This window comes from Canis lupus, chromosome 19 (genome assembly GCF_003254725.2).
Source record: "Canis lupus dingo isolate Sandy chromosome 19, ASM325472v2, whole genome shotgun sequence".
NCBI lineage: Eukaryota > Metazoa > Chordata > Mammalia > Carnivora > Canidae > Canis > Canis lupus.
Genome location: NC_064261.1, coordinates 3,852,096 through 3,923,839, shown reverse-complemented (window position 1 = coordinate 3,923,839; position 71,744 = coordinate 3,852,096). Strand labels below are relative to the sequence as shown.

Sequence of the window (71,744 nt, the reverse complement as noted above, 5' to 3'; positions counted from 1 at the left end):
GGACGTGTGGCCACTACAATGCAGAATCTAAGCCAGTGTAAGATCCCAAACCGGTCTTTTGAACAGACAAAAGGACGAGAAGGATGGAGAGGACAGCCAGGTCCCAGCCAGTGGTCTGGACAACAAGCTTTGTGAAGACCTGGAGTGAGTGAAGATGCGGGCCCCCGGAGGCTGAGCCACTCCTGGGGACTTTGTGTGGGAGGCCGGCCCACCACGATCACAGGGCCGCACCATGGGTGTGCCCGAGAGGAAATGAATCTGTAGGCCTCGTCTGTTAATAGTTTATACACCTAAAAATAAGTAAACAAACAAATAAAATGCAGATCAGAGGGGCGCCTGGGTGACTCAGTCCGTTCCCCTGTCTGCCTTCAGCTCAGATCAAGATCTCGGGGTCCTGGGTGGGGCTCCTCGATCAGCAGCGAATCTGCTTCTCCTCTGCTCTTACCCTCACCCATGCTCTCTCTCTATCAAATAAATGAACAAAATCTTTAAAAGTAAATAAATAAATCAATAAAATGCAGGTTAGGGAAGAAATAGCCCGTAGGTCGTGTTGGGCCGCCCCCTGGCAGTCTGAAGCTTACCTGCCCTCCCCACATCTGCTGCAGGATCTTGGCAGCCCTCCCCATGGTGCATGACACCCTCCAGGAAACCTCTCCTTACTGTTCTCTCATCCCCCAGGCCAATCAGATTCCCTGTGTGCACCAGCCAGGCACCTTGTACTCCCCACTCATGGGACTTGGCTCAGTTTGAAGTTACGTATTTGTGTGAATGTTTAATTACCAGGTGTGAGATGTCTCCTCCAGATTAGGTTCAGAGTCGCAAACCATGTCTCTGGGGATCAGAGGCATTCTGAAAGCACAGCCCAACACACCTTGCCTTCAACATTCCAATTTAGGAGTGGGAGTGGGGCCAATGGGATGGCATCAAAACTATCTCTTCGAATCTACCTCACTTGCTAGTATGGATCCTTCAAGCTCGGTTCAAGGTCCACCCCAGCCCCTTGCCCCTGACCCACTTTAGGGCTCCAGGGGTCCTGGGTGGGTCTCCCTGAAGGCTCCTCTGGTCCCCTTAGATATCTCGCGCTCTCCCTGGTGGGTGCTGGCTCCCTGCAGCAGGGTGCCTCCACGTTCCTCAGACCCAGCTTTGTGCTATTACGCATGAGCTGTGGGTTCCAATCACAGAGATTTTAGTCAAGCCGCTCTTTCTGTTTCTACTCCCAGACCTTCCTCCCCACGGCTCGAGACTGGAGTGTTTCAGAGTTGGCAAAAAAGACACACATCTCTCCCCTCTGGTCTGGCAGCAAAGGCTCAGATCACACTGATGTGCCTTGACCCTAACCTTGGGACAAATTCTTTGCTGGAATCCTCCTTGGTGACTCATATAAATAGTCCCCTGTACGGCCTACCGCATGGGCCCCCATTTACCCCAGGCCCGTGTGCATTTAAGAGGAACAGAAGTAAGTCTCAAGTTTGGACACCTGCTAAATTCAGAGAAAGCAGTAGGATGTCCGTGCCAGTGGTAGGAAAAGAGCAAGCCGAGACTGTCCTGGCTCAGAGGGGAGGAGGACCTCCTCCTGCACCCGTTCATTCAACAGCCATACTTAGGAACAAGGCTTTCCAGGAATAACCAAGCACAGGCACTGGAAATCCCAGCCAATGACACTTCCTGACTTGGAAGTCTTGGCAGACTCTGAGAAATATGGCCATGTGACTCCTGGACCAGAGGCAGGGATGGAGTGGAGGCCGTCAGCTGAAGACTCAGACATGACTGGTTTGACTCTTGGCTCCACCCCTTGCTGGAAATGCGAGTTTAGGCTGAGCCAAAGGCAGACGCTCAACCACTGAGCCATCCAGGTGTCCCAACAAGCTAATCTGTAGTGAAAGGATGGGAAACTAATATTTATTATCTATTATGTGCCAAGGTGACAGTAAAGCTTGGTAGCTAATTGTTGAGATTTTGGAACCACAATGCCTGGGTTTAAATTCAGACTCTGCTGCTTAACTAGCTGTGTTGTCTTGGGCAGGAGACATAAATTCTTAGTGCCTGGGTTTTTAATCCACAATATGGTGGTGATTGCACCCCCCCTCCAGGATGTTTGTGACAATTAAATGCAATAATTAGAACAATGGATGGCACAGAATAAATGCTCGATATTAGCTATTATTGCTTCTCTGTGTTTTGTATAGAGCTCCAGCCTCACAGCAACCCTTCAAGGGCTACGTTTCTCTCTCTAATCCCCCCTGAATGGGAAACTCTGACTGGGAAACCCGCCCTAGGTCCTCAGCTAGCACGCAGCCCCAGCTCTCCCACCCAACATTTTGTGAGCCCAAAGCCTTGACCCTCCTCTACAGCCTGCTATTTTGCAGGTGGTTGCCACTGGTTCTCTCGAAGCATTAAAACAGTAACTAAACATGACTTATGAGATGGATAGCGCATAGGTCCTGAAGCATGGCTGACATACAACACGTTCCCCTGTGTAGGGGGAGTTTTGGAGTTACTTTTGTTCCAGATTAAATTATGATCACATTCATGGTGAATGAACCCTGAAGCCACCTGACGGCCAGCAGACAACATTTCAAACCAAAAGCTACATAACTGCAATGTCCACAATAGCCAAACTGTGGAAAGAGCCATGATGCCCTTTGACAGATGAATGGATAAAGAAGACCTGGTCTATATATGCAATGGAATATTCCTCAGCCAAGAGAAAGGACAGATACCCACTATTTGCTTCGACATGGGTGGAAGTGGAGGGTATTATGCTGAGTGGAGTAAGTCAGTCGGAGAAAGACAAGCATCATATGGTTTCATTATATGGGGAATATAAGAAATAGTGAAAGGGATTATAAGGGAAAAGAGGGGAACTGAGTGGGAAAAATTAGAGAGAGAGACAAACTGTGAGAGACTCCTAAATCTGGGGAACGAACAAAGGGTTGTGGAAGGGGAGGTGGATGGGGGGTTGGGGTAACTGGGTGACAAGCACTGAGGAGGGCAATTGATGGGATGAACACTGGGTGTTATACTATACATTGGCAAATCGAACTTCAATAAAAAAATTAAATTAAAAAAAAGCTACATAACTGTTTGAAAAAGCAAAAGGGGGAAGGAACTCCTCGTTATTGAGTGCCAGAATGTTCTGCTATGCATTTCACGTGTTTTTTAATTCTCTTGGCGAGGTAAGTACTATTTCCCCCATTTCCTAGATGGGGAAAATAAAGCTCAGATGGATCATGTGACTTCTCCAAAGATCAGAGAGCCAGTAAACGTCAAAGGCAGCTTAACGACACAGGTCTACTCTGAGTTCCAGTGCCTTAGATATCAATAATCTCCATAAGCACTGGTCATCCCTTCATGATGACCTCGCAAACCCCCTGCTTAAATGCAAAACTATCTAAAGCTTATCAAGTGTTTGCTGCAGGCCAAGCTCTGTTCTAAGCACTGACATGCAATGTCCCATCTCATTTTCATCCCAGTACTATCATCATCCCAGTTCACAGAAGAGGAAACAGTTGATAGCTTGTTTCATGTCACAGATCCTGGAGGTGGAGCCAGGTAATTTCAGAGTCTGTGACCTTAAGCAGCAGGCTAGGCTTTTCCCATAGAAAGAGGTTATGAGGGGATCCCTGGGTGGCTCAGTGGTTTGGTGCCTGCCTTTGGCCCAGGGCGTGATCCTGGGGTTCCGGGATCGAGTCCCACGTCGGGCTCCCGGCATGGAGCCTGCTTCTCCCTCTGCCTGTGTCTCTGCCTCTCTCTCTCTCTCTGTCTATCATGAATAAATAAATAAAAAATCTTAAAAAAAAAAAGACAGAGTTTATGAGCATGGAAAATAAACCGGATATTCTTTCCATAGCAACATGCTAAACTGGAAAGAGCACTGGCCTACAGACAGTTGATCTGGGCTCTAACTGACTCTCTGGGCAGGTAAGCGCTCAATTTCCTTCTCAGTAAACTAGAAAGGTTGCACCTCTGTTTGCTTTGCTGCTAGAATCTATGATTTACAGCGCATCCGCATAAATGTCATAAGCAAATCGGTAGCAAAAATTTCACTTGGCCATAGGCACTCTTCCTCATGAAAGAGACCACCCAGGACTTTGTGGCTGTTTGTTAACCTTCACCTGAGCTAGACACTTGCTTTCAAACTCTTATTTGGCCACCCTAGAGAATGCACTAAATATATTAATTTAGAGTTGATGTGTCCCCCATGTGAAAGTGATAGTTCAGCATATACAACATGGATTTTTACTCTCTGGGATAGGTAGATAAATAGATGATTAGATAGATACACAGACTGGTGTGACACCGGGGCCACATAGACATGTGTCATTAAGCTGCCTCTGATACTGCCTGCCTGTCTGATCTCTGGAGAAGTCACATAACCTGAGCTTGAATTTCCTCATCTAGGAACTGGGGGAAATAGTGACTACTCGGCCAAAAGAATCAAATAACGAATGTAAAATGCTTAGCACAACGTGTTGTCACTCAATAAACATGAGTTCCTTTCCCTTTTGCTTATCAAAACAAGCAAAAATATTTAATTTTAAAAATTCATATACTGATAAAGAAAAAAATTTTAATTTAATTAATTTAAATTAAATTTATATTTAATTTAAAATTTAAATTAAAAATTTAATAAATTAATTTTAAAAATTCATATACCGATAGAAAAAGAAAAAAAACGACAAGGACTACAAAGATGGATATCTTAGGGATAGCCAACTAAATTCAAATGTATTTAAAAAAATAAATAAATAAAAAATAAATTCAAATGTATTCTCCAGGGATGCCTGGGTGGCTTAGTTGGTTAAGCCTCTGCCATTGGCTCAGGTTGGGATCTCAAGGGCCTGGGATCCAGTTCCACATGGACGGGCTCCCTGTTCAGTGGGGTGCCTGCTTCTCCCTCCCTTTCTGCCCCTCCTCCCCGGCTGGTTCCCTCTCTCTCTCAAATAAATAAATTTTTTTTTTTTTTTAATTCATGAGAGACACAGAGAGAGAGGCAGAGACACAGGCAGAGGGAGAAGCAGGCTCCATGCAGGGAGCCCCATGTGGGACTTGATCCCTGGTCTCCAGGATCACACCCTGAGCCAAAGGCAGACACTCAACCCCTGAGCCACCCAGGCATCCCAATAAATAAAATCGTCAAAAAAAAAATTTTTTTTTAATGTATCCTCTAGGAGGCAGGGGCAAGGGAGAGGACAAGAAGCCAGTAAGGTTGCAAAATGCTGCAAATCCATTTAGAGTTGTTTACTGACTTCTTCCCCACTGGCTTCCTCTCAATCTTTAGGGAACATAACCGAGAGCTCTAAACTCTCATTGTTTCCCCTCCTAGAGTTTCCCAGTGGGAATTAGCAATCCACTAATATCCCTGTTGCCAATTTTAGCCAGAGGAGCCCCAGAAATCTGCTAAGGAAACGTTCTTGCAACTTCCCCTACAGGCTGACGAACCGCAGTCCTCTCTGACATATTTGGAAGAGTCCTCAGAAACACTTTCTGGAGAACTGACCCAGTGCCCCGGGCAGGAAGACGGTAAGAACAAGGCTTCCAGAGCAAGGCCTCCCTAAGAGGTCAAGGCAAATGCCGACAAAGGGGAGCCAGAGAACAGAACAAGCAGATTTTGTCTTTTTTTAGTCATTAAATTTTTTGAGGTAATTACAAATTTAGATGCAGTTGTAGGAAATGATAGGGAGAGGCCTTGCGTAGCCGTTACGCAGTCTCCCTCGTGGTAACATCTTGCCACACCATATCCAGTATCACAACCAGCATACTGGCAGTGACGCGGCCAGGACACAGCTCCACCACCACGAGCGTCCCTCATGATGGCCTTTCCTAGTCACATCTCCCTGCCTCCTACCCTAACCCGGAGGCACCATTGATCTGTTCTTTTCTAGAAGTCTCACAGTACAGAATGTGACTTAAATGGAATCATACAGTATATAATCTCTGGGCTGTTTTTTTTTTTTTAAGATTTTATTTATTTATTTGAGGGAGGGTGGAGGCAGGCTCCCTGTCAAGGGGGGAGACCAACACAGGGTTCCATCCCAGGACACTGAGATCGTGACCTGAGCCAAAAGCAGATGCTTTACCGACTGAGCCACCCAGGCACCCCAATCTTTCAGGATTTAATGCTCTAGAGATTCATCTAGGTTGTTGTGTGAATCCTTAGTTCTCTCTTTGCGCTGCTAAGTATTATTCCGTGGTGTGGATGTAGCACTGTGTGTTTAACTATTTACCTGTTGGAGAACATCTGTGTTGTCTCCAGGTTTGGGCTATTCCTAACAAAGCTGCTATGAACATTCATGCATAGATTCTTGTCCAATAAGTCTTCATTTCTCTAGAATAACTGCTCAGGAGGACTATGGCTGGTTTGTATGGCAGCTGCATGTTTAGTTTTATAAGAAACTGCCAAACTACTTTCCAGATTGGCTGTATTTTATATTCCCACCAGCAATGTATGGGAAATCCAGTCTCTCCCCATCCTTGCCAACATTTGGTGTTCCCACTATTTTTTTATTTTAGCCATTCTGATGGGTATGTGATAACATTTCATTGTGATTTTAACTTGCATGTCCCTAGTAGCCAATGCCATTGCGCATATTTTCATGTGCTCCTTTGCCATCTATGTATCTTCTTTGGTGAGATGTTTCTTCATAGCTTTTGCCCATATTCTAACTGGATTGTTTACTTTTTTGCATTTGAATTTTGAGAGTTCTCTGTGTATACTATATACTATCCTTTGTAGGATATATAGTTTGCAAGTATTTTCTCCTACTCTAAGTGTGTCTTCCCATCCTCTTTTTTTTTTTTTAGATTTTTTTTATTTGTTTGTTCATGAGAAACACACAGAGAGAGGCAGAGACACAGGCAGAAGGAGAAGCAGGCTCCCTATAGGGAGCCCGACATGGGACTCGATCCTGGGACTCCAGGACCACATCCTGGGCTAAACCACTGAGCCACCCGGGCTGCCCATGTCTTTCCATCCTCTTAACAGAGACTTTCATAGAACGAAAGTTTCCATTTTGATGAAGTCCAATTTATCAATTTTACATCCCTGGGATTGTGTTTTTAGTGTCCAGTCTAAGAACTCTTTGCCTAGCCATAGATCTTGAAGATTTTCTCCTTTTTTTTTTCCCAAAAATGTTATACTTGTTTATTTTATGCATAAGTCTGTGATCTATTCTCAGCTGATTTTTATATAAGGTATAAGACTTAGGTGGAGGTTTATTTTTTTGCCTATGGGTATCCAGTTCCTCTAGTACCATTTGTTGAAAAGACTACCTCTCCTCTATTGACTTGTTTTTGCATCTTTGTCAAAAATTAGTTGGCATATTTCTGTGGGGTTTATTCTGGGTCCCTCATTTTGTTCCACTATTCAATTGTCTATCTTTCTACCAGTACTGCACACTCTTAACTACTACAGCTACAAGTAGCTTGAAATTGGATCAACTGATTCCTTCTTCCCACTTTATTCTTTTTCAAAATTGTTTTAGTTAGGGGCACCTGGGTGCCCAGTCAGTTAAGTGTCACCTTTGGCTTGGGTTATGATCCTGGGATTTTGGGATTGAGTCCCATATTGGGCTTCCTGCTCAACGGAGAACCTGCTTCTCCCTCTCCCTCTACTTTTCCCTCTGCTTGTGCACTCTCTCTCTCTCTCTGTCAAATAAATATCTTCTAAAAAAATGTTTTAGTTATTCTAATTTCTTTGCCTTTACTCATAAATTGTAATCTCATCTATAGCTAAAAAAAGAAAGTCTCACTGAGATTTTGATAAGAATTGCATTAAACTTTTCTGTGGGTTTAGGGAGAATTGTCATCTTTGCTATGCTGAATTCTCCAATCCATGAACATATGCCTCTCCATTTATTTTGGTTTGCTTTGATTTCTTTCACCAACTTTGTGTAGTTTTTAGCATACAAATTCTGTACATGTTTTGTGAGATTTACACTTGAGTATTACTTTTTTTAACCAACTGTAAATGGTATTGTATTTTTAACTTCAATATCTGCATGTTCATTGCTGGAATACAGAAGTACAATTGATTTTTGCATGTTTATACTGTATCATGTGAATGTGCAGAACTCATTTATTAGTTGTAGGAGGGTTTTTTTGTAGATTTCTTAGGGTTTTCTACCAAGAAAATCATGTTATCTGCAAATAGGGACAATTTTATTTCCACATGCCTTTAATTATTTTTCCTGTCATATTGTCCTGGCTGAAACTTCTAATACCATAATAAGAATGGTGAAAGTGAGTATCTTTGCCTTGTCCCTCGACCTGGGGAGTATGATGGGCTGAAATTGTGGTCCCCCTCCCATCTATATGCTAAAGTCTTGCCCTCAGAACCTCAGAATGTGACTTTATTTGAAGGTAGGGTCTTTAAAGTTGTAAATAAATTAAATGATGTCTTTAGGGTGGGCCCTAATCCAGTATGATTGACATCCTTATGAGAAGAGATTAGGACACAAACTCACAGAGGAAAGACTCTGTGAAGACATCATAGAAGATGAACATCTACAAGCCAAGGAGGGAGGCCTCATAAGAAATCACCCCTATTCACACTTTGCTATACTTTCTAGAATTGTGAGAAAGTAAGTTTCGGTTGTTTAAGCCACTGAGTCTAGTACTTTGCTATGGCAGTACTAACAAACTAATACAAGGCTAAAGTATGCATGCACCTTTTCTCCATTAAGTATAATGCTAGCAAAAAAAAAAAAAAAGTATAAAAAGGTGTAGAGGGGTTTTATAGATGTTCTTTATCAACCTGAGGAAGTTCCCATGTATTCCTATTTTTCTGAGAATTTTTATCACGAATGGGTATTAAAGTTTGTGAAATGCTCTCTCTATGTCAATTAATATAATCATGTGATTTTCTTCTTTAGCCTGTTAACATGGTAGATTATATTTGATTCCTTTTCAAATATTGAAATATCTCTAGATATTCTAGATATCTCTAGATAAGTCCAATCTGCTTACAGTATAGAAGTCTTTGTATATGTTGCTGAAATCTACTTGCTAATATTTTCTTAAGAAGTTTTGCATTTGTATTCATGAAAGATATGGGTCTGTACTTTACTTTTTTATACTCTCTTTATCTGGTTTTGGTATAAGGTAATATTAGCTTCATAAAATGAATTTGAAATGCTTCTTCCTTTTCTACTTTCAAAAGAAATTGCATACAATAAAAAAAATTGCTGAAACTTGGTGTTCATTTTTTTTTAATGTTTGGTAGAAATCTCCAGTGAAATTATCTAAGTTTAGGGGCACCTGGGTAGCTCAGAGGTTGAGTGGTTGACCTTTGGCTCAGGTTGTGATCCCGAGGGTCCTGGGATCAAGTTCCGTATCAGGCTCCACACAGGGATAAAACCTAGTTGGGGAGCAGCCCAGGTGGCTCAGTGGTTTAGTGCCGCCTTCAGCCCAGGGCCTGACCCTGGAGACCTGGGATCAAGTCCCACAGTGGGCTCCCTGCATAGAGCCTGCTTCTACCTCTGCCTGTGTCTCTGCCTCTCTCCCTCTCTGTGTCTCTCATAAATAAATAAATAAATAAATAAATAAATAAATAAATAAATAAAATCTTTAAAAAAAAAAAAAAACCTAGTTGGGGATTGATGGTGGTAATGGTTGCACAATAATACAAATATATTTAATGTCACTGAAATGTACACTTAAAAATGGCTAAAGTAAACTTTATGTTATGTATATTTTAACACAACTGAAACATAACCCAGTTGGGGATGATACAGATACAGACACACAGAGATAGAGACAGAGATGTTATATATACACATACATAACTGTATAAGAATTTTTACTGGGTAGCCTGGGTGGCCCAGCAGTTTAAGCGCCTGCCTTCCGCCCAGGGCGTGATCCTGGAGTCCCAGGATTGAGTCCCATGTCAGACTCCCTGCATGGAGCCTGCTCCTCCCTCTGCCTGTGTCTCTGCCTCTCTCTCTCTCTCTCTCTCTCTCTCTATCATGAATAAATAAAATCTTAAAAAAAAAAAAAAGAATTTTTACTTTGTTAGTTTATAATGAAAGGGTTGGCTCTATATGTACTCTCCTCAAAAGAAAAAAAATGAGTAAAGAAAATGTGTCTAATATCTCACTTTTGTTTTCAATACTCTAAGAAACATGAGCTTCTTAAAAGGTTAAATCTATCTTTATCTTGAGATTTATATAATAGAAAGTCATGTCATGAATAATCTAGACAGGACGTCAAGGCCGCATCAGAGCAACATAAATAAATTATATCTTCATCCTAAAGACTGCTTATATTGCTGTAAATTTACTTCTGAGAAGGAAGTTATTTTATATTTAGCTTCATTTACATATCAAACTTCTGGGATGACAAGACTTTTTAAGTTCCCTTTATGTTTCTTTTCTGGGTCAAAAGACTTAGAGGTCCTCTTCCTGCTATTTGCTGATTTTTTTTTTTTTTTTGTAATTTCTTCTGGTATTTTGTTCATATTTCATTATTCACTGTCATTTTCGTTATCACGGACTGGTATTGCCCCAGTTCCTGTGACACAGGTCCTGTGGCCGGATCATTGAGTCACCACCCATCCAACTGGAACTTTCCATTAGTCCAGAGAACCATGGACAAAGTCCAAAAAAGTCTGGAAAAGGAGTTGAGAAAAGACCTCTCCCAGCCCGTAGGCCCTGACGTCCAAGTCTTGTTGTCAATGGTGTGCTCTCCTCACACATACACAGGTCTTTTCCATACTGCTAGGATCCAGGGGAAAAGACTCCTGTGGTTATGAAGAGGGGAGTTGAAAGTGGAGTTTCCTGCTCTTGCTGTTTGCATAGCACTTGCTGTCTTCAGCTAGGAAGTCACCAGGGAGATAGCAGAATCGGATTCCATTATTACTCTGCCCCCTAACAACGCCTTCTCCACCCCACAGCCAAATGTTTTATATGCTATGTTTTTAAATATGTTTTATATTTAAGAACATAAATCATGGGGCACCTGGGTGGCTCAGTCATTAAGTGTCTGCTTTCAGCTCAGGTCATGATCCCAGGGTCCTTGGATGGAGCCCCACATCCTCGTCCTCATCCTGTCCCCACAGTTGGGCTCTCTGCCCAGTGGGGAGACCACTTTTCCCTTTTCCTCTGCCTGCCACTCCCCCTGATTGTGCTTTCTCTCTCTCTCTCTCTAATAAACAAATAAATAAAATCTTAAAAAAAAAAAAGAACATAATCAGATAGTTTCTTTGTTGCTTAGCCTCTAATGGTTTTCCAGTGCTCTTAGAGTAATATCCAAACTCTATATGTCAGTGTGATCTGGCTTCAATCACATTGGCCCCTGTCCCTCAAAGTCATTAAATGATTTTCCCACCCCAAAGCCATTACCCTGGCAGCTCCCTGCCTCAGCTCTTCCCATACAGGGGTTCATTCTCATCCTTCAAGTCTCAATTCAAATATTACTTTCTATCACATCATCTGATTTAGTTCCTTCATAGCACTGACCACACTGTATAACTGTCCTATATATTTTGCTGGCTTATTATCTGTGTCTTTTCCCTGAACTCAAACGTAAACTCTCTACAGCACTGTTGTCTGTCTTGTTTACTGTTGTGTGTGCAGTACCTGGCACTGCCTGAGTAAAGTGGGTGCTCTGTGTAAGTGTGGATAAACAAATGAAGGAGTGCGTAAAGATCCGTACCTTCTGCCTCAAATCTTAGTGGCCATAAAACAGCTCCCCAATGTATACCACATCGTGGGACAAGTATCCCGCAATCCAAGAATTTATAGTCTGAAGTTTGTTCTTAAAGAAAAAGGCAAATACTTAATGTGCTAAGAATTACTGTTAAGAAGGTGTCTCTATCCCACCCCCAAAAGAGATAAAATTTTGATAAATTTACCATTTGCAAAGAGAACACCCAATGGCTAGTACCCACATCTTCCAGACGTTGAAAAGATCATGTGCTTGCTAAGTCGCCACCTAGGGTGTATCCTCAGGAAGACAGGACTGGAATACAGAGATGTTAAGAAACTTAAACTTTTGGGTGCCTGGGTGGCTCGGCTGGTTGTCTGCCTTTGGCTCAGGTCATGATCCCAGGCTCCTGGGACTGAGTCCCCCATTGCGCTCCGTGCTCAGTGGTAAGTCTACCTCTCCCTCTACCCCTCCGCCCTGCTCATCTGTGCTCTCGCTCTCTATCACTCTCTCCCAAATAAATAAGATCTGAAAGAAAGAAAGAAAGAAAGAAAGAAAGAAAGAAAGAAAGAAAGAAACAAACAAACAAACAAACAAACAAACAAACTTAAACTTCTTTCGAGTTACACACAGGGGGGTGTGGTTCATATGGAGTCTAAAAAAAATGAGCACCAGAAGGAAGAATCTGCTTGTGTTTCTCAAACACTGTGTATTCTAGGAAAGAGCATATTTGCTTCTAAATAGCCAGTCCTTCTCTAAACATAATCATGCTGCAAAAGTGAAAAGCAATCCTTTCGAAGCTAGCAAGCCAAAGGAGCAACTGAGAAAGAGACTCGGTTGCTCCAGTGCTATTCCGCTCAGGTACCCCGTCTCCTTTCCACCCTGGTGGCCCAGGAACTGCTTCTCCCAGTTGCCTTGGGTAGGCTCCTCCCCAGAAAACTGATGAGAGTTACCTAGGAGGGAAGGAGGAGTCACAAGTGAGGGTTGTCCTTCTGTTGTTTGAACGATTTAATGTCTTAAAGTGAGCCTGTATTCATGCATCATTTATAATAAAAACAGAAGGGACATCTGGGTGGCTCAGTGGTTGAGCATCTGCCTTTGGCTCAGGGAGTGATCCCAGAGACCTGACATCAAGTCCTTCATCAAGCTCCCCGCAGGGAGCCTGCTTCTCCCTCGGCCTGTGTCTCTGCCTCTCTCTGTGTGTCTCTCAGGAATAAATAAATAAAATCTTTAAAATGTATATATATAATAAAAAGAGAAAATAAACTTACTTTTAAAATAAACCTCTAACTTATCTTCTTAGAATGAGACTGTCTTCCTGGGAAACAGCCACTTGAAAAGTAATTTGTCTTTTTTCATGAATGTACATTTACCACACAATTCAGCAACTCCACTCGGGCATTTACCCAAAGGAAGTGAAGACATATGTCCACACAAAGACTAGCACATGAGCATCCATAGCACTTTATTCTTAAAAGCCAAAGCTGGACACAATGCAAATGTCCAAAAACCAGTGAGTGAATAAACAAATTGTAGTGCACACAGAATACTCTCCAGTAATAACATGAAGGGACCTGAAGAGACACACAACATGCATGAATCACAAAAGCATTATGTTGAAGAGTGTATACTGCATATTTCACTTAACTCTAGAAAAAAATTGAGTCTATAATAATAAATAGGAAGGAGATCATTGTTTGCCCGAGGTCAGGATTTGGGGGGTGAGTTTTTACTAAGAAAGAGCACAAGGGAACTTTCCAGGGGGTTGGAAATGTTGTCATCTTCATTGTGTCAGTGATGACAGAAGTGTATACATTCGACAAAACTCACTTAGAAATGGAGGCAAATTTTTAAGACACTGGATTGCAAGAAGCTTAAGGAATTTGAACTAAACCTGAAGCCATCAAGGAAGTATAAGAGATTTTTAAGGTAAATTGAAAGGCAAGGAAATCATTTAAGAGGTAACAAAATATGCCAAGTATAAGCTGATAAGCACCTGAGTGAAATACAGTGAAGGGCAGTGGTGTGCTGGTAAATGTTTAACAAACAGCTCTGGTGGGTATGGGAGCCCTGATTTGGGGGTATCTGTCCATTTCCCTGGTGTAAATATTCCCAGCACGGCATTTTTCAAGCAACCAATGTGATGTTATTGAACAGGGTCTGAAAAGAGACACTCCCCATTACAAGCCACCCCAGCACACAACAGGGTAGAGGGCATTTAGATTTGAGAAAAACAGTTAAAATGTGTGTGTTAGCTAGAGTAAGGCAAACTGTACTGACAAGTTTGAACCACTAAAACTTAGCGATTCAAAAACAGACTTCTTTCCTTTTCAAATAACATTCAGGGCCAGAGATCCCAAGTTGTTGAGGGCTCTGGTTCACACAGTCATTCAGGGACCCAGGCTGACTGAGTCTCCACATCTTGAATAAATCACTCCCCAAGTCACTCTGGCCACTTCTATCATCGGAAATTCAGCCCCTGAGAGGAGGAAAGAAAGAATATAAAGGAAAGCACATACACACACACACACACACACACACACCACACACACACACACAAAGGAAAGCATAGGGGGTATTTTATGGAGCAGGCTTAGAAGTAGCACATACCATGGCCTGCTTATATTTCTTTGGAAAACTTAATAACCTGGCTCTATCTAACTTCAAGGGAGACTGAGAAATATGAAGCTGGAAAGCCAAATGGGAGACAGAGCATTCTGGAGCTCAGATAGCAGTCTGTGCTATTTTGAGAGATTCTGAGAAGGTAGGGCTGTCCGATAAAATAGAGGATGTCCAGTTAAATTTGAATTTCAGACCCAAACAAATGAATCATTTTGTGGTATCCATATTCCCAAATATTACACAGGACATACTTATATTAAAAAAATTATTTTTGGGGCGCCTGAGTGGCTCAGTGGTTGAGCATCTGTCTTCAGCTCAGGGTGTGACCCCAGGGTCCTGGGATGGAGTCCCACATCGTGCTCCCCACAGGGAGCTTGCTTCTCCCTCTGCCTGTGTCTCTGTCTCTCTCTGTGTGTCTCTCATGAATAAATAAATAAAATCTTAAAAAAAGAAAAAGAAAATGATACCACTTCCCACTGAAAAAAACCAAGCCTCTTTAAAAAAAAAAAAAAAACAGGCCTCTTTAAAGAAATGGATACTTCTGGGGTTGGGACAAGGTATTGTGCCAGAAAATGAAGGTAAACCCCCAAAATGGTAGGAACATGTGAAAAGGACACAAGAGCTAGCCTACTGGCATAATACACTACAATAAAATTATGAAAATAAATAAATAATAAACATAATGGCATTTAACCTGTAAGAGTAAAATAAATACCCATGAGTTCATACATAGAAACACACATATTCACTTACATACATACATTCATTAGTGAGGGAAAAGGGAAAGCTCTTCTTTAAAATGGAATGTCAGGGGATCCCTGGGTGGCGCAGCGGTTTGGCGCCTGCCTTTGGCCCAGGGCGCGATCCTGGAGACCCGGGATCGAATCCCACATCAGGCTCCCGGTGCATGGAGCCTGCTTCTCCCTCTGCCTGGGTCTCTGCCTCTCTCTCTTTCTCTCTGTATGACTATCATAAATAAATTTTAAAAAAATAAATAAATAAAATGGAATGCCAGTTAATAAATATAGACAGAATGATGGGTCAAATTTATTATTTTACAACAATCACAGTAATAATTGATTTAGGACAAAATCATCAATAGAATCTACTTTACAGAAGTTATTCATTGGGCTCCAGATCTTGCCTGGTCTAGATAATTTATCTCCTTTGATTAATACTATACATGTAATATACTAATACGTTACATATAATAATTTCGTATGGGTGTGTGTGTGTGTATATATATATATATATATATATAGAGAGAGAGAGAGAGAGAGAGAGTTATCTGTTAGGATTAGGTTCAACTGATATAAAAGAACCCTTTCTCCCTCCTGTTGTATTTCATAAATCTCATTTTCTCTCATGTAAGAGATGACCTGAGGTAGGCGGTTCTGGAGTAGTATGCCAGTGTGTAAAGTGGTCCTGGGATCCCTGGGTGGCTCAGCGGTTTAGCCCCTGCCTTCAGCCCAGGGTGTGATCCTGAAGTCCCAGGTTCAAGTTCCATATCAGGCTCCTTGGATGGAGCCTGCTTCTCCCTCTGCCTGTGTCTCTGCTTCTCTCTCTCTCTCTCTCTCTGTGTCTGTCATGAGTAAATAAATAAAATCTTTAAAAATAAAAAAATAAAGTGGTCCTTTCAGTTCCATTCCACCATCTGTAGAGTGTTACCCTTCTTCTCATGATTCAAAAGGACTTCCAGAGACACCTGGATGAGCATCTGCCCTTGGTTCAGGGCGTGATCCCCGGGGTCCCAGGATCGAGGCCCACATTGGGCTCCCGGCATGGAGCCTGCTTCTCCCTCTGCCTGTGTCTCTGCCTCTCTCTGTCTCTCATGATTAAATAAGAACAATTAAAAAAAAAAAAAAAAAAAAAAGACTTCCAGAGTTCCAGTGGTCATACCCACCTTCCAGGAGACAACTGCACCCTATTGCAGTCCCTTCCACACCTGCTAACTTCAACTTAGTTATATGGCCCCATCATCACGCAAAGGCGGCTGGGAAATGTAGTCTTTGAACCCTGTGCCCTGCTAAAACCCAGGGTGCTGTTACTTAAGAGGAAGGGGAAAAATGAATAGCCATTCCATGATAGGCAGTACTGAGACCATCTTAGAGCTGAGGAAACTGAAGCGTAGAGCTCAGACTGCATAAATAACTTGCCCACATTCATGCAGCTTGTAGGAGTTACAGCTGGGACTGTTGCACCTCAGCTCTCTTGCTCTCTCTCCCCAAAGCCGGCAGACTTCCCAACACCCACCCCCAGCCCAGCTCAGTGCACAACAGTTTAGAGCTCAGCACCATGCCAGCTTCTCTGAAGCTAATGCAGGAGAGCCAGAGGAGAGGCAGGCAGGGACAGGAGGCCCCACCCTAAGAGGGAAGGAGCACTCCCCCCCCCCCAACCTTTCCCATGTGGTAGGTAGATGACAAAAACCTGATTGGGTGGCCAGCCCAGAGAGGGTTAATCGGATTAAAACAGCCCGCCAACAAACCCATAAAACCCCTAGAGGTAGAAACTCTCTCTGGGGCCCCCTCCCTCTTTGGGAGCTGTGTGCTGGGGCTCAATAAACCTTGCTCTGCTGCCCACCTCTCTGTCTAGTCCACCTCTCCATTCTTCGAAGCAGCTTGGCCAAGAACCTCGGGAACAGAAGGAAAAGAAATCCTGTAACAAAGCCACACCATACACACAGCATATTTATGTGATACACATTTTGCTCCAGGATTTAGGAATAAAACGAGTTTACTTAACACAAACATAACCATGTTATGGTGTACAATAAGACCAGACTCGCACTTATTTTTATGATTAAACAAGAGACCTGAAGAAATTTGATCATGGGTTAGTCCCTGTGGACTGGCCAAGCTTGAGAAGCACCCCCTTTCCCCACTGCCCAGCACTGTTTCCACTACACACCTGTTTGTTGTTACTTGTTGGCTCTAGTTACAGCTGTCTGTTTTCTGACCTTATCACCAATTACAGAGTTTACTCTGCTTGGAGCCTGTAGCCTCTACATCCCAATAGTACTCCTGTCTTACATAGTATTGATTTGTACCAGCTGCTGTTTAAAGAAAACTAGGCCCCAAATGGTGTCACTTAGGCCAGGCCAAGTCACCAAGCCAGGACTTAATACCTAACCTAATTGCAGTTTCAACCTCCCCCAGAAACGAGAAACCTTAATGGGTGAGTCAGGCATTTTCCCATAAATACCCGTAAGATAATCCATCCCGGGGGCCTTCTCCATCCCCCCAAGGGAGATGAGGTCATCTGCATAATAAGACCCTCGCGCTCCCCTGTGAGGGAAGGTGGGTGATCTGGCCTGAAACAAGCCTTTCTTTTCTCTCGCTAATAGCTTGCCGGCCCCACCCTCCTTCCTATTAAAACCTTCGATTTTGTACAACTCAGGAGCTGTCCTCTCCTTACTGATGGGATGCTGCCCAATACACTTAATTTCATTAACCATTTAATAATGCCAATTAGAACTTCAAAATTACTTGATTCCATTTTGTGTTTTTAACATTGCCAATTGATTTTTTTAATTATGATTTTTAATAGAAATGTTCTGATGTTTTTAAAAGTTGGAAAATGACTGGTGATCCCATTTAAATAGAGTCCCTATGTAATAATAATATTGCTGCTACAAAATATAATTTCCCAGCCATTTCACACAGCTTTAGGAATATCAGCTGATTTGCAAGGAAGGGTCTTGATTCTGATAAATAATTCTATGTGGCCCTGAAAGCATACAGTCTTAACTTGTGATTATACTTCCAGCCTAGCAGTTCCTTTGATGCTAAAGGTACCAGAGTTTTCTGCAGATAAATCTTTCATGGATGGAAGTTTTAATTGCAGAGCTTCATGCAGCTGATGAGATCCTATTATAGTGTCTGCTTAAAGGTCCTGGTTCAATTTTAAATAAAGCTCCCTAGAATACTACCAATTTTGGTGTTTGCTCCCTACAATTATTATACAAGCTAATGAAAAGTTTAGGAATACAATTTGGAGGACTATCAAATTAGTTCCAGACATCTGACAGGGAGATCTGCAAATGATATATATAAAAAACATTTCTTTTTTTAGGGCACAGATAGCAAAGAGCTTAGCAACATGTACCAAAGTTTGATTATGAGATAAATGGATTATAGTTTATATGGACAAGTAGCTCAGAGACTTTCTAATGTTAATAAAAATCAGCTCAATCAGTTTGCCTTAGTACTAACACAGTTTTTCAGGGCGTTTGGGTGGGGGAAACAGAGGAGGGAACATCTGAAATATTATATATGGGAAACTACACTTCCTAATGCCTTGGGCTTTTACAAATAGATGACATTTAAGCCAAATAAAAAAGTAAGGTTGGGACCCTTGCATCTGCTGCACTGGAAGACACAATATTTAGACATTGGGAAAAAATGTCTAAGACATCCTGAAAATTATAGAAGTTCTGTCCTTTGGGATCCAAGACTCTGGGTTCTATGATGACCCTGTCATAGGGTTTCCCAACCAGGATTTAGCAAAAGGCAGGAAAACCATAAATTTCCTGGTCAGCATTAGGTGAACAAAACCAGATCTCAAAAAAGATCTGGGAAAAGATTGGTTATAATTATACCTCTGATGAATGTACATATCAAATTTCACTGGACTTAAGAAACCATCTCAAATTCCAAGGTATTAAAATGTGAGGAAAAAAATCAAATCTGTGTCTTAGAATTGATGATACACGGCGTGGGAGATGAGGACTGGGCTGAGGCACACATTTCCTTAACTGGGAAAGAGGCCAAAGAGAAATATATGTAAAACATAATGACCATGAGGCAGAAATGTTGTTGGGGCAAGACTCAGAACTGGATATGTGCTCAGAACAAACTGCAGGCCAGATTAATTAGGAGCTCTGAGTGGGAGGACTATTTTTATACAAGAGTCCATTAGGAAGAGGATCTGTGTCAGTATGTAGGCCCTGTGAAGTCATTAGTTTGGACTGAAATAATCACATCTACCTTTCCAAGCCCACTGCGGTATCTTAGAGAGATAATCAGGGAGAAACTTTTCAATTGGTCTCTTATTCCCAAAACAACACCTCCAAGGAAGTGTGGAACCCACACTTCCAATCGTTAAACCAACTGGAATGTTATAGGGTTGTTTATCTGTTGTTTTTGTTTTTATTGTTATAGGTTTCACTGATGGACACTGGGGATTTAAATAAATTTTGGTTGCCATGGTAGGCTTGGGATTCGGTCAGCTGGAGACTGATAACTAGTCAAAAGGATCTATCCTATCATGTTTATATTAATAAATGCAATGTAATATTTTCTCTGCTTATTTATTTACATTTTGTTTTATTTACATTTTGAATGGCTGGTTTGGACTATCGGTTTTAACCTTCTAAATTTCCAATCTTATCAATCGTCTGTATAACTGAGACAGTCTCTATTTTACTACTTCACGATCAATAAAGAGGAGTTCTGCTTAATTATAGAGCCATGCAACCTGAAGCCTACAAGACAGAATGCTCTTAATTGTCTAGCTGCCTACAATTGTCCAAACCTGGTTTGTTGCCCACATATTGTGGAGATGGAGGGACAGATGTCTGTGGCAGAAAGCCCAAGATGGCATCCCAACTCTCTTTGCTTTCCTACATGACATAGAATCTCTGGTCTAATTTCTAGAGAGAGAAAACTAACCTGAATAGAATGCTGACAGGGTAGTATGAGACCTGGAAAGTTGGAGATGTTTAGACTCTATAGAGAAAGTACCAGGGCAAAACTGCAAGCTATTCAACAGAGTATAATATAATTGGAAACGGTATTGTAGGAAATTGGTCTGACTACCATGGTGCAGAAAATAGACAAGAGTAGACAGGCCACTTACACTTTAAAAACAGGTCCACACAAAAATAAAACAATGACATCGATCAATCAGAAAGTAGATCATGAGGGGTGCCTAGGTGGTTCAGTTGGTAGAGCATGGGACTCTTAATCCCAGGGTCATGAGTTCAAGCCCAACATTGGACAAGGAGCCAAGGAAAGAAAGAAATAAGGAGGAAGGAAGGAAGGAAGGAAGGAAGGAAGGAAGGAAGGAAGGAAGGAAGGAAGGAAGGAAGGAAGGAAAGAAGGGTAACACCATGACCTGATGTAATGCTATGAGGAATTTCCCAAAGGAATTAATAATTTTTTAAGTGATTTTTTATTTTTTTATTTCTTAGGACCTGCTTCCAAGCCACACAAAAGAATAAATTAAAATTTTAAATCCATCCTTTGGTTTTTGTTTTTTTTAATCAATCAATCAATTAATTAATTTTTATTAGAGCTCAATTTGCCAACATATAGCATAACACCCAGTGCTCATCCCATCAAGTGCCCCCCTCAGTGCCCGTCACCCAGTCACCCCCACCCTCCACCCACCTCCCTTTCCACCACCCCTAGTTCGTTTCCCAGAGTTAGGAGTCTCTCATGTTCTGTCTCCCTCTCTGATATTTCCCACTCATTTTCTCTCCTTTCCCCTTTATTCCCTTTCACTATTTTTTATATTCCCCTTCACTATTTTTTATATTCCCCAAATGAATGAGACCATATAATGTTCGTCCTTCTCTGATTGACTTATTTCACTCAGCATAATACCCTCCAGTTCCATCCATGTCGAAGCAAATGGTGGGTATTTGTTGTTTCTAATGGCTGAGTAATATTCCAAAGGAATTAATATTATTGAATACCTACTATGTGCTGGACTCAATTGCTAAGGGTATTTTCCTTATCTAACCCTAACTTTAATGTAAAATAGGTTTGGCCATTCTCATTAGTCAGATGAAGAATGTACATCCATGAAATTATGTAACTTTCCAATGTCACTGTTTCTGGGTGGTAAAATTGGGATTAAAATCCAGACCTGGGGCACCTGGGTGGCTCAGAGATTGAGCGGCTGCCTCTGGTTCAGGGCATGATCCTGGAGTCCTGGGATTGAATCCTGCATCGGGCTCCCTGCAGGGAGCCTGCTTCTCCCTCTGCCTGTGTCTCTACCTCTCTTTGTGCCTCTCATGAATAAATAAATAAAGTCTTTTAAAAAAAAAATCCAGACCTGACTAATCCCAAACCTATTGCTCTTTCCACGAAATCAGGTGGTCCTTATACTCTAAAAACTGCAAAATTATTGTTGAAAAAAATTAAAGAACATTTAAATAAAGGAAAGACACCCATGTCTATGGATCAGAATATTTATTATTGTTAAAATGGCGATATTACCCAAATTGATCTACAGATTTCCACATTTCTTTTTTTTTTTATTTTTTTTTATTTTTTTATTTTTTTATTTTATGATAGTCACAGAGAGAGAGAGAGAGAGGCAGAGACACAGGCAGAGGGAGAAGCAGGCTCCATGCACCGGGAGCCCGATGTGGGATTCGATCCTGGGTCTCCAGGATCGCGCCCTAGGCCAAAGGCAGGCGCCAAACCGCTGCGCCACCCAGGGATCCCTAGATTTACACATTTCTTATCGAAATCCCAACTGGCCTTTTTTGCAGAAATTAAGTTGATCCTAAAATTCACATAGAAATTCACGGAACCAACAATAGCCAATACAATCTTGAAAAAGAACAAAGTTAAAAAAAAAAAAAAGGAACAAAGCTGAAGGACTCACAACTTTCTAATTTCAAAACTTACCACAAAGTTACAGTAGTCAAGGCAGTCTGAGGGGTCTGGGTGGTTCAGTTGGTTGAGTGTCCAACTCTTGATTTTGGCTGAGGTCATGAACTTGAAGTTATAATATTGAGCCCAGTGTTGGGCTCAAAACTGGGAGTAGGAGCCTACTTAAGAATCTCTCTCTTTCCTCCTCTCTCTGACCCTCCCAGCTCCCTCTCTCAAAAAAAAAAAAGAAAGAGAGAGAGAGAGAAAGAAGAAAGAAGAAAGAAAAAGAAAGAAAGAAAGAAAGAAAGAAAGAAAAGAAAGAAAGAAAGAAAGAAAGAGGAAAGAAAAGAAAGAAGGAAGGAAGGAAGGAAGGAAGAAAGAAAAAGAAAGGAAGGAAGGAAGGAAGGAAGGAAGGAAGGAAGGAAGGAAGAAAGAAAGAAAGAAAGAAAGAAAGAAAGAAAGAAAGAAGAAAGAAAGAAAGAAAGAAAGAGAAAGGAAGGAAGGAAGGAAGGAAGGAAGGAAGAAAGAAAGAAAGAAAGAAAGAAAGAAAGAAAGAAAGAAAGAAAGAAAGAAAAAAAGAAAGAAAGAAGAAAAGAGAAAAAAGAAAGTTTGGTACTAGCAAAAGGATAGATATAATTTAATAGAATAGAATAGAAAGTCTAGAAATAAACTCCTATGTTCATGGTCAAATGATTTTCTTTTTTTTTTTTTTTTTTTAAGATTTGTTTATTTATTCATAAGAGACAGAGAGGCAGAGGGAGAAGCAGGCTCCATGCAGGGAGCCTGATGTGGACCCGATGCAGATCCAGATCCCAGGATCATGCCCTGAGCCAAAGGCAAACGCTCAACCGCTGAGCCACCTGGGTGTCCCATGGTCAAATGATTTTCAAGAAAAGTGCCAAGACAATTCAAAGTTGGACCCTTACCTAACACCATATACAAAAATGAACTCAAAATGGGTCATAGAGGAGTACTTGGCTGGCTTGGTTGCAAGAGCATGTGACTCTTGATCTCAGGGTTGTGAGTGGTCAAACCCATATTGAGTGTAGAGATTATTAAAAAAAAAAATCATAGATCCAAATGTAAAAGCTAAAACTACAGAGCTCTTAGAAAAAAGTATAGGGGTAAATCTTTGTGACTTTGGGTTAGGCAATGGTTTCTTAGATACAAAACCACTTAGTACAAGTGATAAAAACAAATACTTTTTCACTTCATCAAAACTCAAAACTTTTATGCTTTAAATAATAGCATCAAGAAACTGAAAAGACAGGAACACACGTGGCTCAGCGGTTGAGCCTCTGCCTTTGGCTCAGGGCATGACCCTGGGGTCCTGGGATCGAGTCCCTCATCGGGCTCCCTACATGGAGCCTGCTTCTCCCTCTGCCTGTGTCTCTGCCTCTCTGTGTCTCTCATAAATAAATGAATAAAATCTTAAAAAAAAAAAAAACAGTAAAACTTAAAAAAAAAGAAAAAAGAAACTGAAAAGACAACCCTAAAATATAGGGAAAAAGTTGTGGAAATTATATCTGATAAAGGCCTTCTATCTAGAATATAAGAATAAATCTTACAACTCAATAATAGGGGTGCTGGGTGGCTCAGTGGTTGAGTATCTGCCTTTGGCTCAGGGTGTCACCCTTGGGTCCTGGGATCAAGTCCCGCATCAGGTTTCCTGTGGGGAACCTGCTTCTCCCTCTGCCTGTGTCTCTGCCTCTCTCTCTCTGTGTCTCTCATGAACAAATACATAAAATCTTTAAAAAAAAAAAACCCTCAATAATAAAAAGACAAATCATCCAAATGTTTTAAATGGGCACAAAAATATGAATAAACATTTCCCTGAACGTCATCAATAATTAGGGAAAAGCAAATCAAAAACAATAAAACATCAATTCATACCCGCTAGCTAAAATGGCTATAAACAAACAAAGTAACACTTGCTGCTAAGGGGGGGTGGGCGGATAGGCACTCTCCTAACATGGCTGGTAGGATGTAAAATGGTACAGCTGCTTTGGAAAATAGTCTGACAATCCCTCAGGAGGCTAAATATAGAGTCACCATATGGCTCAGCCATTCCATTCTAATGTATAAATCCAAGAGAAAGGAAAACATATGTCCACACAAAACTGGCACACACATGTTCACAACAGCATTATTCGTAATAGCCAAAAAGTGGAAACTCAAATATACCAACCGAAATGGTACACAACATGCAGTATATCCTTATAATAGAACTTTTTTGGCCATGACAATGAATGAGTACCTGAATCTTGAAAAGATTATGCTAAGTGAAAGAAGCAGCCCCAAAAGACCACATATTGCATGGCTCCACTTATATGAACTGTCCATGATAGGGTAATCTATAGAGACAGACAGGAGATTCATGATTGCCCGGGGATAGGCTTGTGGAGAAATGAAGAAGTAACTGCTAGTGTCTATGGGATTTCTTTTTAGGATCATCAAAATGTTTTAAAATTGATTGCCATGATGGTTGCACAATTTTGCAAATGTATTAAAAACCATTGCATTGTATACTTCAAACAGGTGAACTGTTATGGTATTTATCTCAAAAAAGCTGTTAAAACGAAAACCTTAAATCATCTGTTTCCATATTCAAGCAGATGTCCAAATGTCGAGTTGACAGCTAGTTATTCTGCTTCCCCTTACCATCAGCATTCTCAGATAGCTTGTTTTTTTTCTTTTTTTTTTTAATTATAGCCAGTACTGGGGAATTGAATCATGAAGCTCTGGTTGGACTTTAGAGATTGGCTTGATTTTTCAGGAAGTCAGTAACCCTAACTCCCGTTTCCTGTTTAGCTATTATCAGCCTAACCTTATGGGCCTCTGTTTTTTTCTCATTTGTGAATAAAAAAGATTGCACAGATAATCTCTGAAAGTTCTTCCTGTGACACTGAAGGAGCTTGGACTACTCCATCAGTGGAAGTGCTGGTTTTCTTCTTCTCCTTAGACCTAGTCAAAATCTGATATGATTTCAATTTATTTAGATGATTAGCAGGGCCGATTATGAAAAACTTATAGCAGATCTTTGTATAGACAGAAAGACAACAGATAAAAAAAAATAAAATAAAATAAATAAAAAATAAAAAAAATAAAAAAAGAAAGACAACAGATGCATAACAATGTGAGGTCAATACTTGTGGAGGTCAATTACTTAGTACTCACCTTAGAACAATAAATCAGTCTCCAGTAATTGTGTTCATTTCTTATTTTTACCTGTTTATAAATGACCAATCAAGAAAATAAGAAAAAAATGTATCCAAGTAGGGGGATAAGGACCCCAACCTTCAAAGATAATCACTATTAATATTTCAGTGTATTTTCTTCCAATAATTTTGCACTGTAGGTGTTTTGGGTTTTTGTCACTAAACACTAGAAGCATTTCTCCATGCCATTTTTTTTTCTCCATGCCATTAAGTAGTTTTCATAAACATCATTTAATGTCAATGGAGGTATTGGTTTATTTAACCATTATGTTATCACTGGACGGATAGATTGCTTCCAGTTTTTCTCTATCTGAAACAATGGGAAAAAAGATTAATATCTTTATGCAGAAAGCCTTTGGTGTTTAGGATTATTTCCTGCGGTAGATTCTGATTCCTAAGAATTAAAATTAATGAATCAAAGGATATGACCATTTCATAGCATTTGTCAAGAAGTTGTACCAATTTACACTTATATGGAGTAGTGATATCATTAATCTACTTTATATAACTGGACCCACAAAATGAAGGTTACCCAGTGGCCCAGTCCAAGTCACAAATCTAAACTCAAGTCAGTCTGCATGGACCAGAAACACCAGTCAAGGAATCCCACTGTACACCAATCATAACCATCCAACTCAGCTTTAGCTAGCTTACCTTACCCTAGAAGACCAAACCTGCTAGCCTTATAAGGAAATCCCTGATCTCCTAGCCAATCATGCTGTTTCTCAGTTGCTCCTTCTAAAGCTCTGTGAGACTTGCACCAAATCCCTCGGGAAGAGCACTCCATCGCTCTTGAGGCACTGTACTTCCCTAGACGTACACAGATTGGTTTCCCTTGAATAATGGACATCAAATTGGTTACTAAATTGTAGTCTTGTCATTTGATAGAGATGGTTAAGATAGATTTAGTGTCCTAAAGTATAATTTAAGACCTGAAATTTCTAAGTTAGGTCTTCATTATTGAAATATTTAGTGGGGCATATGCCGGTGGCTCAGTCAGTTAAGTGTCTGACTCTTGATTTAGGCTCAAGTCATGATCTCAGGGTTGTGAGATGAGGTCCCACATAGGGCTTATGCTCAGCGTGGAGCCTGCCCTCACTACCTTGCTCTCAAACAAAATTTTTTTTAAAGAAATAGTTACTTATTGTTCATTATCTATATACCCTTTTTAGAATCTAAGCTCTACAAGGGCAGGAATCTTGGTTTATTGGTAGATCTCAAGCATCTCGAACAGTGCCTGACACTTAAATATTTGTTTTAAAAACAAATGAAAAAAAAAAAAAAGAACAAATGAAATACAGCAGCCCGGGTGGCTCAGCGGTTTAGTGCTGCCTTCATCCCAGGGCCTGATCCTGGAGACCTGGGATCAAGTCCCATGTAGGGCTCCTTGCATGGAGCCTGCTTCTCCCTCTGCCTATGTCTGCCTCTCTCTCTCTCTCTGTCTCTCATGAATAAAAAATTTTTTTAAAAGCCTTTAAAAAAAAAAAGAAATGAAATAGGGCAAGTTTGGGAACCCTGGGTGGTGCAGCAGTTTAGCACCTGCCTTTGGCCCAGGGTGCGATCCTGGAGACCCGGGATCGAATCCCACGTCAGGCTCCCAGTGGATGGAGCCTGCTTCTCCCTCTGCCTATGTATCTGCCTCTCTCTTTCTCTGTGTGTGACTATCATAAATAAATAAAAATTAAAAAAGAAATAGGGGAAGTTTATTTTTTTGGTCATTATTATTATCAGTTCTGATACTCAAGCAGCTATATTCCATAGCAGATTGTAACAGCACGGGCAAAAGAGGATGTTCCTATATTCATCCCATCCTCTGGTATTATTTACCGTGACACAATTTAAGCTTTGATGACGTATCACATGCTTACTCCAAATATAAAAGTCACACTTCCTCGGTTCTCATGTGTAGCAGAAACTACTAGTTGCCAATCTAATGTCAGGTTCTCTAGCTTGTTTGAAGACCATGTGCTCCACTAGAAGCCCTCATTTCTACTCTTCTCTACAGGCCGACAGGTGTGGCCAAATGACTAATGAGATCTACATGGAACTTGTTGGAAGTCCTTTAAAGAAAGCTCTTTGAAAATGGGAACAAATAGCTGGTGTGGTCCTTTGTTTTCCTTCTGCTTCCTGCCTACGGTGTGAACGTGATGGCTCCAACAGCCCTATCTTGAACAATGAGGTAAACTGAATGCTGGAAACTCTATTCAGTGGGTGATAGAGCAGAAAGATACAAGGAATCATTGTAGGATTAAAAAAATATATATTTTATTTATTCATGAGAGACACAGAGAACGAGCATCCCATTGCCGCCAGGCATCCCATTGCAGGATTTCGTTTCCTTCGATGCCCGTGCTTCTTGGTCACGCTGCTTCAAAGAATGAAGAGATGGACCAGACGGAGTGTGGGCCGCAGAACAAAGTTTATTGAGTGATAGTACAAAGCTCCCAAAGAGGGATGGGACCCAAGAACGTTGCCATGGGGAGTTTCTACGTCTAGGGGTTTTTATGAGCTTGTGGGTGGGGTGTTTTAATCTGATCAAACATGTGCCTGTCATCTGATCAGGTCTTTGTCATCTATCATGTGGGAAAGGGTGGAGGGCTCCTTCCAGGGTGGTGTAAAATCTTTTAAAGGATGAGTTCCTCCAAAGGCAGGGATCCTTATCTTCCAACTATCCATCATCAGAATCACAATCTCAGGTGATGTGGAGATGTAAAAGATTTCAAAATGGAGCAAGCAAGCCTAGCTAAGAGTTTCTTTTAAATAGGACCAGGAGGGGGACACCTCCGTGGCTCAGTGGTTGAGCATCTGCTCAGGTCGTGACCCTGGGGTCCTGGGATTTAGTCCCTCATCGGGCTCCCTGCAGGGAGCCTGCTTCTCCCTCTACCTGTGTCTCCACCTCTCTTTCTCTCTCATGAATAAATAAATCTTAAAAAGAAAAAAAAAAAAACCTAAACTGTTTTCAGTTTCTTTAAATAGATTAGATAGATCGATGGATCAGGAGGCCATAAGGGAGGAATTTATGCAAATCATCACCTGAGAAACTATGAACCCTTTGCCAGGGGCAGGCTCTCAGCCTGGACTTAACTCTCTTCTCACCAGGACACCTGAATGACTTTTCACATTTCTCACTTCAAAAGGAGCCAACTCAATCTGAGGACAAGTTTCAATTCCTCTTTTGCATATTAACCCAACCAATCCCAGTTGACCGACTTTCACATCCCTGTTTGGCTCACTGATCCTAAATAAGGATTGCATTCGTGACCTTTCATCTTCATAACTCTGCTCCTCCTTCCTCTTCCTCGGAACACAAGTCAGGTTTCTACCTGAATCTGTCTCTGAATCACAATTCTAATTGCCCAAAAAAAATCCCCGTTTGCTTAAATGGTCAGTGAATTCTTTCTTGGTCAACCACACCAACCCCTGGACTGCCTGCTTCTATGCTATTTTAAATAAGAAAAAAAAAGGAAGCACTATCTTTATGTTTTAAGCCAGTTATTTCAGGTTTCTTATCAGCTAAACACAATCTCAAACCGATGAACTAAATGGGCTGTCCTCTTTGTAAAGCTTTGAAGATTTCAGTCATACTATGAATGTTCTTTAAAAACACAGAGGAAAAAAAAGAGAAAAAAAAGAAAAAAGAGGAAAAAAATTAAAACACAAAAAAAATTAAAAAATAAAAATACAGAGAAATGGGGACACCTGGTTGAGCAGACGTCTACCTTCAGCTCAGGGCGTGACCCCGGGGTCCTGGGATCAAGTCCCACTTCGGGCTCCCTGCAGAGAGCCTGCTTCTCCCTCTGCCTGTGTCTCTGCCTCTCTCTCATGAATAAATAGATGAAATCAGGGATCCCTGGGTGGCGCAGCGGTTTGGCGTGGGCCTTTGGCCCAGGGCGTGATCCTGGAGACCCGGGATCGAATCCCACGTCGGGCTCCCAGTGCATGGAGCCTGCTTCTCCTTCTGCCTGTGTCTCTGCCTCTCTCTCTCTCTGTGACTATCATAAATTAAAAAAAAAAAAAAAAATAGATGAAATCATTTAAAAAAAAAAAAGGGAGAAATGGACCACGCCTCCAGCCACACCAGTGTCTCTCAGCATTACCTGCTCTGGGCCTTGTTCCTCACTTTGGCTCAAAAGGGACTCCAACTGCTCCCACTCCCCCCGTGGCTCCCGCATCTGTGCCCACTCGTGCATATGCTGTAAGCAGAGCTGCTGCCCCTGCTGCCCCATGGGCTGTGCCAAGCATGCCCAGGGCTGCATCTGCCAAGGAGGCATCAGGCAAGTGCAGCTGCTGTGCCTGATGTGAGGGAGAACCTGTTCCAGATGTAAACAGAGCAGCATGTACAAACCTGCAGTTTTAAAACATTTCTTCATGTTACCCTGTTTGCTACATTCCTTTTTCTATGATATACATGAATTGTAACAAAAGTTGGTGACTTTAAAAAAGAGATATTTTGCTTTATGTACTTATTTTTTAAAGAATAAGAAGAGCTTCTTATTGAGCTAATCGCCATGTTTTAATTTTAATCATGAAAAAGAATATTTGGCCCATAAATTGGAAGCAGGGAATAGTCATTTCATATGGCATCATTGGACCTTACCTTGCAAGAGTAAGACCATGAAATAGCTTTGGATGTTACAATTCAGGAATAAAGAGGAAATCTGATGGTTCCTTGAGGCCATGAAGAATAAAAGATTAAAATCTAATTTCTGGTCATGGACTGCTACGAGAGTTTGTCCATTACTGAGACAAAGAAAACAAGGAAAGGTTTTTGAAATTTGCTTTTATATTTGTAGCTGTGTAAGTCTGTCCTCCAAGAAGTAGAGGCCAAGTAATTAACCTAAAATGAATGAATGTGAAACCTAAACCAGCCACCCCCACCCCCCACCCCAGTCTACAGTAACCTGACTTACTGTTCCATTGTCTTCATTGGCATAACTGTACTATTCCAGAAGCCTCTTATCCGGGCAAATGACTTTATTGTTCATTCAGGAACTTGTTTGAAAAATCATCAACTGGGGGTGTCTGGGTGGCTTAGTGGATTAAGCATCTGCCTTGGGCTCAGGTCATGATCCTGGGGTCCTGGGATGGAGCTCTGCATTGGGCTCCCCACTCAGCTGGGAGTCTGCTTCTCCCTCTGTGTGTCCATACGTGCTCACTCGATTTCTCTCTCAAATAAACCTAAAGAAAAGAAGAAAAATCAACTCTTTAATAGAAACCGTTGACATTTTTCCTACCACCACTCTTCTCCCAACCTCGCTAATCCTTCCCCGTTTCCACCAATCCTAAATCACTATCATATCACAAATTGAACCTGACTGATCTCCTCCTTGGTGGACCTGCCTTAAATCAAACTTCAAAATCTCCATAGAAACAGGCCTCACCCTTTCCCCTTTGGGACACAACAAAGCTCTCTGGAGGTGGTAACTCTCCTGTGCAACAGTGAGCAACAAACTCAGTTCCATCTTGTTGAGATTTGGGAGCTGGCATTTAACACATGCAAAAGATTTGTTAGGGCAAGGTCTGTGAAGGGAACAGGAAAGACTTGGAGGAGGCTGAGAGAGCGGTCATCCTACAGCAGGTCTGAGGCAAGATGCAGAGAAAGCAGGCAGGGAGGAAAGGAGGAAGGGATGGCAGGCAGCAATGCCGTTCTCAGAGAATTTATAAGGCCTGTGTGGAGTTACTGAGCCAAATTCAATTACTCCTCAAAGTAGTCCTACATTTTGCAGGAACCTAATTCCTTTGACCTTGGCGCGCTCAGGGCACATCAGCTGCGAGCTAGACGCATGTTATGGGAAGCAAGACCCCAGCCCCACAGCAGTTATGGGGTCCAGAGCAATCAAACCTGCTTGCAGTTACAGGAGATGTGAGACACATTCTCCTGACTCAGGATGCCTGATGATCCAGCCTCTGAAAAGACAACTTACAAAAAGTGTGACCTTCTGAGAAAAAAGCATATAATGAATAAAAAAACTCCAAAGGAGTCTAACATAGATATTCAAATGAATTTATTAACTATAAAAAAATCTAGTTAAAACAATTGAGATTTTTCTGCATTTTTAAATATGCTCAAGATAATATCTGTTATTAAATTCAGTTTATTGGGGCACCTGGGTGTCTCAGTCAGTTGAGTGTCTTTCTCTTGATCTCAGCTCAGGTCTTGATCTCAGGGTTGTAAGTTCGAGCTCTGCATTGGGCTCCACATTGGGTGTGGAGGCTAGTTAAAAATAAATTAATGAACTCAGTTTATTAACTGTTAATAAAAATGAAAGAATAACTTAAAGTGACAACTTGAGCATTGTTTACTTTGTTTCATTTTGTTTGATTACTAACCAACTGATGTATTTCCGATCTTTGACAGTGCTACAGACTGGTGTCCCCCAAAATGCATATGCTGAAACCCTAACCCCCAACATGACTGTATTTGGAGATAAAACCTTTAGGAAGGTAATTAGGGTTAAATAAGGTCATAAGGATAGCACCCTAATCCAAAAGGACTGATGGTCTGATTAGAAAAAGGAGAGAGGATGCCTGGCTGGCTCAGTAGATAGAGCATGTGACTCTTGATCTTGGGGTGGTTTGAGCCCCATGTTGAGCATAGAGATTATCTGGAAAAGAAAAAAAAAAGAGGGAGAGAGATTTCCCTTGCCCTCCAGCCTTCACACGTGCTCTTTTTGTGTAGCTTTGCTTCAGACAGCTGATGTTAGTAAACAGAGATTAGCTAGTAGACAGAGTCACAGAATTCCCAGGCCAACAATGGCACTAAGCAGAAAGTCTTAACAGCAGAAAAACTACGTCTCCTATGTTTAGTGGGCACCCTCTCCTCAGCTTCTATTTTGAGGTTGCTCCAATATCAAGAAACAAAGAAAACTCACTTGGGGCTTTATCCCATTGTTTTTCATGGACCTCCAGCCTTCCAGCCCCACTAATCCGTGCAATCTGATTTCCTCCACCACTCCCATGCCTGTCTACAACTATTCACAGTAGCTAAAGACCCGCCTTCTGTCAAAGGATTCAGTCCCCACCTTGATTTCTTGGGAGCGTTCATCATTACTATATCCTTCTAGAAACTTTTTTTTAAGATTTCGTTTGAAAGAGAGAGACCAAGAGCCTATAAGCTGGAGGGAGGGGCCGAGGGAGGAGAAACAGGCTCCCCACTGAGCAGGAAGGGACTCGATCCCAGGAGCCTGAGATCATGACAGGAGCTGAAGGCAGACACTTAACAGAGCCACCCAGGTGCCCCAAAGCTTTTTGCCCCCTTACTTTTAGACACCAACCTCTCCTTGTTCTCCTCTGACCAGGTGTCGAGTCTCCCTTCTACCAATCCTTAAAGGTACGTGTTTCCAGGGATCTCCTCCTTCACGCTTTTCCTGTCTCACTCAAAAGACTTTTTGTGGATGACCTCACTATCCAAGGCTTCAGCTCCGGAGCTCTTGAAAGTGCTTGCCCCTGACCCTATGAACTCCAAGTCCATCGTTTTTATTTGTCTACAAAGTGACTCCACCTGGGAGTTCCATGAGCACATCACAATTATATGTGCTGACCTTCAGTGCTCCCTGGAGAGCAGCATTTCCACCTCTTTTCCTTATTTGGTACTGCTATCCACCCTCACCCAAGTCAGACCTAGACTCTGTCCTTTCCTCCCTCGACCATTAGATTTAACCAGCCACTCAGCCCTGTGGTTTGTTTCCATCATAGTTCTTAAAACCCTTCTCTTTTCCACCATCACTGCCCCCAATTTATTTGCTGAGAGAGGAAGAGAGATATGCGTCAGAATCACCTGTGTGTTGTGTTTTGTTTTTTAAAAATAGGCATCCTTGCCCTGCCTCTCCTCCTGGGATTCCGACCCAGCACATGCTCTTCCTTACCTGCGTTTTCTTACTCTTCCCTGGTCTCCAGTCCATCTTCCCACTGCTGACGGCATGGGGGAAAAAAAAATGCAACCAGGATAGTGCAAACGATCTGCTTATTTTTTCAGAGGTTCTTCAGAGCCTTCAGGATAAAGTCCAAACTCTTCTGAGAGCCCTTCACACTTTGGTTCTTGCTTCCACCTCATCTCTGCCACTCCCGTATGGGCACCCTGCACTCAAGCCTTATCAAAGCGTGGTACTTGCTGTTCCTGGAACATCCCTCCTTTCTTTGCCTCGCTCTTCTCAGGGGATATCATCCCTCATCCCTTTCTGCTTAGAAGTCACCTTGTTCCAAATGCCTCCCTGACTTCTCCAGGCAACTAGGTATTTCCTGTGTCTCCATGGTATCTTGCTCCTATCATGATTCTGTATTTACTATCGGGTAGTTATCTTCGTGTTTATACAATGTTTCACCCACTCAACAGTGAACAGACTGTTCAGTCCATTATTGCATGCCCTAACATAGAGCCTGGGGCATACCGTGCACTCAATAAATGTTTACTGGATGAATTTTTTAAGTAGGTCTTATGTTTTTCTGATTGTTTAAAATAGGCAGGTTTAGTATATCATAAAAATAATAGTACTGATGCACTCCCAGCATAGAATTGTCCTTTGAAATCCTTTTAATGAGTTTATATTTGAACAGCACTTTTAACTTTTTAGTTTTTTTTTAAATTTTGTTTATTTGTGATAGTCACACACAGACACACGCCTGGGCCAAAGGCAGGCGCCAAACCGCTGCGCCACCCAGGGATCCCCACTTTTAACTTTTCAGAGCACTTTTCCGCACTGAGTAATTCCAAAAAAAAAAAAAAAAAAAATTATGAGTATTTCCAAACATAGGGAAAAGAAAAAGAATTGTAAATGAACACCCACATACCCATTACCTAGATTCTAGTTCAACATATTGTTATATTGTTATATTAGCCCACTTTTTATAGGCTAATTTTCTTATCACCTTTTATTTCATGTAATGACTGAAGTATGATTCTATGTTTTATAGATAAGGAAATGGAGACCAAGAGAACTTAAGGATTTGCTAAAGAGATTATCTCCTAGAGTTATGATCAACTTGTGCCAGGTGACTCATCCATACCCTGTGGGTATTAGACATATAACCTGGGTCTGAAAAATGTTTTGAATATCCTTGCTAATGAAAGGCTTCCAATTCCACAAGATAGGAGAAATCAGGGAAATCATGGGAAAACCAAGAAAACATTTCTGGCTCATAACTCATTGAAAGAGGAATCCAGTCTCGGGTCACCGTCCCCCTCACTCCGCTTCCACTCCTGGTCAGCCATTTCCCGCCCAATGGGAGATGCTTCTTCCATCCATTCTTTTGCAATACCAGATGCTGATCTAGAAAGATCTTTCATCTCAGCTGGTCTATTTTCTCCTGCCTTTTCATGTGGCAGAGACACAAGACCTCCATTTAAAACATGACCCTTGGGCAGCCCAGGTGGCTCAGCGGTTGAGCGTCTGCCTTCGGCCCAGGGCGTGACCCCGGGGTCCCGGGATCGAGTCCCACGTCGGGCTCCCTGCATGGAGCCTGCTTCTCCCTCTGCGTCTCTCATGATTAAATAAAATCTTTAAAAAAGTAAAAATAAATAAATAAAAATGACCCTCATATCTCTGCATAGCTCACAAAACATTAACAAGCCACGTTTCCTACCCAACGCCTGGTATCACCTGTGCCATCCACACTAGGGTTCATCTATGCATCTGGCTCCTTAGCTTCCATCCCACAGAACTAAGAGTCCGGGTTTCCCCGAATACGCCCCGGGCCCTCTGCTCCTCTCCTTTCCGCAGGTACCCGCACCCCCGCTCCCCGCCCCCCTTCCCCGTGCTGAAACCTACACCCAGTCAAGGCCCAACTCGAACGCCGGTTCCAGGAAACCTCCCGGAATCCTCGAGCCTGGTTTTTCCCCCCCCTCTCTTGAACATTTTTTTACTTTCAAATTCTCCTTTCTTTTTCCCCTCTCAAGCCTGTTGTAACCTCTACTGCGAAGCTTGGGGATCTTCTAGCGCTGGTTTCCATCAGAGCCTTGCAGCCTGATTTTTCTTGCCACCTTGTGCCCTTTAGCGTGAGTAAAACGCGGCCCAGGAGAGAAGCACCGGCCTACGCGGCACGGCCGCACCCACGGGGCCTCACCGGCGGCTTTCGGGGACCCGGGACCCCGCCGCTGCTCCGCCCCTCCGCCCGCACCCCCTCCCCTGCCCCCACCTCCGCTCCCTCCACCCGCACCGCACCCGCACGCCATCCCCGGGGCCCCCTCCGCCCGCACCGGCACGCCCTCCCCGGGGCCCCCTCCTCCGCCCCCTCCGCCCGCACCCGCACCCCCTCCCCGGCCCGCACCTCCGCCCGCACCCGCACGCCCTTCCCGGCCCACACCTCCGCCCCTCCGCCCGCACCCGCAGCCCTCCCCCGCCCCCTCCATCCGCACCCGCACGCCCTCCCCGGCCCACACCTCCGCCCCTCCGCCCGCACCCGCACGCCCTCCCCGGGGCCCCCTCCGCCCGCACCCGCACCCGCACCCGCACGCCCTCCCCGCACCCCTCCCCCGCCCCTGCCGCTCGCGCGGACGCGGCCCCCACCTGGACGCACACGTGTCCCCGGGGCCACAGCCGCGCGGCTCCCGACGCCCAGCCTGTGGGCGGTTCCATTGCCGCCAGCGGAAGGGGAGGCGCGTCTCCTTAAAACCCTCTCGCCGCCCCTCGTCCGCCTGCGCCGCGCACAGCCTCCACCGCACGCGGAGCCCGGCGCCCGCCCGCTTCCCGAGGACCGCCCCCGGCGTCCCGCAGCCGCAGCCGGGTCTTGCCGCCGCCCGGCCCCTCGGCGCCCCCCTCCCGGCCTCGCGTGGTCGCGCCCGCTTTGTCAGCGCGCGGAGCTCGCCGGTTGCGCTCAGCCCTCGCCGGCCCGCGGGACGCCGCTCCGCCGCCGCCGTCGGGCTCGCCTGCCCCGCGCTGCGCCGAGGCCTGGGCCGCGCGGCCGGGAGCCTGAGCGCCGCGGCCCCGAGCGCCCCGAGAGCCCGCTGGGCGCGCCCGCCCCGGCCCCGGCCCCGGCCCGACCCGCTCCTCCCCTCCCCTCCCCTCCCCTCCCCTCCCGCGCGGGGCCTCGGCGCCGGCGCCCGGCATGTATCAGAGCCCGCGGCGGCTCTGCTCCGCCCTGCTGCACCGAGACGCGCCCGGCCTGCGCCGCCTGCCCGCCCCCGGCCTGCGCCGCCGCTCGCCTCCGCCCGCGGCCTCCCGGCTCCCGGCGGCCTCGGCGCCCCCCGCCAGGTCGTGTCCCCGGACCGGTGAGTGCGCGGCGCGGGGCGGGGCGGGGCGGGGGGGTCAGGCCCGGGAAGCGGAGCCCCCTCCCCGCGTTCCCCTCCCCCCCGCCCCCTCCCCGCGTTCCCCTTGCGGTCCCCGCGCCAGGTCCCTGCGCCCTCCCCCCGCGTTCCCTCCCCGCGCACCCCCCCCCCCCCCCGCGTTCCCCTTGCCCTCTCTGCGCCCGGTCCCCGCGCCCCCTCCCCGCATTTCCCTTGCCCTCCCCGCGCCGGGTCCCGGCGCCCCCCTTGCCCTCCCTGCGCCCCCTCCCCGCGTTCCCTCTCCTGCGCCCCGTCCCTGCGCCCCGTCCCCGCGTTCCCCTGCTTGCGCGTCATCCGGGTCCCCCTTGGGGCCCCAGACGCGGTGCCCGGGGCGCATCGCTTTCCCGACTTGGCCGCGGATTAGCGTCTGACGGTTTTCCTGCTTATTGTGCTAATCATGGGAATTTTGCGTACAAAAGTCATCTAAGGTGATACTCGTTTGGTCACGGAATTGCATGATTTAGATGGTACGGATTTTTTTTTTTAATCGTGTTCACCATATGGTAACACACATTGACTCCTATTACATTTATTTGGATTTTTTTTCGGAGCCTTGCACTCTCCCACCTAGTCCATCTGTGTCCCGTGTGCCTGGGTTGAGATCTTGTAAAGGTGATGCCTTCCGTTTGTCGGGAGCCAATTTCCTACATCACATTCCCTGGACTTGCCCTTTTTTGCTGCCTCCTCTTCCGCCCGAGGATACAGTACTGTGGCCAAAGATTACATACAAATTAATGATACTTTTTTTTTTTAATTGATTCATTGATTCATTCATGGCTCAGACACAGGCCGAGGGAGAAGCCGGCCCCCTGCGGGGAGCCCAATGCGGGGGGGGGGGGGGGGGGGGATTTGACATCAAGACCCCAGGATCACACCCTGAGCCCAAGCTCAACCACTGAGCCACCCAGGTGTCCCTAATGATACTTTTTTTTTTTTTTTAAGATTTTTGTTTATTCATGAAAGACACACTGGCAGAGACAGAGGAAGAAGCAGGCTCCTTGCAGGGAGTCCGATGTGGGACTCCATCGGGGGTGTCCGGGGTCACGCCCTGGCCCCAAGGCAGATGCTCAACCACTGAGCCACCCAGAGATAGCCCTCTAATGATACTTTTTAATATGAGAAATGAAGATTCTCTTTCAAAACTGGCAATTCACTGCACTAAACGTATTTTAGCTGTGCTCAAGTTAGGTTATTACCGTCCAGGACATTGGTCCAACCATCCTACATTATAAGTACATTTCACTCAAAAGTCTTGGATTAATTAGGACAAACAGAGAGGTAGAATATGTCTAACGTGGCTTTCATGTTTTTAACGAAAGTGATCATCTGAAATCTAAAAGCGATTGAAGCTAAGACTTTAAGCTCTTAGATTATTGGTGGCTGGTTAGGCTGAGACATACTTTTAAAATTAGAGTGGCTAACCTGGTTACTGTAGACTCTACACTCCGTATTACTCAGGTTTTATGCTTTTGGTTGTTGTTTTTAATAGTGCAGTAAACACATTCATTACATGAAATCACCCTGATCCTATTCCCAGGATTTTGGGTCCCCCCCCCCACCCCCCCGCCCCAAATAGGAATTCGTTGTGAAATAGCTATTAGAATGGGTGCCACCTAATGACTCTTAGCATTCGTTCTTGCTGGAAATTTTAAAAAGGAACGTTGTTAGGTTTGAGGTGGGAGAAATGAAAGAGAAAACAAGTTGGTGTCTCCTGCACCAGCTCGTATCTGAGTCCCTCAGGCCAGGTTCCTAGATACATCTGCAATTACCGGTATCTTGTGTAACGCAGATACGGATAACCGTGCTGTTAGCTGAGGGGAAAAAGAGCATTTGGAATGTTTGGCTTCTGACACAGAGAGGGTTTTTTGTTTTTGTTTTTGTTTAAGTTTTTATTTATCCATGAGAGACACAGAGAGGCAGGCAGAGACACAGGCAGAGGGAGAAGCAGGTTCCATACAGGGAGCCTGACGCGGGATTCGATCCCAGGACCCCGGGGTCACGCCCTGGACTGAAGGCAGGTGCCAAACGCTGAGCCACCCAGGGATCCCCACAGAGAGGTGTTTAATGAACTTTTAAAAAGTCTCTGAAACCCTAGTTTGACAAATTGAGAGACTTTTATGGTTCTTAGTTACTACAGAGTCTAGGCAGTTTTCCTTTTTCATGCATTTTTAGTTTCAGCCACTTGTTAGAAGAAACAACATTCATTCGCTCATTGGTTGATCACTCACTCATTCCAGAAGTCTGCAGGATGCCTCATACACTGTATGTGCTTATTATCATAGGTGGTAAAACAGTGTGAACCTTAGTCTGCCTTTACAGAGTTTACTCCCTAGAGACAGAAGTGCTTGCACATGAAGTGTCTACCTTAAGGGAACACCTTTTATTCTTTTACAGTTGGCACAAGGGTCCTGGAGGTTGGGAAGTCCCTTACAGCAAAGGTGATTTTTTTTTTTTTTTTTTTTTTTTTAAGGCTTCAAGAACTGATAGATAACTTGAGCTGGGCCTTGAAATATGGTTAGGTTTGAAAAAAAATTAAAACATTTTACTTAGGAAAAGGGAGGAGCAAAAAGGGAAACGCATGCAGCATCGATGCAGCAGGGTGAGAGAAGAGCCTCCCTATAATGTTTTCCAAAGAGGCTTAGAACCAGCATTAGGTGCTTTTAAAAATATAGACTAATGGATCCTACTCTAGACCTATTAATAGAGTTGTTATTGCTGGGCCCCAGAGTCCACATTACTTAAAAAACTAACAATAATAATGAAGCTCCAGATCATTCTTCTATGCCCAAAGTTTAGGCGTTTGGCAATCTGGCAAGAGAAGTCTACAGGTACCTGATAGGTACTCTCCCTTGAGAGAGTACATGGTTGAGGGCCTGGGGGGACGTATTGAGTCCCAACTCTGGACTCCACTTGATAATCATTTCCTTCCTAACTTCTGCCCCTTGGCAATCAGAGATCACTAGGAAGATAAGTACAGCCATTCAATCCTCCCATACTAGAATTTGAAGGGGAACTGGGAGACAGTCTCAGTGTTTTGCTGTCTTTTCTCACGCAAGGACAGCACCCCCACAAAGAAGCAGCGATTGCCACAGTTACTGTACTAGGTGAAAAGCAGTCCGGAGTCCTCTGTGGGTTTATAAATGCTGTCTTCCAGAGTCCTTCTCAGATAGTTAAGAGTTGGCTGAATTACTGTTCATCACACGTTGCATTTTTCTTGGTACAAGTTTAAAAGCAAATACCACCTCATTTCAGGAGGCCGCTGTATTTAGTGTGTCCCTTAACTCTGAGTAAGCTGCTGATGAGGGAGGAGAAATGGGAAAGCTTGTAATTATCAAGTTTCTACAGAAAAAATTGCTTTCCTTGTGGGAGAACTAAGGTATCATTTTCTTGTAGCATATCAATGCTAAGAGTTTAGGAAACCACTGGGGGCGTTTGAGTTAATAAACATGGCTTCAGAAGCACATTCAACACACTTTATGAACATTTGCAAATCATTTAATGTTGCTTGCTATTTCAACACTGGACTTTAACTAGAAAAAATAAACAAGATAGATACCCTTCAATCCACAAGTTATACTGAATATAGTACACTTAAAGGTCAAATACTGTATCACAGGACTTATATGTGTCAGGAATTGAGAAGAATGAGAAATCCGTGTGGCTGGATTTGTTGGAGGAAAAAACTACTATGAATAGGTAACAGGAAGGTATATCCGTGGAAGGGAGCACGGTGGATGACAGGGAGGGAAAACCGCATGAGAAGCTGGCAGGCACAGGAGTAGTGATACCATCAGAAAAAGATGTACTTCCAGAATCTGGGACACTTGTTAAAATACAAATTTCTTGTCTTTCACCTATGCACTTGAATCCGTTACTTCCGGGAGAAGCCTGGTTAAGTTGTATATTTAACAAGTGCCCCGGGTGATTCTGGAACACTTGGGGAGTATTTTATAAGCTCCACTCCTTTCTAAAGATATTTATTTCTGGAAAGTTTGAGAAACCTGGGAGAGGATTCTGATAGTGTTAAAATCTTTGAGCTTGGGCCCCAAGGCAGTTTAGAAGGCCTCTGAGCAAGAACAAATAGTTGAACAAAGCAGGCTTTACGAAAGGGAAGGAATTGGTGTATTTGTGAAAGCTCAGTAAGGAAAAACTTGAGACTGACTTGTACAACCTCGGGCGTGGGTAGGTGGGTAAATATACCGTGTAGGTTTCGATGATGTCTGCTAATGGAGACGTGAAGCAATTTTCTGATTTCGTGGAACTAGGCGGCGGAAGGGAGGAAGCATCTTTATTTGCTTAAATTCTCAGGATTTATCTGCTTGAATAAATACTGGGAAATTCAAAGATGTGCACCGATATTTGGCTTCATACTTCTTTGTACTTTCGTGAAAAACAGGTAAAATGTTTTGGGTTTATTGTTAGAATAGGCCAAGTGGATAGCCACCTGGGTGGCTCATTCTGTTAAGCATCTGAGTCTTGACTTCAGCTGGAGTCATAATTTTAGGGTTGTGAGATCAACCCCAGACTCAGACGCCTTGTCTCCACCCCTCCCTACCTCTTATTTGCGTGTTTGCTCTCTCTCTAATAAGTAAATCTTTAAAAGAAAAAAAAAATAGGCAAAAGCCAGCCTTCCCACAGGGAGTAGGACCTCAAGTGGATAATTTTAGCTGTTCTCTTGTCTCTGTGTGGTGTCAAAGGAACACTTAACATACCAGGTACCATGAATTCTGTGTCAGGGATCTGGGCAGGCATGCTTTGGAAAAAGAGGGATAAAGAAAATTATTATTGTCATATTTGAATGCTCCCTCCCCCCAAAAAATACTTTTTTCTCCTTCCAGCATCAAAAAATGTGTGGGCCTATTCTGATCTTCTCACGTGGGGCCTGAGCATCTGGTGATTCTGGTGTATAGCCTGGAGGACAGCCAGTTACAACACAGGTGGACACCCAGCCAGTGAGGACATTTGTTTTACTAAATGCACAAAAGCCTGCCAGAAGTTTCTTACTGATACATTGATTCTCATGCCTCCAAAAGTTAGATTCTGCTATTGGATTATGAGGGATTATGGAGGAAGGAGGATTATATATATGTGTATCCTATACAAATATATGTGTCATACAAACACACATATATGTGTTATACATCCATGTATGTGTATATACTTTGAGAGAGAGAGGGAGCACAAGTGAGCTCGGGAAGAGGAGGTGCAGAGAGAGAATCTCAAGTAGGCTCCACACCCAGCTCAGAGCCCAGGGCTCAATCTCAGAACCCTCATCAGGGACGCCTGAGTGACTCAGTAGTTGAGCTCTGCCCTTGGCTCAGGGCGTGATCCCAGAATCGCAGGGTCCAGTCCCTGTGTCCCTGCATCAGGCTCTTTCTGCAGGGGGCCTACTTCTCCCTCTACCTGGGTCTCTGCCTATGTCTCTCAAGAATAAATAAGAATTTTTTTTTTTTTTTTTAAAGGAACCCTGAGATCATGACCTGAGCCAAAAACAGGAGTCAGGTGCTTAACCGACTGAGCCACTCAAGTACCCCAAAAGGAAAATTTTAAAGCCGGTTTTATTCCATCTTCAGAAAAGAGGTAGTATGAAAAGTCTAGGAAAGTAAAGTTACAATGCAGACAAAATTACAGCAGAGAACAGTTGCAGTAGGAAGTTCAGGGAGTCCCTATTGTGCCTCCTCCCACTGTCTTCCTTTCCCCCAGCTCTTTGAGCTTCCAGTCCTTGAGTAGGTGCATTGCCAACCTGCAGATACACTTGTGACAGGGTACAAAGTAAATTAGTGTGCAGATTCTTTTTTCTTTTTAAAGATTGTATTTATTTATTTGAAAGAGGAACAGTTAGCCAAAGTGCATGAGCAGGGAGAGGGAGAAGCACACTGAGCCAGGAGCCCGATGTGGGGCGATCCAGGCATCATGACCCGAGCCGAAGGCAGACGCTTAACTGACTGAGCCATCCAGGCACCCCTAGTTTGCAGATTCTAAAGATACCTTTAATATAATAGTTTTATATTTCTTTTTTATGTTTTGTTATTGTGGATTACGGAGGGACTGCTGAAAGAACTTTGTCTTTGAAATTGTATATACGTCAGATAGGTTTGCTGAGGTATTCTGGAATTAGTTTCTCTTTTAGGTGGTTCATTGTTCTGAATTTTATTTGGAAAAAAGTCATTATGATTTTTAAAATTCAGTTTTTAGAAAATTACGAGTAACAGATGCCCATTAATAATCTTGCCTTCAAAACTTTAAATGTCTATTGAGTATTTCTAGAAGCTTACAGGATTTTTCTTAATCCTTTTTTTTTTTTTTAAGATTTTATTTATTTATTCATGAGAACACACAGAGAGGATTGAGAGAGAGAGGCAGAGACACAGGCAGAGGGAGTAGGAGGCTCCATGCAGGGAGCCGACGTGGGACTCTATCCTGGATCTCCAGGATCACGACCTGGGCCGAAGGCGGCGCTAAACCGCTGCGCCACCCAGGCTGCCCTCTTAATCCTTTATGTTCCAAAATTCCATCAGGAAAAATGTCACAGCATTGAGGGAGCCCATTTAATCTGAAAGCATACCTTTCTTTAGCAAAGGAAAAACTCTGTTAGTTTTTGGATCATTTTATCAACCCTGTCATCTTTTCATGTTCTTAAACTCCTGTTAGACAGATTGGTGGCCATGTGGATCTGTCCTGTGTCTTCTCTCATTTTTTAATGTCTTTATCTCTTCTCCATTTTGTGAGGTTTCCTGAATATTTCTATTGCAGTCATTTAAAATTTCTAGATATTCTCTAGTTCTAGAATCCCATTCTTGTTTTGTGTCCACAGGACTCTCCTGTAGCTTTAAATATCCATAGCTCTATATGCCTGTTCCTCCCACGGGTGTCTCCTAAAGGGGAGAGCAGTTTCCGTGTCCTGTGAATGGGAAAGTCACACGGTGGGTGGACAGGTAGGCACCCCGAAGAGGGAGCGGGCTGGAGGCCTCCACCTTTGCCAAAGCTAGGAAGGCTTCTTTCTGTGTGTGCTAATCTGCGTAAACTCCTTACTGTACTTCTAAAATTTTCTTGTGATCAGACTTAGACCTTGATCTTTTATGTATTTTTTTTTTTTTTTTTAGTGATCTCTGCACCCAGCAGAGGGCTCAAACTCGTGACCCCGAGATCAAGAGTCTCCTGCTCCTGTGCCTGAGCCTCTAGTCCGCCTTGCCTTTAGGTCTCTCACCCTTGATAGCCCTTCCAAGACATAGCTCCGACTTTTTTGGGACGTGTTCTCTGATTCTGCCCCAGGTAGAAACCACCTTTGCCAGCTTCTATCTAGGAGAGGGGAAAGTAGGGTAACCAGCACAGCTGCTTCAAAAGCCCCTGTTAAATGGACTTACCCTAACACTTGACCCCCTGCCCCCCCTGCCCTTTGTCTCTGTTGACTCAGCTTGGAGTTTCTTCAGAGGTCCCTTGGGAAGAACCATGTTTCATGTACTTTGGTAACTTGTGCTGGTTTTCCTCCACTCTGGTTTCTCTGCTAACGCCAACCTGCCCGTTTCTGCTTTCCTGGAACCTTGGGCACATTGATGGCATCCTTTCTTGTCTATTGTTTCATTCTTTTTAAAAATTTTGACACACATAGTTTATTCCTGAAAGCTCTTAGGAAGGAAAAGTGAATGTATGTTCTACTTCATGCCGAGTGACCTATTGAGTGTAACCTATCAATTCCCATTTTATTTTTTTAATTGTTTCAATTCCCATTTTAAAAATGAGTGGTAGGAATAGAGATTTTTAAAGCTGTTTACAGTTTTACTTCAGATTGTGGAAGATCATTCTTTTCTGTACATGTGCTTTAATTATTCAAGGGAGGCCATGGAATTTTTTTTTTCTTTAACTTAAAGATTTTTATTATTTTTGTAAGAGAGCGAGCATGAGCAGGGGTAGGGGGAGAGGGAGCTGTAGGCTCCCTGCCGAGGAGGGAGCGGGATGCAGGACTGATCCCAGGACCCCTGGATCCTGATCTGTGCTGAAGGCCGACGCTTCACCAGCCAGGCCCTACCCAGGCCCTCAGGCGGTGGAAATTCATACGTGAAGATTGTCTTCCCCTATTTCAAGTGACTGAAAATTTTTCATTGGTTTTATGAAATATATACAAACTGGCGATTGATTTCAGTGCAATATAATCTAGAACAGGGATCTGCAAACTTGTGCTGTAAGGTGGGAAATATTTTAGGCTTTGGGGCCCATGCATCTGCGTCCCGGCGACTCCGCTACCGCGAGTGTGGAAGGGGCCATGGACAACACGTCAGCTTACAGACACCGAAATTCCAATTTCCTATAGTTTCCCTTGCCATGAAATAGTATCATGGTGAATTTTTTTTCCCCAAACATTAAAAAATGTGCACGATCCGCAGCAGCGCAGGCGGGGCTGTGGTCGGTGGGCTCCGATCGCGCACGCGCACCCGCACCCGCAGCAGAGCGTTCCTTTGCATTCCCAGCTGTACAAATGGGCCGCTCTCTGGGGCGCCCTGTGGTAACGCAGGCTTCGTTTCTGAGCCGGGAACGGTTGTCCCGCCAGATTCAGTCAGTTTCTGCCTTTTCACCTCTCACCTCAGAGGACGCCGCGGGAAGAGCCGGGCTTGTGGAGGCGGTGGGTCCCCTCCTGCGGGGCGGGGGGCTGCCTCGGGGGGTCCCCTCCGGCGGGGCGGGGGGCTGCCTCGGGGGGTCCCCTCCTGCGGGGCGGGGGGCTGCCTCGGGGGGTCCCCTCCGGCGGGGCGGGGGGCTGCCTCAGCCCGGCCTGCGGAGGGCCCCGCGGCTTGCCACGCTGGCTCGCGGGCCTCGTGTTCGTAGACCCGGTGGGTTGAGGGTCCCGGCCGGCCCTCCCTCGGCATCCCCGGCAAGGCCACGGGGTGGCGCCGCCGCAGCCGCCCCCTCAGGCCCCCTCCAGGGCCGGGCCCCAGCTCTTGTGCCATCCGGAAACGCTGCGTGCCCACCCCTCGCCCCCTCTCCGACCCCTCGCGTCCGTACGTTTCTGTACGTTTCTGTCAGACGGCGCTGGACGGTGGGGGGCGGGGGGGGGGCCGACCCCGGAAGTGCGCTCGCCGAGTGGGACGGGAGCGACCCTTCACTGACCTGAGGGTTCCCGGGGCGTCCAGGGGAACTGCGACCTCACGGTCACCCAGTGAAGAGAGCGTGACCCCCACATGAAGAAACGAGGACAAAAGAGGCGAATAACTGGTCCGGGATCCTGTTCGGAGGAGGAGGAGCTGGGAGTTGAAGCGAGGCGGCCCAACCTGCGTGCCCGTGTCTAGGGCTGTGTTCGCGTCTGCTGAACTGTAGCCTGATGTGGGTTTTTTTTTTTTTTTTAAGATAATTTATTAATGATAGACACGGGGGGTGGGGGGACAGAGAGACAGGCCGAGGGAGAAGCGGGCTCCCTGCAGGGATCCCGACGCGGGACTCGATCCTGGGACCCCAGGGTCACGGCCTGGGCCGAAGGCAGGCGCTCACCCGCTGAGGCACCCGGGGATCCCTGCAGCCTCATCTTACCTGAGAAAAGTTGGAGCTTTGGTCACAGGACTTTCTGTACTAACGGACTTGCCTGCTAAGTGTTCTGTGCGGCCCGTCACGGTCAGTCAGCGGTGCTCAGCAATAGATTTGAAGACTGGACACCGACTACAGTATTTAACCCCCACCGGAAAATAGTATCTTCCTAAATTGGCCCTTAGTCCACAGGATCCAGGAATTAATGTGCTTCACGTCCACAGTCCTACACAAAGTTTGAAGGTGATCATGTGCATGGACCAGGTGGGCCTCCGTACTAACACGGAGAGAGGGCCCCAACTACGATCTCACAAAATTCTAGAAAGAGTTATCTTTCACAGGGTCTTGAGACAAGTGACTTAAACTTGTGAGCCTTAGTGACCTCATCCCTGAAAGAGCCCAAGGAGTTCTTAAGACCCTAACAGGTACCACGGTCCTCCATCAGCGTGAGGCAGCTCCTCTGGCAGTGTTGACAGGATTCCGTGGCACTTTGCTGTCTCTTGGCATCTTTAATTTTTTCTTTATTTTTAAAATTTTAAGTCCAGGATAGTTAGCACTTAGTGGTGTTATTAGTTTCAGCATCTTTCCTTTTATGGGCTAGGTATTTGAGGAAGTAAAGGAGGTAGACACAGTCCCTTCCCTCTTGGAACTTAGAGTCTAATAGGTAAAGGACCAGGATTGTGGTACAAATACCAAGGACAATTTAATAAGCAAAGCTAACCAGGTGTAAGAAAGAGGGCTTGGGGGATCCCTGGGTGGCTCAGCGGTTTAGCGCCTGCCTCTGACCCAGGGCGTGATCCTGGAGTCCCGGGATTGAGTCCCGTGTCGGGCTCCTGGCATGGAGCCTGCTTCTCCCTCCTCCTGTGTCTCTGCCTCTCTCTCTCTCTAGGTCTATAATTAATAAATAAATAAATAAATAAATAAATAAATAAATAAATCTATCTTAAAAAAAAAGAGGGCTTGATTGATAAAGCTGCGCAGGCCGGGAGGCCATAAATCTTTATTGATTTCTTCAATAAGTATTAGATAAGCATCCAGGCTGGTCATGTTGCTCGTCTTACCGGTGTTAGCACTCACTGGTCCTGAAGGCCACGTTTATCCGGGAAGCCTAGTGGGAGTCTGCTGCTGAGCCAGCTGGATTTTCTGGAATGGTTCAACAGTGGCCAGTAGATGGCAGCAGAAGTTTGCCGTTCCCCCAGCCTTCGTGTGACGTCTGTCCTTTACAGTTCCGTGTGCTCTGTCGTGTGAGGTTTTCTTGGGCCGAGGTTGGTCAGCTCCAGCAGCTTCCCAGGTGTGTATGCAGATTACCTTGGGGTTTGTTTGGTTTGGGTGTTTGATCTGTTTTTTTTGGACCAAGTCACAGATTCAGGAGACGAAACTCAAATTAATTGTGAGAGAAATTATTCACAGACTGAATTGTTCGGGCAAAGGCCAGGATATGCAACTGCTGGGTAACTCGAGACACACTGCGTGGAGAGAGATCTTTCTGGTGTGATTTCTCGGTGCTGTTAGGATGCTTGGAACGGAAAGCCTGGTCAGTTGGGGTCTCAACTGTTAGCGTTCTCATCCAGCGTCTTGATTATTGATGTGAAAGTGTTTCATTAAACCCCGTTCATTTCCCTCTGATGGTTGACACCTGGGAGCTTGTGTTGCGGTCTCTGCCTATTGCTTCAGAAGCACATATAGTTAGTTGGTGACATAAAGAGTAAACGTGTGTTCTGTATTTTACTGATTAGCCCACTTTTGCTTTGTTTTCTAGGAAAGAGATGAGTAAACGGGTGTTGTTTACATACTGCCACTGTACTTCAGGAATCTAAATCTCAATTCTCTGGCAAATCTTTAAAGGCTATTATGAAAGAGGGAAGATTTATCTGTTCTATAAAATAAGATAGCAGCGAGGCAGTATAGGGTCAAATAAAAAATACCCATCTCCACAAATACATGTAAAACCCACCTAGAAGGCAGTATGAGTGCCAAATAAAGTTTAACAGAGGTTTTGGCAAGATTTTGTACTTTTCAACATCTTAATTATCATAGGGATGAATTATTTGTGCTATCTCACCTGGGGAAATTGGCTTTGGATGTTGAGCTGTTCTGAACCTTGGACAGTTTTCACAGAGCTCCATATAGCAACCCCTATTATGGCATAAAGCTAAGTTCAATGGCTTGAAATCTGTTTACGAATGGAAATAATTTTTTTAAATTGGTTCATACTCTAAAAGAAAAATAAACATTATCTTTTTAAAAACAGGTAAGAAACAATGAGAACTGTTACTAAGTTACTTCCTCATTGTGAAAAGGGCATAATAAGAGCAGCTACCTCTTAGGATTTGTAATGAGATTTAATTGAAAATGCAATCAAAGCAGGCAGAAGAATTTGTAAATGGTGCATGTTAAGGATTCAGTAATCCTTATTAGCTGCTGCTGGCATTTTTAGGATGGGGGGAAGAGAGAAGTGCCCCATATATTTAGCTTGCTTTTGTTTTCAAGATGACATAGCCTTATTACTACACTGCAGTCCTTATGTGGGTGGAAAGAGCACACGCACGGGCTTGCTTGCTCATGAGCAGTGGGGCTCAATCCCAGGACTCTGGGATCCTGGCCTGAGTGGAGGCAGATACTTAGTGGACTGAGCCACCAGGCATCCCTAAAACAAATTTAGATATGTGCTTTGTGTTCACATGATTTAAGTGACATGTCTGCTTTCAATCTATTGCTTTTTTTTTTTTTTTTTTAGATAAAAAAAAAAGTTTTCATTTTCTTTCCAGGAGATTGCCTTGTCTCCCAAAACAGGATGTCTGCACTTTTAAGGTGGTTGATCTAGAATAGAAATTCTCACTTTTTACTTACTGGATCCTTTTTTTAGTCTTAAATTTTGAGGGCCTAAAGAACTTTTGTTTATGTGGGTTATATTTGGTATACGTATCGATAAATATGTTAGAAAGTAGCACATGAGAAATGTAAAAATATCAAGTCACTTAATAAAATCAGTATTAAAATAAATAACTTTTTTTTGAAAGATTTTAGAGAGAGGCAGAGACACAGGCAGAGGAAGAAGCAGGCTCCATGCAGGGAGCCCGACATGGGACTCCATCCCGAGTCTCCAGGATCACGCCCTGGGCTGCAGGCAGGCGCTAAACCGCTGAGCCACTCGGGCTGCCCCCATAAATAACATTTTTATGGAAAAGTAGCTATATTTTTCAAAGCAAAAAAATTAGAAGAGTGGCATTGTTTTACATTTTTGAAAATCTCTTGAAGAAGTCTGGCTTAATAGGAGACAGCTAGAACTCTCATATCTGCTTCTACATTCAATAAGTTGTTTTGGTTAAAGTCAATGAAGAAGGGCAGCCCCGGTGGCACAGCAGTTTAGCGCCGCCTTCAGCCCAGGGAGTGATCCTGGGGTCCAGGGATCGAGTCTCATGTCGGGCTCCCTGCATGGAGCCTACTTCTCCCTCTGCCTGTCTCTCTCTCTCTCTCTCTGAATGAATGAATAAATAAATAAATCTTTAAAAAAAAGTCAATGAGGAAAATCCAGTCTCACAGGTATGTAGTTGGAAAAAAATTACTTTAAAAAAAATTACTTTTAACAGCATTTTTAGGTAATTTTGGTTATTTGTGGTAGTTTCTATGTTAGTAGTCATTTGCTACATGGTGCCGTTATCAATGAACTTTTTGTATTGTTACATTAAAATCAATGATATGTTGTTTTGAATTTTTTAATCCATGAGTGATTTTGTTATCTGTCATTTGGAAAATGTTGGTTACCTGGGTTATGCAGATCTTTCAAATATTATACAGTATCAGAAAATAGCATTAGTTAATATACTACCCATCTTCTCAGAAGTCTTTAAGTATTTTGAACCTGTCATGCCCCTGATGTCAGGTAAAAGTTTTCCAAAGTTTTCACTTGAAAAAAAAAATTTTTTTAAAGATTCTATTTATTTATTTGACAGCGCACATAGCAGAGGGAGCCACAGGGAGAGGGAGAAACAGGCTTCCCGGTATGGGGCTTGATCCCAGGACCCTGGGATCACAATCTGAGCCAAAGGCAGCCTCTTAATCGACTGAGCCACCCAGGCACCCCTCACGTGAAAATTTTTATCATTGATGCAAATAACTATCTTTTATTTTCCTTAAAGTGACAGGCTCACTTACACATTTTTTTAAAAGATTTTATTTATTTATTCATGACAGACACACAGAGGCAGAGACACAGACAGAGGGAGAAGCAGGCTCCCCACAAGGAGCCCTATGTGGGACTCGATCCTGGATCCTGGGATCACGCCCTGGGCCAAAGGCAGACGCTCAACTGCCGAGCCACCCAGGCGTCCCTCACACATTTTAGTGAAAATGCCTGATGTCCTTATCTGATTAACTATACTTGGTCAGGTTTACCTTCAGGTGAAAATGGTGCTCTGTGAAAAAGGGGGCTATTCATTTTGCAACTCAAGTACTTTTCTGTAAGACATTGAATTTTGGTATGCAGCAAAAGTGCTTTATACGTATTTTCCATTGTCACATATAAAAAGACACATGTTATCTGGATGCCTGGATGGCTCAGTGTTTGAGCGCCTGCCCTCTGCTCAGGGTGTGATCCTGGAGTCCTGGCGTGGGGTCCCACCGAGCTCCCTGCAGGGAGCCTGCTATCCCTCTGTCTCTCATGAATGAATGAATAAATAAATAACCTTAAAAAGACATGTTATCAAGGTTCCAGATTTAACAAAAATACCACTGCCTCATTAAGGATGTTTTTAAGTAAAACTGACTTTTTTAAAAAACTGAGTGTGTGTGGTGGTGAAGAATACTATGGCTACTGATGGTCTGATGCCAATGCTTGATTCATGTTAAGGCAAAAGCAGTTTTAACATGTTCGTGGATAAACAAAAATGGTGTATTAGTATTATTATGAAAGTAAGAGTCACGCATACCTTTAAAAGGGTCTCAAAAAAAATAAAAGGGTCTCAAACATCCCCAAGGGTCTATAGGGCACCCTTGGAGAACCGCTGCTAGAACAGCTTCATTAGTGGGCTGTTAACTCAATTTCATTGGGTCAAGACCAGCATTCCTGCATAAGAAATAATCATTTTGTGAAGCTCATTAGATATTTATATATGCCACGGTGTGTACTGAGTTGGGAACATAGGCTTCATTTGTTGCTTAAGTTTTTACGTTGGCTTAAAATATGTATCCTACCAAGTTATACATATAAGTATATAAATATTCATATGCATTTATTATATATGCTCACAGAGTGACATGTGAAATGACTTTTTTTAATGACATTTTTAACCTAATGTGTTCATCACCACAGAAATGCAGTATCTGCTGAGGAGTGATTAGACAAGGCATCGGGACCATCTCAGGCCACAAATAAATGCAGGGGATCCCTGGCTGGCTCAGCAGTTTAGTGCCTGCCTTTGGCCCAGGGTGCGATCCTTGAGTCCCTGGATTGAGTCCTGTGTCGGGCTCCCAGCATGGAGCCTGCTTCTCCCTCCTCCTGTGTCTCTGCCTCTCTCTCTCTCTCTCTCTCTCTCTCTCTCTCTCTATCACAAATAAGTAAATAAATAAATGCAAGCAGAATTCCTTAGATGTAATGTTATATTTTATTTAAAAATGCTTTAGATTCCTGTCTTTATTTTATCCTCACAATAATTCTGGACATATGAAGATATAAAATATATGTTTGTAGCATGGGGGAAAAGCAGCTAGATGGCAGAGATAGCTAAATGGTTAGCTAATGGCAGACAGCATGTGGAAAATCAGAGTCCTACAATATACGTGTCTGTAATTTATCTCTATCTGTACACCTGTGTGTATAGTCAGTGAAACATGGATTCATCCTGAGACTTCTGACTCTAGCTCAGTACGGCATAATTCATCCTGGCTTATTTCCTTATTTCCTTTGTCTGTAACTTGCCTCTTTCAGTGAGAAATATGGTTCCCACCCTCCACTGTCCGCCCCTTCTTCAGCCCCAATGTGTATGCGAAGCAGTTCTGGAGCTGTTAACACCTGCCACCCCCGTGAGAAACTTTCCTCACTGGAGTACAGTTCCTTTAGGCTTGAGCTGGGTAGTTTCCCATTAAAACGCTGTTTCCCGAAATTACTCAGATCACAGCTCTTTTTTCACTTGAATCCCTTTTGTAAGATTGCCATACATTTGTACTACAGTTAGGTTCGTATGTCGAAGTCTACATTCTGTCCTGATTGTTCCGTCTTCTGATTGGTATTTTCAATTTGTGCATGTTAAAGTTTCTTCTTTTTGATGGATGGTTGTATGGATTTTGACGAATGCATGGGGTTGTGTATATCCCAGCCTAGGGCCGTACAGAGCAGTTCCCTCACCCTCAAAATTCCCCTAGTCAGCCACCACTGTCCCCCTACCCCTGCCCCCCCATCCTCTGGCAGCTACCAATCCAGATAGTTTTGCCTTTTCCAGAATGTCGTATGAACAAAACCATATAATATGTAAGTTTTAGGGTCTGGCTTCTTTGATTTACAAAATACATTTGAGATTCATCCATGTTACATGTATGAATCTTGCAAATCAACAATTTGTTCCTTTTCATTCCTGGATACTGTTTTATTATTAGGATGTGATGTGCTGCAGTAGTTTACCATTCCATGGTGAAGGGCATCTTGGTTGCTTCCAGTTTGGGGCAGTTATTAATAAAACTGCTTCCTAACGTTTTTGTACATATGTTTTTTGCATGAACATAAGTTTTCAGGTTACTGTAGGTAAAATACCTAGGGGCAGGAGTTCTGGGCCATATGGTTAGTCTTGTGTTTAATTTATAAAAACCTTGGGGATCCTTGGGTGGCTCAGTGGTTTAGCGCCTGCCTTTGGCCCAGGGCATGATCCTGGAGTCCCGGGATCGAGTCCCACATAGGGCTCCCGGCATGGAGCCTGCTTCTCCCTCTGCCTGTGTCTCTGCCTCTCTCTATGTCTATCATAAATAAATAAATCTTAAAAATTATAAAAACCTGCCAAACTGTCTTCCAGAGGGGCTGTTCATGGGAAGCAATAAATGGCAGTTTGTGAAGGAGTGGTATCATTTCTTATTTAAATATTTGGAGGGATCCCTGGGTGGCGCAGCGGTTTGGCGCCTGCCTTTGGCCCAGGGCGTGATCCTGGAGACCCGGGATCGAATCCCACATCAGGCTCCCGGTGCATGGAGCCTGCTTCTCCTTTTGCCTGTGTCTCTGCCTCTCTCTCTCTCTCTCTCTGTGTGACTGTCATAAATGAGTGAAATTAAAATAATAAATAAATAAATAAATAAATAAATATTTGGTAGACATACCAGTGAAGCATCAGAGCCTGGGCTTGATAATTCAGTCTCTTTGCTGCACTAATTGAACTACTCCCATAGAGCTTGAGGGGCTGGGGGGACTAGCTCTGGTGCAGGAGTATCGCAGATTATACTCTTCTTTCCTGAAGTCCAGAAGCTCCCATGAATATCAAAGCTCCTTTTTGCTGTATGCCTTTGATCCATATTCAGAGCGTTGAAATGGTTGGTTTTGAGAGTTCTCCTTAGGTTTATAGAGCTTTGGGAGGAGAGGGATTTGTGGGCTCCCGCATGCCCATCAGGTCCAAAGTCTCCTGCTTCTGTGGTTTTCCCTTTATTGTATCGCCATTAGCAAACAAGCATGTATAATAATAGCCTCCAAAAATTCTCTTGCCTCCATCCCTAGCCACTGCTCCATTTCTCTCGACTCTTTCAGGGCAAAATTTCCTCAGATTGGTTCTCTGCTCTGTCCTAGCTCCTCTTTTCCCCACAACTCCACCAAAAATTGAAAATTGCTCGTTAAAGCCACTGAAGTTTTCCATGCTGCTAAATCCAGATGGTCTCAGACTTCATTTTCCTGGAACTGTCAGTAGTGTTTGACACTGGCGGTAACTACTTCATGGATGAAACACTTTGTTTACTTTGTTTCCAGGAAGATCATGCTCCCCTTCCTCTTCTCCTGCTTCTCTGGCATGTCATCCTCAGATTTTCACCACATCTTCCCCAGTTTGCCCCAGAGCTCAGCCCTTAGACGTGTTTTCTCTCAACTCACTTCAGTCTCCAGTGTCCATGGACTTCTCCCAACCATTTATTTCCAGTGTACTCCTCTCTCCTAAGCCTCAGTCCTGTCTAATTGCCAAACTCCTATTTGGCCAACCATCAAATCTTCCTGGCTGGTACTGGCAGCGTCATCTTTCTAGCTGCTCTGCTGGCAACCTTCGGGACCTTTTTGACTATTTGTTTTCTCTCAGGCCACATCCAGGTTATCACTAAAACTTCATGGCTCAAATTAGATTTATTCAGAATCCAGCCACTTTAACGGCTATCATCACGACTCTAAGCCACCACTGTCTTTTGCCAGATGATTGTTAATTATCCTCTACTGGGTTTTCTATGTCTCCTCTTATTTTCCTGCAATGTAGTATATTTTTAATACATCAGCCAGTGAGGTTTTTTTTTATTTTTTATTTATTTTATTTTTTTTTATAGTGAGAGGAGGCATGGGGGAAGGGCAGAGGAAGAGAATCTTAAGCAGGCTCCCTGCCCAGCGTGAAGCCCAACGTGGGGCTTGATCTCACAACCCTGAGATCATGACCTGAGCCAAAACCAGGAGTCTGTCACCTAACAGATTGAGCCCCCCAAGCATCCCCAATGAGATTTTTTTTTTAAACGTAAATGAGATTCTTATTCCTGCTTACAGTTCTCCTGTGGCTTCCCATCTCAGATAAAAGCTCAGGTACTTTGAATGGCTTACAATGCCCTATAATCTGCCCTCCTGTCCTTACTGTCTCACTGACTTCCTCTCTCATTCATTCTGTAAATCATTTCAGTGTGTTCCTGTTTATCAACCTTGCCAAACATGTTCCTTTCTCAGGGCTTTTGCATTTGCTGTTCCTTCTGTCCAGAAGGTTCTTCCACTGGATCTCCATTAAGACTTCCAGATTTATTTCCTTACCACCTTCAGGTCTCTCTGCTCAAATTCCATCTTTTAGTGAGACTTCCTTGAGCATCCCGTGTAAATCAACAACTCCCCAGTCACCAGCATTCTCTATTTCCTCTTCTTTTATTTTTCTCCATGGTACTTTTCACCATGTGACCATCGTCTTAAAGCTCATACTACAGTATAAGCTCCCTGAGGACAGAGATTTTAGTCTATTCAGTGATCCACCTGCAGTGGGCCAGAATGTGTCTGGTATCTAGTGTCTGTGTGTTTGGGAGAGTGAGGCAAGAAATTATGGTGGCGACCTATGATGGACCAAGGAAATGGCTTAGTCATTTGGAATTAATATGGAATTAAAGTTCCATATTTTAAGTCTTATTTTTTTTTACAGTGTTTTTCTGATTACTGTTACCTATCCTGCTTTAACCCTTATTATACCCTAGCCCATCCACATAGTAAGCACTCAGTTTTTCTCTCATTAGTTCATGTGTATTAACCTTTCCCCAAATTCTTGAGAGAAAAGATCAACATGTATCTTACTGGTTTGAAGTGCCCTTCCTGAAACTCAGCATAGGGAAATAAGATTGTAAAATTAACTTACCGCCCGGCCAATTGTCTCTAAGGACTGTGCAATTAGACTAGATTACGAAGATTAGAGTTTTGCTCCAGACCACACCGGAAAGAGGAAAAGGTAGAGGTGATTAAATTGCAGAGTGTACTATGAGGACAGAACCTGACACACAGGGGGCCCTTGAGTGTGCAGAAGAGTGGACTGGCAGAGACATCTTTCAAATCATCTGGCGCTCTCTCTTCATTCAGGCTCACTATGCAACAGGTTGATTCATTAATCAGCTTCCTAGGTACTTTAGTATTAGAAGGCTTGTGCTGGGTCGCTTTGTTATTACATAAATTGATGTTCACATTTGCATCAGTCCACCTTAGGGACCATTTCTGAGTTTCCTATAAGATCCAAGGAGCAGAGTACAGGACTATAATAAATACTTCCTAACAATACCCCTCCACCTAGTCTCTCATTTGAAATTTAGCCTAATGACCTCTTTCTCAGGCAAATGAAACTACAGTGAAATAACAGCAAAAGGTCTATGCTAGTAAAACATTTTTAAAGGTTATTTTCAGGTATTTCATACCCAAGTACAATGGACTGTTGAACAACACAAGGAAGGTGGGGGAACCAAACCCCTGCATGATCAAAAATTTGCATGTAATTTGATTCCTCCAAAACTGTACTAATATTCTGTTGACCAGAAGCCTTGCTGAACATAAGCAGTTGACTAGCACATATTTTGCTTTGTTTTAAGATTTTATGTATTTATTCATGAGAGACACAGAGAGAGAGGCAGGGACACAAGCAGAGGGATAAGCAGGCTCCATGCAGGGAGCCCGATGTGGGACCCGATCCTGGGTCCCCAGGATCATGCCCTGGGCTGAAGGTGGCGCTAAACCACCAAGCCCCCCGGGCTGCCCTAGCACATATTTTGTATGTTGTGTTATATACTGTATTCTTGAGAAAAGAAAGTGCTCTTTAAGAAAATCATAAGGAAGAGGAAATACACCTAGAGTACTGTACTATAAAAAAATCCACATATAATTGGATCACATCTTCAAACTTGTGTTGTTCAGAGTCACCTGTACTGTTAACACATGAAAGTGTCCATTATGGGTCTCAAATAGAGGAACAAAAGTCATTCTTAACAGTACATGCAAGTTTTCTTAATATAAATATGTGTCTGTAGTACAAATAACATGTTATTTTGAAGTCGCCACCTGTTCTAACCTGGATGCGTTTTCCCAAAAAATCTTGAGGAAATTAGGATCCTTTAGAAAGCCCTGATTTGAAAGGTCTATAAGCAGGTCTAGAGAGTTGTGCACAGCTAAACCGTGATAGAACTGGATGGTAATTGGTCTGTGGATGCCTGTCCCTTTCAAGGCCTTACTACTTAGTCATGCTACAGTTCATCTTTTTTGCTGCAAAGCTTTGTCTTTTGAGGGTAGATTTAATTTTTGAAAACCACCAGAAGACTGAGAGGCCAAATAAGATAGATGATCAAACTTTAAATAATCTGCTGGTGGTCCAAAATGAGTTGCCTTTACCAAGAGTGCTTTCCTTGAGTGTTGTAGTTCATAGTTTTGAAAATGCATTTATAGGCTAAACCCCAAAAAAGACAATAGAGAATGATGGAATCAGAATATTCATTTGCTTCGTTTCACATCTACACAACAATGTCACAGTAACAATCAAATCCTGCCACTAATTATGATTACTGTAAATGCTTTACAATTAAAGTTTTTCTTTTTTTCTTTTTTTTTTTTTTAGTAACCTCTACACTCACGTGGGGCTTGAACTCACAACCCTGAGATGAAGAACTGTAGGCTCTTGCAACTAAATCAGGCACCCCCAGTTTAAAATTTTTTTAATAAAATTTACAAAATTGAATATATTTTCCTTATTCTGGTCCCTGTCCTTCCCCCTTTTAGTTGTATAAGTTTTCACAAGTTCGTTGTGGGATTAGACAGCTGTTACATATTGTACTCTCTTAACCTCATTTAGACTTGATTTTCTGACTTGCTGTAGGTTCGTTTATTTTTAATATTTTATTTATTTACTCATGAGAGACACAGAGAGAGAGAGAGAGAGAGGCAGAGACCCAGGCAGAGAGAGAAGCAGGCTCCCTGCAGGGACTCGATCCCAGGACCCCGGGGTCACGCCTTGAGCCAAAGGCAGATGCTCAACCACTGAGCCACCCACAGGTCCCAGAGTCTTGCTTTTTAAAAAAAAAATTATTTATTTGACAGAGATGGGGGGGGGGGAGAGCACAAGGGGAGAGATCCTATTCCATACTGTGTGTATGTGTGAGTCTGTGTGTTTAACAACCCTTTAAAACCATTCTTAGCTAGAGGACTGTACAAAAATATGCCTGGCTACAGTTTGTCAGCCCTGCTCTATAGTTTCCTCAAGAAAGGCTCATGGAGTCAGTTTTCCATGCTGGATATAAATTCTCTGCCCACATATGGAGGAGCTTTATATATAAAGTTTGAGTTATAAATTTAAAATATGTAACTTCGTTTTCTCTTGGCATAAAACATTGCAGTTGCAGTCTGGTGATACTCTTATTTTCCTTATAAGTTACTTAATGTTTCTGCCTGGATGCCCAAGAGATTTTTTTTTTCTCTTTACAGTCCATTTGGTGTTGGTCATTCTGGGTTGATATTCTCAGGTATGTGTTGTGTTTTTCAATACGTAGTTTCAAGTATTTTTTTTCCAGTTTTTTTTCTTTTTTCTTTTTTTTAGATAAAAGACAGACCTTTGTGTCTGTCTTTTCTAACCTTACATAATTTTTTTCTTTTAAACCATTTTATTAAAAAAATTAAAAAATCATTTTATTTTTTTCCAGCTAATTGAAATTAATACAGATAAAAATAGTATATATTTAAGATATACTACATGATGTTTTGGTATACATATGCATTGTGAAATGATTACTTCAACTGAGCTAATTAACACATTTTCAACTTCACAGTTACTGTGTGTGTGTGTGTGTGTGTGTGTGTTGAAATCACTTAAGATCTACTCTCTTAAAAGATTTCAAGAATACAATACAGTTGTTAACTACAGTTACATGCTGAAATTATATCTCCAGAAATTAATTCAACCCTGCATGATTGAAATTTTGTATTCTAAAAACTTTCTTGATTTATAGTTAAGTATTCATTTCATTTCCTTGCATTGGTTTTCCTGCTACAAGAATTCCTATTACCTGTATATTGGATCTTTGATTAAATTAAGCACATATATTTGCCACTATCTCATTTTCTTATTACCTAATTCTCTTTTGTTGCTAATTTCTGAGTTTTCTAATTGACTTAGACTATCCTGTCATTTTCTTAGTGACTTTCAGGTCATTTGTATTAAGATACAGTTTTTATTTGCTTTCTGGGCATGTATATTTGGTACGCTTTCATTGGCTGAAATGGATGTTGCTCTTTATGTGAAGGTTTTTCTAACTTTAGAAGGAAGTGTGGTTCAGAATGGTTTATATTTATTTATAAATTTATTTTTTATTGGTGTTCAATTTGCCAACATATAAAATAACACCCAGTGCTCATCCCATCAAGTGCCCCCCTCAGTGCCCGTCACCCAGTCACCTCCACTCCCCCTTCCCCCACCCCTAGTTTGTTTTCCAGAGTTAAGAGTCTCTCATGTTCTGTCTCCTTTCTGATATTTCCCACTCATTTTTTCTCCTTTCCCCTTTATTCCCTATCACTATTTTTTATATTCCCCAAATGAATGAGACCATATAATGTTTGTCCTTCATCCTTCTCCGATTGACTTATTTCACTCAGCATAATACCCTCCAGTTCCATCCACGTCAAAGGTTCAGGATGGTTTAATCTGGCTTCACATAACTCGTCAAACCTTGGAGTCCTGTTGGACCATCTTTTTTTTTTTTTTTTTAAAGATTTTATTTTTTTAATTTTTATTTATTTATGATAGAGAGAGAGAGAGAGAGGCAGAGACACAGGCAGAGGGAGAAGCAGGCTCCAGGCACCGGGAGCCCGACGCGGGATTCGATCCCGGGTCTCCAGGATCGCGCCCTGGGCCAAAGGCAGGCGCCAAACCGCTGCATCACCCAGGGATCCCTGGACCATCCTTCATGTTCAATTTTGCGTACTTGCTTTTTATCACAATAACGACCCCACAACTCTGCTTGACAATGATACATCAAAAAGAGTGGAGCAAACCTGTTAACTGAACTACCACAATAGGCCAATAGTGTGCTTCCAGCCTGACGTATGTCAAACATTGCCATATGTTTCAAATGTAACCTGCCCCGTGGTGCCCCTGTGACATTTTGGTGTACAGTTTGGGTGGTGCTACTGCTCTGTAGACTACACTTGAGAAACCAACCAGTAAGACCGTTAACTTCTTTTTTCTTAAAAACTAGAAGTACAGAAGAAAGATTTTCAAAGTTGTACTACCACTTGAGAAGAAAATTCCTTCCTCTGGACCCATGCACTCAGATAGGCAAGCAGATTGATTAAAAATAATTTAATATGGGATCCCTGTGTGGCGCAGCGGTTTAGCGCCTGCCTTTGGCCCAGGGCGCGATCCTGGAGACCCGCGATCGAATCCCATATCGGGCTCCTGGTGCATGGAGCCTGCTTCTCCCTCTGCCTACGTCTCCGCCTCTCTCTCTCTCTCTGTGTGTGACTATCATAAATAAATAAAAATTAAAAAAAATAAAAATAAAAATAATTTAATATGCTCAAATCAGACTGGAAACAAGTGTGTGCATGCATTTGCGCATGTATGTGTGTGAGAGAACAAACAGGCTTGCTTGAGGCTGCACGTACACTTAAATGGGGTAATGCGTTTCTTTGCCTTAATCTAGTATTCTTACTGGGGAAAAAGACCACGTCTACATTGAGTTGATGAAAAGGAACAACAGAGCATGCGTGCATGCTTATTGACCTTGATATTTAAGAACATTTGGTGGTAAATATTTGAATTTGCTTTTGTGACCTCTATCAGTGAACATGATTGACTGCTGGCTTCAGATTCCGTCAACAGCCTGCCAGATTATGTATTTTACTAGAAAACTGTGTTTCTCTCGAGAGGCAAGGATATGGATGTGGTACGGAAACCCAGATTCCTCCCTACCACGGTTTGTCATATACAGAATCTTGGAGGTTATTCCAAGCAAAAACTTGACCCTAAGTTATACTGTAATAAGGAGCCAGAAAGAGCGGTCACTTGCTTCCAGGTGCAGCTTCCCTTGAGCTAAATAGTGGGAGATCGTGCTCTCCTCTCCTCAGTGAATTATAATAGGATATCAGGATAAAGAGTGAAGCACTAGGAAACGCACTGAGCTCGGTGTGATCCTGCTCCTCTCCATATCATTTCTCTTTCCAGGATCCCAGGAAATGTGGGCAACCTTCTCTTACCCCTTCTACCTCCAACCCTTTTTCTGGATTCTTAAAACATCTGGCAATTGATATTATAGACTCTATTGCTCAGTGATGTTCAGAGTCCTGCAGAAAGCCAGAGCTCTGATGGATAATTAACATTTAAGAAAAAATGGATATGGATTTAACCCAGCTTTCACTTTCCGTAACAGAGGGATCTGTATAGATGAGGTGGCCAGAGCAGCAGCCTGCTATCACCTGATCTTTTCTCCAGGATTATCACGGGTTTTCTAACATCTGGCTTTTTACAAACTGGCCTTCAAGTTTTTATTAAAACATGTAGAAAGACGAATGTGGATTTTTGTCATGCCCTGCTTTCATAATAAGACTGGGTCTGTAAGTTACAAAGAAATCCTAAACTGGAAGAGGACATAAAGATCAAGGTATATCTCCCTTAAAAGATTTATCTTAATCAGAGGCTGTTATGAACATAGTATTTCAGTTAACCTGCCCTAGTAGGAAGCTAGAACCTGGAAACCCCTGTAAGCCACCACCTCTGTGGAAATGCTTCATACATGAACCTGGCAACATTGCCCTCAGTGGAGTTCCTTTGGCTTCTATGGAACAATAAATATTTTATCTTCTAGTTGAGCTGAGTGAAAATGGAAGAAGAGCAGAAAAGGGAGCTGAGTGTATGATTGTGCCTTTCTTTTCTACAGTGTGTTCCATGGGAAACGGTACGAGCAGACTCTATAGTGCTCTTGCCAAGACACTGAACGGCAGTGCTGCCTCCCAGCACCCAGAATATTTGGTATCACCTGACTCTGAACATCTGGAGCCCATTGATCCCAAAGAACTCCTTGAGGAATGCAGGGCTGTCCTGCACACTCGACCTCCCCGGTTCCAGAGGGATTTTGTGGATCTGAGGACAGACTGCCCCAGTAGCCACCCACCTATTCGAGTCATGCAGTGGAACATTCTTGCCCAAGGTATGTCTGATGCATTTGTGCCTGAGCAGTTAAGTTTGCTATGACTGCCTTTCCGTTTCTGTACGTGCCTGGAGCACTGATGTGTTATGTGGAGGGAAGAGGTGTGGGCAGGTAGAGGTGTAGGAGGATTGGGTGACTTAGGGCAGCCGTGAGGAGCTCCCAGAAGGGGAGGGAAAGAAAGAAGCCCATCCAGTTTGCACAAATAAATCTTGCACTCAAGATTTATACCTTACCTTCCATGTTTGCAGGCTATCCTAATACAGTATCTACTTCCCAGCATGTCCGTATTTAAAGGACCTTGTGTTTTATTAGCCTCAAACTTCTGTTGCCTCTCTCATTCCTCAGCACCAAGATAACACTTGCAAGGGAGAAACTAAACCTGCTGAAGGGGTAACATGTATAACTTTCTTCAAGGAATGGGGGGGACTCTCTGGGGGTAGTGAGGTGGTGCGAGTGTGGAAGCCAGATTCCCACCTGTGTGTGTCTCTGTAACTTGAAGCCAAAGAGATCATTGCTTTAGTTCTTTATTCGTTAAAATGTTAGTTAAAATGTTACTTTGTTACGGTAGAAAGGACAACCTAGGTCTGCCGAAAATGTATTAGTGAACTCTGTAGTATTACCCCCTTTCATGTAGCAGTTGAAATTTTAAGAAGCAAGGCAGCTTTTTAAAGAAGGGCATATACCGACTTTTCCATCTTAGATTTGTTTTTTTATCCTCCTAGGTGTTCGTCCATAAGTAGGAAAAGCTGCCTATTTAAGATAGGTTCCATCCACATTGGTTCATATGGCTCATTACATAGTGTTAAAATTATAGATGGGGCACCTGGCTGACTCCGTCGGTAGAGCATGCGACTCTTGATCATGGGTTGTGAGTTCAAGCCCCATGTTTGGTGTAGGGATTACTTAAAAATAAAATCTTTTTTTTTAATTGACATAAAAAGTTAAATATATTTTTCATCGACATGGTTTAGATCCCAGGGACTGTGAAGAACACTGTTTAAGGCTAAAAATTTAAGCTCTTATGTCCTAGGATACAGTTACATGAAATAGTTTTAATATGAAAGAAAATAAATAGCTTCCTTTATCTGAATAGTAAGAGGTTATTTAGTTTGGTAGCTTTTTTTGTTTGGTTTTGGGGGTTTTTTACTTCTTATTTTTTTAATTTTTTTAAAAAAGATTTTATTTATTCATGAGAGACACAGATTGAGAGGCAGAGACACAGGCAGAGGGAGAAACAGGCTCCATGCAGGGAGCCTGATGTGGGACTCGATCCTGGATATCCAGGATCACGCCCTGGGCTGAAGGCAGATGCTCAACCGCTGAGCACCCCAGGCGCCCCTGTTTTTGTTTGTTTGTTTGTTTGTTTTGTTTTTTTGAGAGAGCGAGCACAGACATGTGCACGCATGAGCCTGGGGGACAGGCAGAAGGGGAGAGAGAATCTGAAGCAGGCTCCACGCAGAGCAGGGTCCAACGCAGGGCTTAGTCTCACGACCCTGAGATTGTAACCTGAGCCAAAATCAAGAGGTACTGGATGGATGTTAACTGACTGAGCCACCCAGGCACCTCAGTTTGATAGATTAATACAGTTTAGACAGACAAGAATCGCCCAAAGCATCTGAAGTAGAGAAAGCATTCTGAGGGTCTTGAGTCGTGTCAAACCGAAAGAGACTTGCCAGGTACTTAGCTACTATAGAACCATGACTTCTAACTACCCTGTGACAACTGACTGGCTTTTTTATTTCAGCTCTTGGAGAAGGAAAAGACAACTTTGTACAATGCCCTGTGGAAGCCCTCAAGTGGGAAGAAAGGAAATGTCTCATCCTAGAAGAAATTCTAGCCTACCAGCCCGATATATTATGTCTCCAAGAGGTGGACCACTATTTTGACACCTTTCAACCACTCCTCAGTAGATTGGGCTATCAGGGCACGTTTTTCCCAAAGCCCTGGTCACCTTGTCTAGATGTAGAACACAACAATGGACCAGATGGCTGTGCCTTGTTTTTTCTCCAGAACCGATTCAAGTTAGTCAATAGTGCCAATATTAGGCTGACGGCCATGACATTGAAAACCAATCAGGTGGCCATTGTACAAACTCTGGAGTGCAAGGAGTCCAGTCGACAGTTCTGTATTGCTGTCACTCACTTAAAAGCACGTACAGGCTGGGAACGATTTCGCTCAGCTCAAGGCTGTGACCTTCTCCAGAACCTGCAGAACATCACCCAAGGAGCCAAGATTCCCCTCATTGTTTGTGGGGACTTCAATGCAGAGCCAACAGAGGAGGTCTACAAGCACTTTGCTTCCTCCAGCCTCAACCTGAACAGTGCGTACAAGCTGCTGAGTGCTGATGGGCAGTCAGAACCTCCGTATACTACCTGGAAGATCCGGACCTCAGGGGAGTGCCGGCATACACTGGATTATATATGGTATTCTAAACATGCTCTAAGTGTGAAGTCAGCTCTTGATTTGCTCACAGAAGAACAGATTGGACCCAACCGGCTACCATCTTTTAATTATCCTTCAGACCACCTGTCTCTAGTGTGTGACTTCAGCTTTAACGAGGAACCTGATGGACTTTTATAAATGCTTGTCTATGTCTCTTTAATCACCAGAGTCTTAACCAGGGATGTTTCAGGAAACTGAAATAGGATAAGTTGCTTGAGGAAGGATTCCCAGTTTCTCTTACATCATTTTCCATGTTTCCAGCATGCCCTTGGGAAGGAATCCCCATTAGTCTACAAACGTTTTCCTTAAAACCTATAGCAAAAAAGGTGTTTGCACTCCAGTTTTAGCTTGTAGGATTTTCTTTCCCTTAGCGTTACATTTTCATCATTTAAGGGCATTAAAAATTAGGTTTGTTTTGTAGCCTTTTCAGATTAAGGATAGACTTGCTTGAGCCCTCCATAATTAACAAGTATACAAGAACAATTCCTCTAGACAGCATTTCAGGTTATTTATTTGTGGTTGTTACAATGTCAGCAAGGTATGCATGGCAATATTTATTTTTTTTATATTTTCATGTAAGATTAAGTAATTAGAGCATTGTGAATGTTTTAAAACCACGCAGAACATAAGTTATATAGAGTAATTTATAGTGATTTTCTTAAATCTCTAAGATCTTTTTATTTGGGGGTCTAGTAGTATACAAAGGGACTATTTAGACGGGGCTTTTTGTTTGTTCTATAAGTGGACATATCAGGTGTCCTTGATACTTTCTTTATAAGTAATCCTTGCTATGCCTCCATGTTCCCATTGTTGGGTTCTTAAAGAGATTCCTTGGCCAATCAGTCTTCATTATTGAATCAGTGTTACGCGCTTAAGCGTTTTCCATTAGAAGGCTATGGTATACATTTGAGGTCACTCAATGTCTATTTGTATTGGACGTGCTTTTCACACTAGGTTATTTAGGAACTGCTATGTGGCAGTAGCTAAAAAGTAAGTGGGGCCTTCTTTTCAGAGATGGGAAACTAGGAAGCCTATTAACAAAGCTGTCCTTGAAATCTCCTAAGATAGCCAGGTGGCTAGTCCAAAACATCTAGAAGAGTGTAAAAACTTAGAAAGGTAACCTGGAATTCTGTTCCGACGAAATAAAAGTGGTAAAGATCACAAGGTGAAGCCCCTTTCAAACAAAATCCTAACAAATAACCTGTTGGTGATAAATTGATAACCCGTGAGTTGTAAATATTTAAGAATAATAAATGGTCTTTTAAAGCTAGTGCTTTTAATATCTTGTCTTTTTAGTCCAGAAAGAACCTGGGAGTACATTTGATCTTTGAATACTGTTAACCTGGTGACCCACAGTAATGGATTACTATTTACACACAGACCTTCATTTTTAAAGTGGACAAAGGTGGATTTGTAGCTGCACACTGAAGGCATCTATGCTTATGTAACATCTCTAGGCATCAAGGTTGGAATTCCCCAAAATGGTTCACCCAAATATTCTGCATCGGAACTACCTTTGAAACAAACAAGGTTTTCAGTACATTGTAATGTCAAGCAGGAAGAGCATCCGTACCAACTGTTATTTGGTTGAAATCCTAGCATGAGAATGGTACTCATATGCTGTTGAGAAACCAAAAGCTGATTGATACAGGCATTAGGTCTTGTATACGGTCATTAGGTATTGTTTGCGTGCCCCAAAATACACCAACCTGAAGAGAAACTATCACAACAGCCATAAGATGAGCAAATCCGGATGAGTATGAAAGCCAAAAAAATGTTTGAATTTCAAATGTTGTCCACCAGTGTATGAATTAACAGGCTATGGACTGAGGGTTAGACGAGGGGTGGCTAGGAATGCTAATGAGCAAAAAAGCTGGAAATGCCATGTGATTGTAATGTGCCTGTAAATGAAGGAGCTAGGGGGAAAATTCTGATGGAACTCTCTCCTTATGACTGATCCTTTGGAGTTATTATAGGAGGCTAAACACTTCAGTATGCTTGTTTGCTGCTTTTGTATTTGTCTTTATTTAAAATGTAGTTACGTGAACATTTTATGTGTAAGTAAACAATTTTTTAGTAGTATATTAAATCGTGTTGCATTGTACTTCATATTTTATTTTTCCTTTTAAGTCTTCGTAGACAGACACCCTTGCCTTCTGGACTAGCAGTAACCGGAAGCAGAATGGTAAGTAACACATCTGTATTCTAAGTTTTTAGACATGTTCCACTTAATGAATTTTTCTTATTCCATCGCCTGTACCTTTTTTGATTCAGTTTTTCCTTTTATATTATCACATAATATTTTAATCATGGTAGTAAGAGTCTTAAAAAGTAAACTGCAGATTTGAAGAGAGAATGGCAATGGATTTTTTCCTCCTCCATGCTGTATTTCAGTAGATTCCCTTCTACAAGGTGGCAGGAATACAATGACCTCTTCATTTATTTAAGCAAAGGATAATGGTGTATACTACGTAAGAAGTAACTAACATTTTGAGTTCCCTACCTTTGGCTCTAAGAGCTTTACATACAATCTTCCAACTACTCTCTTTTAATTTGTCTATACCTACTCTTAATTTAAAATGAGGAGTAAAACATCAAATCATTTTGACCAGTTTAATAGTAGTACAGCCAGTATTCAAACCCAGGTCTGTGTTGATTTCAGAGTGCTTCCTTCTTTCTTCACCAACGTGCCCCCCGTTGGCCTTGAGGGAGTACAGTTGGAGAGAAAAGTGATACATGGGGGAGGAAGAGATCTGTTCAGTGAGAAATGGCCAGACACCTGAAGCAAGTATTTTGTAGTACATGTGCACTACAGTATAGAAGCAAGATTCAGAGGCCAGCTCATGGCTGCCAGAGCAGATCTCAGTTCCTCTGATGAAGGTAGTTCAAAAGTAGAACATCTAATACTGTTTGCATACTTTGGTTTCTTTTTTTTTTTTTTTTTTAAGATTTTATTTATTTATTCATGAGAGACCCAGAGAGAGAGAGAGGCAGAGACACAGGCAAAGGGAGAAGCAGGCTTCATGCAGGGAGCCCGACGTGGGACTTGATCCCAGGACCCCAGGGTCATGCCCTGGACTGAAGGCGGCACTGAACCGCCGAGGCACCTGGGCTGCCCTGTTTGCTTACTTTGATGGTAGCTTTTTAGAAAGAAGCAAGAACAGTTACTCTAGGAAGTGTTTCAAACTAGAAGAAATTGATGCAGATATTCTGTATTTGAGCCATTTTTTAAAACATCCAAGATTTTACGATAGTGAAGGGAATGTTGCATATAATTAGATAATGTGTTTTAGGCTTGAGGAAGTTTATATCCAAGATATAAATTCTGAGAAGGGATAAAAACATGCTCATAATCGTAATTGATCTCAATTTTAGAAAAGGAAAGGCATCCAAAAAAACGAACGCACTTGCAGAAAGAGCTTTTTTTAATGCCATGTATAAAAATATGGCACAGGCAAGCTTCCATCTAGAGGAGAGAGATACCAGAATTGTAGAGGGCTGGCGCTTGGGCTTCTAAATCCAGGGGAGGGGAAAGCAAGCAACATCAGGGAGAAGGGGCCCGGTTCTAGGTGAGGACAGCTCGGCCTAGTATGGCCTAGAACTGGGCTCCATCTCTAGGGCCTCCGTTTTCTCATCCACAGACAATTGCGTCACACCTGCCCTGCCAACCCCATAGCTTTGTGAGATGTTTGTAAAATAATATTGCAAACTCTCGTGTAAAATATACACAGGATCCCTGAACTTCATTTCAAAAGTTCAGAGCAAGACAGGGAAGGGCATTGTACCTGATCAATACCATGGGTGTTCTAACAACCCACTCTTACTATTCCACAAATCATCATCTTTTAGTTTGAAAATGGAGAAATAACAGGGTTAAGAAAATTAAGCCCCAAGTAGGCGAGGAGCTGATAGAATGGCAAGATACTTTTTTTCCTATTTGTGCATACATGAGGTTGTAGGTGATCTGGTTCTTTAATCCCATGAGAGGATGCCAACCCTACTTTGATTTGTAAAGTAAAAAATAGTGCCTTGAAACAGAATATTCAAAATTCCAGGCCCTTGTCTCCTGGATTTCTGTGGGAAGTTCGGGTCTAAGAAAACACTCACCTGAGGTTAGACGTGCGGACACGGCCAGTCCTCTTGACAGAAGACCAGGAAAAGCTTTGTTGCTGGTAAACTGGATCATATGATTCTCATTACTGATCAACGAACGTCTCTTTTGCTCTGTCTTCCAAGACCTTCAAAGCCAGACCCTACAGCTGAATCTTACTCGGTAACATTTTACAATGTAGTGTTACCGTATGCGATCTGTAATGCTTTCATCTTTTTGCCATTCTTTTTTCTTTGCCTACTTTTCTTTTACCTTTTTTATCATTTTGACTTTCACTTATTCTTAGGTGATGTAAACTGTCAGAAATTCTTTTGGAAATAAAGCAGAGTATAAAGTATCTTGCTACATTAAATAGATTGAGGCCTCTAGATGGAGACGAGTTGTGTACAAGAATGGCAGCGTAGGGTTACGGAGCCTTCTCTAATATGGAGAAGCACCACTCAAGGACTGTGTCGGACTTCTCATTGTGGTTCCCACAGATTGGTACACCCAGAGAGAACACACAGCAAAATTCTGCGGCACTGTAAGATTTAGTTTGTGAGAAAGGATCATGATGTGGTAGGATAGGATAGACCTAACTCCTAAACCAACCTCTGCCCCCACCCCACCCCCTTTTTTTTTAATGGGAGGGAATGTAGGTTGAGGTTAAACCTAAACTAAATTGGGAGGCAGGGGAGTTCTGTTTTTAGGTCTGCCACTGACTAGCTGAACTGAGACCGAGGAGTCCATTTTTTCCTGAACTTTAGTTTATTTGTAAATACAGGCAATAGGTAAGAAAATCTCTAAGGGTTTTTAAAACATTAAACTGAGGCACTTCAACAAGATTTGCCACTGCTCAAAAATATCTTTGCAATTTTGTGGAACTGCTTCCGTATCCAGTTTGATGAAGGTCTCAAAACCAGTGTGAATTTAATAGCCACATAGGGCATCACCTAGCTTGATTCACATCAGTTTCTTAACCTCAAGTGATCTGACTATTTCTAAAACTAAAATCTTCCTCAGCAGAGAACTTGCCTGTATTATTTATGTTTTAAGTTTTAGGCACTGCTCCAGGAAGCAATTCAAAAGTATTTCTGAACAATGGTAACGTTGTCGGCATTAGTATAGCTTCCCAAAATAATTTGTTAAAGGGGCGAGGCACCTTAGCACGGTGTACTGTTGTGTAAGACTCTTTCATTGTAATTACAGAGATGTTAAATAGGAGATAAAGGCCTAAGAATTGATGAAATCTACAGTTCATAGGCTTTTCAAAAACTCCTTGTAATACTTAATAGATGTATCTCAAACTACCTTTTTCCACTGAACATTTTAGAAAAGCTTAGGTTAGGACACAGATCCTTGAACATAAAGCTTCCCTTGATTGTATCTGGATGGCAATGTGGTTCCCAAACTTGAGGGCAACAATGAAGTTTCCTAGAGATATTTTTAAAATCCTGCTGCCTGGCTCCCACTCCCACACACTGTAATTTAATTAGTATGGAGTGTGACCTGGGCAACAGGATTGGTAATTCTTTCCGGGTGGTTCTAATGGGCAGCAACATTACCATTGTGTTACAGTGAACTAATTAATGTGCTACAGTAACTCAGAAATAATTTGCATATAAGCAGTATTTCACCTGTTATGACAGTGATGGTATCACTTCATTAAGGAAAGTCTTCTAAAATAGACATTTTCTCAAAGTTAAACATTACAACAACGGGATAGGGAGAAACATCTTGGGAGAAGACAACTGTTGGTTTACAGCCTATTTATAGTTGTTTTGTTTTTGATATGGAGGGTTTTTTGTTTTTGTTTTTGTTTTGTTTTGTTTTTTTGAGATTTATTTGAGAGACAAAGAGAGCACAAGCAGGAGGGGCAGGAGGAGGAGAGGATCTCAAGTAGACTCCACCGAGCCGGGAGCTGGATGCCAGGCTCAGTACCACAGCCCCAAGATCACGAATGGAGCTGAAGCCAAGAGTTGGACACTTAACTGGCTGAGCCACCCAGGCGCCCCTGCAGTATTCTGCATTAAGCAGTCGTGTCCTGTCTTAGAAGTTCGCACTTTAGAAGTTGTGATATATTGTGCTTAAGTCCTGAACTCCACATTACTGCTGAGTCACAGTGTTCACAAAACAGTTATGGTTGCTTAAAAAGTAAAATAGATGAGAATCCAGTCCATTTCCCTGCTGCCATTGAGGTTTCAAAGCCTCGGAAGGGTGGTGCAGAAAGGCCAATCAGCACACTTGAAAGGGTGAATAGTAACCTCGTTCTCCTTCGGACGGGCATCACTGTGTGCCGCCCTCCTGCAGAATACGGTTGGTCTTAATTATGGGGGACGTGATCGTACAACAGAGCGCTGAAGTCCAGATAAATCACAACTACAGAGGGGTTGTGTTAGGAATGGGTCAAACCTGTAGTAACGGGGAGAAGGTGCAGTGACACTTGTGGAACTAGGGTAGGGTTGTTACTCCTGCTTGGAGCAGGCCAGGTGACTTCAAATAAGAGGAGCTTAGGATACTTCGTAAATAACCCCAAAGCCCAAAGGTGGTCTTTGCGTAGAAGTTTAGCTGGTCGTTGCTTACACACGACTTTTTATATATACAGTGATCAGAGCTGCCTTCTCCGTGGTGAAGTACTGCAAGGTGTGAGGCTAGCAAATGGGGATATACCGGGTGCCCCTCCCCTATCTGCTGCCAAGGCCATCTCCCTGCTGGGACTGCCCTTTTATTTTCATATCAACCTCTGGCTTTTTTTTTTTTTTTTTTTTTTTTAACTCTTACTCGCGTAGCCCTTCCTGCTATCCTTGATAGCGCCACCCACCCCATCTGGAAATGTTCCCTCTGTGCTTTCTCTGCCAACAGCCCTTCATTTCCCTGCAGGTTCCTGTTCCTCCCCCTAACCCTCATCTTCACATACTTTATACCTCTTAGTCACTAGACTCAGAATGCAAAGTGGACCACTCTGCAACCTGGGTGTTTTCAAGCCTATTTCAGAAATTTTTATTTTGATGTCTGTCACTTCTAACTCCGTAAATAAAGTGAACTCCTATCTCAGTGAAAGCAGAATGGTCTAGAGAGTAGCTATCCATGGTAGGGCCCAGTGAGGTACAGGTGCCTGGAATGTCTGTAGGCCAGAGACGACTAAAAGAGCAGCAAGAGGGGCACCTGGGTGACTCAATCGGCTCAGGTCATGATTCTGAGATCCTGGGATCGAGTCCTGCACTGGGCTCCCTGCTTCTCTGGCCCCTGCTTGTATGCCCTTGCTCGCTCATTCTCAAATAAATAAGGCCATTTTTTTTTTTTTTTTTTTTAAATAGAATAAGGCTTGGGAAGGTGGCCAGAGGCTGGATCAAAGGACTTAGACTTTTTTAGGAAGAGATGCCATTGAAGAGTTGTTTTTTTTTTTTTTTAAGATTTATTTATTCATGAGACACACACACAAGCAGAGACACACGCAAAGGGAGAAGCAGGCTCCCTGTGGGGACCCCGATGCGGGACTC

The 71,744-nt window shown here is 43.0% G+C and overlaps 1 protein-coding gene and 1 long non-coding RNA gene across 10 annotated transcripts; one reads left to right on the top strand and one right to left on the bottom strand.

Moving 5' to 3' along the window:
* Positions 1–27,327: 27,327 nt before the first annotated feature.
* Positions 27,328–35,768, bottom strand: LOC118351475 (uncharacterized). 2 transcript variants are annotated; one of them, XR_007403843.1, is made up of 5 exons: positions 35,590–35,768; positions 32,953–34,581; positions 29,998–30,265; positions 29,185–29,397; positions 27,328–29,079 (listed from the first exon to the last, which is right to left on the bottom strand). It is a non-coding gene; the product is annotated as an uncharacterized LOC118351475 (long non-coding RNA). The 2 variants fall into 2 exon arrangements; XR_007403842.1 differs by lacking the exon at positions 29,185–29,397 and having other exon boundaries at positions 35,590–35,765.
* A 344-nt stretch (positions 35,769–36,112) lies between these two features.
* On the top strand, positions 36,113–65,424 carry NOCT (nocturnin). Of its 8 annotated transcripts, none has more exons than XM_049097213.1 (4): positions 36,198–36,290; positions 43,448–43,616; positions 61,443–61,712; positions 63,457–65,424. In XM_049097213.1, exons 3-4 carry the CDS (start codon positions 61,451–61,453, stop codon positions 64,290–64,292), a joined length of 1,098 nt encoding a protein of 365 aa, XP_048953170.1. In that variant the 5' UTR covers positions 36,198–36,290; positions 43,448–43,616; positions 61,443–61,450; the 3' UTR covers positions 64,293–65,424. The 8 variants fall into 8 exon arrangements, with proteins under 8 accessions (XP_025318056.1, XP_048953170.1, XP_025318060.1 ...); XM_035702109.2 differs by lacking the exon at positions 36,198–36,290 and adding an exon at positions 41,234–41,924; XM_049097212.1 differs by lacking the exon at positions 36,198–36,290 and adding an exon at positions 41,279–41,296.
* The last annotated feature ends 6,320 nt before the right edge of the window (positions 65,425–71,744 follow it).

Excerpts from the sequence above, each read along its gene's own strand:
- NOCT (XM_025462273.3), top strand. The coding sequence starts at position 44,709 with ATGTGCACGATCCGCAGCAGCGCAGGCGGGGCTGTGGTCGGTGGGCTC. Across the intron at positions 44,962-61,442 it reads GAGCCGGGCTTGTGGAGGCG|TGTGTTCCATGGGAAACGGT; the intron begins GTGGGTCCCCTC and ends TCTTTTCTACAG. Across the intron at positions 61,713-63,456 it reads GTGGAACATTCTTGCCCAAG|CTCTTGGAGAAGGAAAAGAC; the intron begins GTATGTCTGATG and ends TTTTTATTTCAG.